Raw genomic sequence first — 60300 nt, forward strand, 5'->3', positions numbered from 1 at the left:
CCACCCCAAGATGAGCCCCATGGCCCCCCTACCCGCCCCCCAGTTTCAGTAGGGCGTGCCCTCATCCCTGAGGTCCTCCAGAAAGGAACCCAACCCCGATAGCCCGTGCTTCACACGCTCCTCCCAGCGCCGGTAGAGTAGGGGCAGGAGGGACCTGCCGCCTCTGGCGCCAATCTTTCCATTCAGTGCTTCTTTCCTCCCAAGCCCACGTTCCCGGGCAGGAGCTGACACGGGGGTGGGAGGAGCTGAGTGCTTGCTCGGCTGGGGCAAAGGCGAAAGCTTCTTAAGGTGGAACAGGAGTGTTGGACGGCTGGGCCTCTACCGCTGGGATGTGCCGGCCTCTGCCTCCCAACTTCGCCTCGCAGCTTTTCATCTCTGGTTCCCTGGCTCCAGTCTAATATTTAGGGCGTGGGGGAATCAAACAGTTTGGGTAGAGGATAGAAAATTAACGTAGAAAACCTTAAATAATAAACAGCTATGTAAAGGAAATAAAAACTATACAGACAACTTTACCTTTATTATTTAATATCTTGGGTTCTGTTCCCCCCATTACCTTTTATTTATTTGTTTTTTCAATTCCCATGGAGTCAATGGCGACCCCATTATCTTTTAAAGTAGCAGTTAGAATTTTTCTGATGTGCAAATGTAAGCTCGTATTTTGTCTGATATTCCTAAATGAATCATTTGTATGTTGGTTTAGTTTCTAATAGACCTGACTACAGCCATTAAAAGAGGTGAGAACTCTGTGTCTAGTGGCTTACAGCTACCCCTACTCTGTTGATCACAGGTCCCAAGAATTTGAAGAGTGGAGATGGTGTAATGCAGGGTCTTGGCTGTTGTTTATTTGTCTCATTTGTAAATGGGAATAACATTTCCCCACCTCCTAGGTTTAGTGTCAGTAAACGAAAACATTGTAATCTGAAAGGTGTAAACAAACATTAGGTAATATCATACATACAAAGCATGTAATAATAGTAAACACACAGTCCTAGCTATATTCCAGCATTTTAAAATATTACTTTTTATTTTATTTTTGAGACGGAGTCTCACTCTGTCGTCCAGGCTGGAGTTCAGTGGCGTGACCTCCTCTCACTGCAACCTCTGCCTCCTGGGTTCAAGCGATTCTTTTGTCTCAGCCTCCCGAGTAGCTGGAGCTACAGGCATGTACTATCATGCCCGGCTAATTTTTGTATTTTTAGTAGAGATGGGGTTTCACCATATTGGCCAGGATGGTCTTGAACTCCTGACATCATGATCCGCCTGCCTTGGCCTCCCAAAGTGCTGGGATTACAGGCATAAGCCACCGTGCCAGGCCCAGAGAAAAGCATTTAAAAAAAAAACTGTTGTAAAAAGCAACTTTTGGTCAATCTTTTATCTATCATCTGTACCCCTCTTCCCCATTACTTATTTTGAAGCAGATTTCCAGCATTTCATGTTTAAATACTTTAATATTCATAAAGATTCATAAAAAATGTTAATTCCATTAGCACCTAAAATATATAATAATTGTTTGATATCATCCTCAGTACTGGAATTTTACCAATTGTCTCAGAATATTTTTTCCAGTTGCTTTTTTCTAAGCGGGATCCCCCAAAAGATCTACATATTTTATTTAATGGGCATGTCTCTTGGTCCATATATATTGCATTTGGTTGATAGTTTCTAGGTCCCCACTCCCTCAGGCATTTATCTAAATATGTTACATGTATGAAGTCACATAATCCCTCCAGAACATTATGAAATAGGTACTATTACTCCCATTTTACTGATGAGGAAACTGAGTCACAAAGCAGTTAAATGACTTACCTAAATTCTCACAATTATGAGGACTCAAAGTTGAGATTTGAATAGTGTACATGAATTCTTTTTTTTTTTTTTTAAAGACAGGGTTTCACCATGTTGGTCAGGCTGGTCTTGAACTCCCGACCTCAGGTGATCCGCCCCCCCCTTGGCCTCCAAAGTGCTTGGATTACAGGCATGAGCCACCACGTCCAGCCATGTACATGAATCTTAACCACTATATATATTTCACGTAAGACATAGTCTCTAAGAAATGCTTCCAAAATGTACATTAGTCACCAATTTTATAAAGAAGAGTTTTTGTTGAAGGTAAACTATAATTTGCTTTAAGTTCTGTAGAGAGAGGAAAAAAAAAGGTAAACTAACACTCATGAAGAATTATATAACATGTTTTCTTTACTTTTTTTTTTTTTTTTTGAGACTGAGTCTTGCACTTGTTGCCCAGGCTGGAGTGCAGTGGTGTGATCTCTGCTCACTGCAACCTCTGCCTCCTGGGTTAAAGCAATTCTTCTGCCTCAGCCTCCCAAGTAGCTGGGATTACAAGCACCTGCCACCATGCCAAGCTAATTTTTTTGTATTTTTAGTAGAGGCAGGGTTTTCTCATGTTGGCCAGGCTGGTCTTGAATTCCTGATCTTGTCATCCACTTGCCTTGGCCTCCCAAAGTGCTAGGATTATAGGCGTGAGCCACCGCACCCAGACTATAACATGTTCTATTACAAAGAAGAGTGGATTTTTATATTTTAATATCTTGCATGTTTCAATGACTTAAAAAATCCTTCTCCATATTACCTTCCTTAATAGAAAGTAAAGTAAGAATGAATGTAAGTGCTTCCCCACAATCTTAGGGCAAAACCAGACCAAACTAGACTTGTCAGTTTAATTCTAAAAATTACATGAGCAAATCTATACAAACACTAATTACAGATACAGTAACAAATGAAGTAAATTAAAATAATCCATAAACTCACAACTTTGGTGTGTTTCCATTTTCTATGTGTGTATGATATGCACACAAATACATACATGAACATGTATATTTTAATTTTTAAATTTTATTATTCTTTTTTCTTTTCTTTTCTTTTTTTTTTGAGGTGGAGTTTCGCTGTTGTTACCCAGGCTGGAGTGCAATGGCGCGATCTCGGCTCACCGCAACCTCCGCCTCCTGGGTTCAAGCAATTCTCCTGCCTCAGCCTCCCAAGTAGCTGGGACTACAGGCGCGCGCCACCATGCCCAGCTAATTTTTGTATTAGTAGAGACGGGGTTTCACCATGTTGACCAGGATGGTCTCGATTTCTTGACCTCGTGATCCACCCGCCTCAGCCTCCCAAACTGCTGGGATTACAGGCGTGAGCCACCGCGCCCAGCTGATGGCCAGAATGGTCTTCAACTCCTGACCTCAGGTGATCCACCCACCTTGGTCTCCCAAAGTGCTAGGATTACAAGCGTGAGTCAACGAGCCCGGTGAACATGTATATTTTAAAAAGCAACTATATGATTGCATTATAAAAATTTTAAAATATTTTCTCACTCAAATAAGTCAGATATATGAAACAATGGTTCTTTAAAATATGCGTACTGCAAAATATCTGAATGATAAAGAAGAAATAAAAGTAAAACAACTTCACTAATTCTACCTTTCAGAGATAAATACAATTATTCTTTTAAATGCTAAGTGGTACTCTACTGTACAGACGTGCCATAATGTACTTAAAATTACTTTTTTTTTTTAAATTTTATTTTTTTGAGAAGGAGTTTCGCCGTTGTTAACCCAGATGGGAGTGCAATGGCACGATCTCGACTCACCGCAAACTCTGCCTTCTGGGCTCAAGCAATTCTCCTGCCTCAGCCCCCCGAGTAGCTGGGACTACAGGCGCGCGCCACCATGCCCAGCTAATTTTTGTATTTTTAGTAGAGACGGGGTTTCACCTCGTTGACCAGGATGGTCTCGATCTCTTGACCTCGTGATCCACCCGCCTCGGCCTCCGAAAGTGCTGGGATTATAGGCGTGAGCCACCGTGCCCGGCCCTTAAAATTACTTTATTTTGGATATTTAGGTCTTTGCTAATTTTCCAGTTACAAACATACTGCAGCAATTATCTTGTAAAAATCAAATAATTTCTTGAGCTTTTTATTTTTCCAAATTGTCAGGAAAGAAGATTCTAATCCTTCTCTTATGTTTCCATTTTTAGTACTTCTGCGTGTCATTCGTGCCCTCCAATTTCCATACACAGGACATGTTGAAAATGGTTGAAACATAACAAAACATCCAACACATATCAAGAAAGATGTGCTGCCACATTATCTGCGTGTGGGAGAATTATTTAATGCCTCAAAAAGGGGAAAAATACATCTTTAAACCTGAATATAGGAAGTGTGAGGAGGAAGAAAAGGCTTGGTTTGGTTTACTACCTTTAAATTTGAGGACGACTTTAAATTCTAATCGTTCCAGACAATGGTATGTATAGTAAAAGCTGGACATTGGAGTCATTTGGATTTAGGTCATGACTTTGCTACTTACTAATTAAGTGAACTCACACATAGTATCTGTAAGTCACAATTTTCTCATCTGTAAAATAAGTATAATAATAGTGTCTTAGGATCCTAGGGAATTGCTAGAATAATCAATATGATAACACACTCAAAATGCTCAGTGCAGTGCCTGGCATATTATAAATATAATTATTAATATATACATATAACTTAAGTAGGCAGTCTTTTGGGGGGTAATTCAAATATTTTGCGAGCAGTATTTTTGTATTCCTATTATCTTTTATTTTTGAGACGGAGTCTTGCTCTGTCTCCCAGGCTGGAGTGCAGTGGTGCGATCGATCTCGGCTCTCTGCAACCTCTGCTTCCTGGGTTCATGTGATTCTCCTGCCTCAGCATCCCGAGTAGCTGGGATTACAGGCGCGCGCCACCACACCCTGTTAATTTTTTATATTTGTAGTAGAGACGGGGTTTCACCATGTTGGCCAGGATGGTCTCGATTTCCTGACCTCGTGATCCGCCTGCCTAGGCCTCTCAAAGTGCTGGGATTACAGGCATGAGCCACCGCGCCCAACCTTTTGTTTTGTTTTGAGACGGTGTCTCACTCTGTCTTCCAGGCTGGAGTGCAGTGGCAGGATCTCGGCTCACTGCAAACTCTGCCTCCCGAGTTCAAGCGATTCTCCTGCCTCAGCCTCCCTAGTAGCTGGGACTACAGGCGCAGGCCACCACGCCCAGCTAATTTTTTATTTTTTAGTAGAGATGGGGTTTTACCATGTTGGCCAGGATGGTCTCGATCTCTTGACCTCGTGATCCGCCTGCCTTGGCCTCCCAAAGTGCTGGGATTACAGTGAGCCACCGCGCCTGGCCTCATATTATCTTATGTTATATAAAGTAGGGAGTAGGCCGAGGCCATGGATCCTGCCTGTAATTCCAGAACTTTGAAGGCCTAAAGCGGGAGGATAGTTTAACCCCAGGAATTCAAAACCAACCTGGGCAGCATAGTAAGACACTGTCTCTATTAAAAGAAAGAAAGAAGTATGGAAAAAAGGAAGAAAGAAAAGAAGGAAGGAAGGAAGGAGGGAACAAATTAGAGTAGTTTGAGAGAAGTTTAAAATGCCAGAGTATGGGCCGGGTGCAGTGGCTCATGCCTGTAATCCCAGGACTTTGGGAGGCCCAGGCAGGTGGATTACGCGGTCAGGAGTTCGAGACCAGCCTGGCCAACATGGTGAATCCCGACTCTACTATAAATACAAAAATAGGTTGGGCGTGGTGGCGCTCGCCAGTAATCTCAGCTACTCCTGAGGTTGAGGAGGGAGAATCTCTTGAACCCGGGAGGCGAAGATTGCAGTGAGCTAAGATCGTACCACTGTCCTCCAGCATGGGGACATAGCGAAACTTCGTCAGGGTCGGGGTGGGGGGTGCGGGAAAGCCAGAGTATGAAATATATAAGAAATAATTTGGAGCAGAATAATACGATTTCAGGATATGACAGCGGTAAAGGGTAAACAGGCAGAAAGACTTTGGAGCAGAATAATATGATTTCAGGATATGACAGCTGTAAAGGGTAAGCAGGCAGCCTTTCTTCGCTGAACAAGATTACAGAAAATAAGGGCCATGCACAAGTTTACGAAGCTGGAACAAGGAACAGGACCCAGATCTTCTGATGTTTACTTCACCGTTACACGCTCATTTTTCTTTTTCTTTTTATTTTTTTAAAGATGGGGTTTCACTATGTTAGTCAGGCTGGTCTTGAACTCCCGACCTCAGGTGATCCGCCCGCCTTGGCCTCCAAAGTGCTTCGATTACAGGCGTGAGCCACCACGCCCGGCTACACGCTCATTTTTCATGTATCCATTCATTGAAGGAGCATTTACTAAATTCCAGGATGGTATCAGGGAAACATAAACTTCACCCCAATCTTCACCTCAAGGCTCATGATCCTTTACTGGAGGGAAAGAGAAGTCCATCGGAGATAGTCCTGAGAAAGCTGGGGCTGTTTATCTGTTTACGGAGTTCAACAGAATGAAACGCCGGAGTTGGAGTGTCAGCTGGAATTGACGGTGTACGGTGTGCACGAGGGAATCTCCCGATGGGGAGCAGTGAGTTGTCATCCCCGGTAGACGGCGGGTTCCCGGAGCGACGCGGCCGCAGGTGGGCAAAGGGCGGTGAGACCCCGCGCCATCGTGAGCGCGGCCGTTGCTCTCCAGGCGGAGCGCACACCCGGGCGGCGCGGCTCGCGGCTAGGCGCTGCCCGGCTCCTCCTTAACCCGCGCGGGGAGGCGGCGGCGGCGGCGGCGGCGGGCGGGGGACGGGGAGGGGCGGGAGCGCCGCGCGGAGGCCGGGGAGGAGCCGGGGCCTGCAGCGGAGCCGAGCCGAGCCCGAGCCCGCGCCGAGCCCTGACACTGTCCGTCCGCCTTTTGGTTCCCCGGGAGCCCGGACTGGCCGGAGCCCGAGCGGTGGCAGCGCGGGGAGCCCCACGCGCCGAGGGGAGCGGAGTGGACAGGACGGCCCCAGAGGAGGCGCTGCCGCCACAGTAGCAGGGACGGGAGTCTCGAGCCGCGGCCTCCCGGACGGTGCTGCCCAGGCCAGCTCTGGGAGAGCCGGGAGTACGAAAACCCCACCCTCTGAGGCACCCCGGGAGCGGAGGCGGGAGCGGGGACGCGAGCAACCTCTCCCCCTGTTGGAGAGAAGACCCTTACCACTCGGGTGAGGGAAAGAAGAGACCCCTGGAGGGGACGCGTCTCTCCTGCCTAGAGGCGAGGAAGACCGCTGTACTGGCCGGGGAGGAGACCCCAGAAGTGGAAAGAGGGGAGCTTTCCTTAGGGAAGCAGAGTGAGACCATCCTAGCGCGCCTCCGCCCCTCCAAACACACACTCTCAACAGTTCAGGACTTTCGAGGCAAAGAGAGAGGGGGTTGTGCCTATGGAGTAGGCACCCTCGGCCCACCAGTATTCGCGGGGAACGGGAGTCCTTACGTTCAGAAGCCACTCCAGGGAAAGAAGAGGAATTGGCTTTCAGCTGGAGAGGGGAAGACCTCCCCCTCAACTTCCTCGTACCTAGACAGTGGAACGGGGTAGAGCCCCTCCGCTCAGATCTCCAGCAGACAGAAAGAGCCCTCCACCCCAGAAAGATCCAGTTTGGGGGGGAGGGGAACTCCCCCAAGGGGGAGGAGACAACTCCTGGTTGGGAGAGGCTCCTCCCCTCCTCCCCAGGGTAACAAGCAGGGTGTGGGGGGTGTGCCACCTTCCCCAAGTAGGACCTCCTTCTCCTCCCCCTCCCCCTCCTCCTCCCCTGACTCCTCATCCTCAGGGGACCCAGTTCCCCTCACCAACTTGGGAGGCTCAGCCAAGTACAGGAAGAGCCACTGAGGATGAGAGCCGTCATCTGCCTCTGAAGAGGGGAATCCCTCTACCCCCAAACTCCAGTACCAGGTGGTTCCCTCCCTTTGCTGGGGGAACCTTGGAGACAGGTTAGTGCTTTGTTTCATCTTCTCTCTGTCATAGTCTGGCACTAGTGGGTGTAGGGGGCTGAGATGGTGGATCGTGGGTTTCACTAGTGGGGATGATAGAGTGATGACTCAGAAAATCCACTGGGAAATGTGTTCCAAGAGAGCTCTAGATTTGAACCCACATCTTGCTGCAGAGGCTCTGAGAAATGGGTTTCTTAGTGTTTGGGGACTGAAGGGATGGGATTGATTTTAGGTCCCTAGGGAACTGGATGTTTTCATGCTGAGGAAAAGGGATATCAGAAAACGGCTGCATTTTGAGAACATGCATACTGTGTAGCAGTGATTTGCACAACCCAGCCAATGGTAAGACTTCCATAGCACCCTTCACCCTGGGCCTTTTCACATGGAGAGTGGGCTCTCATCAAAGTCATGGTGGCATCTGGTGTCCTGGCCTTGCCCAGGGCATGCCGAGGTCAGCTTCGCATTGGCCAGAGGTGTTCGTTCCCTCCAGCATATTCCCTTGACAAGAAAAGCAATCTGTTCTTACTCATCCTGTCTCCGACACCGAGAGGCCTCCTCTCCTGCCATTTCCATTCCTAGCTGGATGCATGCCTCTGCCCGTAAAATCCAAAGGGAAAATGGGAATCCCACATGTTCTGAGGCGAGAAGAAAGTATGCAGGGGAATGCCAACTCCTGGGTTGAAATGCTTCCTTGATGCTGCCCCAGTCTCCTTCTCCACTCCTGTTTTTTGCTCACAATTTTTCAAGGAAAATTAGATCCTGGATACAAAGGGAAGAGGGCTGCTGCTCTTCCATCTAAATAAGTTGATGACTGGGAAGATTTGGCTTTTGAGGAGTATATAAAATTTCCTTCCAGAAAAGTACCTAAGAGTCTCATCCTCTCCCTTCCTGTTTCTTGTTCAGTTCTGAGTCTCCGGAACCTTGTGTTAAAGTTTTCTTTCATAAGCTAGGGAATTATCAAAGTCCAGAATCTTCAGAAAAGGCAGGAAAAGGGTACCAGGAAATCCTCCCTGTGAAGCCTGGACTGTTTTTAGGGGAGGTCACTAGCTGGGTGTCTGCTTTCCTTCCTCGCCATTAGCAGATACCCTATCTTCTTTCTCACAGCAAGGCCAAGTTGTGAAGGAGGCTTCATCTGACTTGGGTTTTCATATTTTCTCCTCTCTCTGGGGCATGGGTGAGGTCTGCCTAAGTTCCTGAGTACAGTCACTTGTCCTGGAAGTTACCTGTTCATGTGGTATATGAGATAGGGCACAGCTTTGTGTGGCTGTGCTGTAGGACAACATGCATATACTTCTTAATTCAGGTGAGTGTGGCTCTCTCTGCTTCGAGTGGGTATGTGTGTGGAGACAGGTACTTAACGTGTTTTTCAGACTATACTTCGGTTACCTAGAATTGTATGTTTCTGGTGAGCTTTTAGAAGCAGGTGCCCTTGTGCAAGGACATGGAGAGGTGGTGGTAAGGATGCCCACCTGAGGAGAAAGGCTCGGCCTCCCCCAGCCAGTGGGAGCACTCATGACTGTCTACAGGACAGTCCTTTAAGCAGCAGGGAAGCCCAGTCTCAGATTGGGATCATTTTTTCTAGGACCAATAAGAGAGCTTCACTGCTGATACCTCTAGTCTCAAAAGGATGAAGATCCTTGACTCCTAACTCCAGAACTCCCTCCCCTACCTTTTACAAAAGAGGCCACTCTAGTTAACAGCAGCCTGTTTCTTTCAAAGTACTTCACCAGATGCTGGCGTGCACCTGCCTGATGGCTCAGGGTGAACGGGATCCCACCTCTAAGTACACCACGTCCATGCAGTTTAACTGGCGCTGCACTGAGTTCCCAACCCTCCTTGCCTCTTGAATCAGTTAGAAGCAGATGGCTACTGGGTGGGATTAACTGTGGTTTACGGAGTGTGCTTTCCCAAACCATGCCTTAAACCTAGTTCTCCTGGAAGATAAGAAATGATGGTCCCTCCTTCCTTAATTCTTGGAGTCTTCCTGATCCTAGCATTAGCCAATACTGGATGATATTATCTCCAAAGGAATCGTTTGAGAGTCTGACATCCTGAAACCCACTGCAGACTCGGAGCAGGCTTTGTAATACAAACCACTGCAGGCTTGCAGCTTCCACTCCTATCTCTATAGTCTGTCAGTTTGCTAATTTTTAATTTTTAGTGTTCTCTTTTTTTCCCCCAGTCAAAAACTATAGCTACAGTTAAATAGCCCTTAGTAAGTGCTCAAAAAAATATTAACTGAAGGTAATCCTTGCAACATAGTGGAGCTGTGATTGAAACCTGGGCAGCCTAACTCCTCATGTGCTACACCTAGCCACTGCCGTCTTCGTTCTGACATTCTGTATAGGGCAGGAAGTTATCACACTTTAATACCTGACATTGGCATTAGAACAATTAGTGGCCTTTCAGATAAAATGGGAAGAAGACTGAGTCTGTTATTGTGGATCTTACATGTTGCATCCAGGAGCGGTCTTTCACTCCCAGAATGTCTGTCTGTCTGTTTTTCTCTGCCTTTCTCCCAGTTCTGTAGTCTTCATTAGACGGCCCGTGGATGTGATGGAGCCTGCCCTTTGGCTGCCTTTCCCAGCTTCTATGGGTATTTCCTTTTAGTCTTCCAGCACACACAGAAGAATGCGGCCTGACTCAGGTTCTGCCCAAACCCCGTGGCATGAGGCCCACCTGGAGAGAGAGGTCTGGGTAACTAGGTTGGTTGGACTGAGAAATGGAAGTACCTCTGTTTGCCTTTCTAATAATAGCCCTGAACATTAGCCTTGTGCCATTATTTTGGGGAGCGTGGAATGCATGGCAGCCGCAAGCTTATTAAGCTTCATTCACTTCCCTGCAGGGACGATGCTTTGGCAGGGCTTATTAGTTCATCTCTTTTATTGAAGGGGAAAATTGAGGCATCAAGACTTCATTGGGGGCCGGACATGGTGGTTTATGCCTGTAATCCAAGCACTTTGGAAGGCCAAGACAGGCAGATCACCTGAGGTCAGGAGTTCAAGACCAGCGTGGTCAACATGGTGAAACCCCATCTCTACTAAAAATATAAAAATTAGCCGGGCATGGTGATACCTGCCTTTAATCCCAGCTACTCAGGAGGCTAAGGCAGGAGAATTGCTTGAACTTGGGAGGTGGAGGTTGCAGTGAGCCAAGATCATGCCACTGCACTCCAGCCTGGGCTACAGAGCAAGGCTTCATCTCCAAAAAAAAAAAAACAAACAAAACTTCATTGGGGAGGCAAGGGATGGTTGGGGACAGTCCAGGAGGATTTGCTTTGGAATAGAACCAAAGAACCTCATTCTCAGTGGCTCTCCATGCTGGGCTGCCCTTCACAAATGGGGAAGTGAAGAGGGGGAGGAAGTGGGATGGGTTAAAGGAGAATGGTGCTGAAAGATCCAAAGGATCAGATGCTACAAGCTGCTTGTAGCTGATGAGATTTGAATGTATTTTGAGTGCTGGGGCTGAATCTGGAGAGCTGACTGGAAGGGGGCTGGAGACAAGTTAAATTTAACCTCAGGGTCCTAACCTGGTGCTGGGGTAAGGGTAGGGAAGGGCATTGAACAACTTGCAAAGGGCTGAGAGTGCTTCCCTTTCAGGAACTTGCTGTGATTGGCATGTGCCAAATGGGTTCTGTAAGCCCTCTCAACACTTTAAATCCACTCTCATGCCCCTGCCCGATGTTGGAAAAGTTGTTTCAAATGAAATATCAACTGAAGGTCTCTGTACTCTTAAGATGAGATTTCCTAGGGATCTTTAGTAGGAGATAATAGGGAATAGGGCAGAACAAATTTAGGGACCTCCCATCTGGGGAGGACCCAGGAGGACCCTGGCCATTGGAAACCTGCTCACCGGCGTGCCACTTTTCAGCTCGATGACCCAGCTGCAGGACTGTGGTCCTGCTACAGGTACCCTGCTGTGTAGCCCAGGGTCTGGGGTGTTTTGACTTAGTAGTGTTGGAAGGTGTGAGGTTCCTGGAATGATTACGTGTTCCTATTAGTTTCCAAGTTTCCATGGTTTAGGGCAAGGTGGTAGTGGGATGAAGAGGAGGATGGTGGGAGAGAAGCTAAGGATAAAGAGGAAACCCTTCATGATGCTATTTATAAACAGGCCATCCCCCTTCCCCCGCCCCTTTCTTCTGTCAAACAATTCTTGGGTCACAGTTGGGTCTCTTGCTGCCCCGGCCCCTGAGGCACTAAGGTGTTTGCTTCAGCCTTGTGGAGTGTGTGTGTTGCTGGTTAGGAGCACAGGGCTGGGTACGTGTGCACACATGCAGATTGCCATCTGCGTGGGTGGGATCTTAGGGAGAGGGGAGTAAGTGAGAATGCTGACCCTTAGGAGAAAGGGTTAAGGGTTAAGGGCAGAAGAATCACTACCTAGGATAGAAGAGGGAGCTGAGACCTTGAAGGATGTATTGGGGTCAGGAGATGGGGTGGGGCACATGGTCCCATCTGCTGTTGAGCTTTGGACTGCAAAATGTATGGATCTGTTGTATTTGTCTGTATATGCTTGTGTATATATCTGGCTGTGGATTTAGAGATCACTTGCATCCTATGTTTCTGCTCAGGATTCTGAACTTTGAGGCAATCTAGTTCTGGCTCCTCAGGAGAAATGCCCTGGTGGGACTGAGGAGGAAAATGTTAGCTGGAACCTGGTGGCTGTGCAGGCACAAACCTGTTAGGCAGCAAGTGCTTAGGGGTTGCTGGCATCAGCACTATGGGAGTGCCAAATGGCTACCTAGTGGTTCCTGCCAGCCTCTCTAGACCCTGCAATTCAGATATCACCCATCATTCTTCACCTTCCCCCACAAGACGTCACTCTAGCTATACCTCTCTGCTGGCAAGAGCGCCAGGCAGTGTGGGTGGCAGCAGGGTGTGCAAACATCAGGCGTAGGCGGTCTGGCAGCTCCAGGAGTTTGCATGGAGGTGCAGCGAGCATGCCTGCCTGGCTGGGAAGGAAGGAGGGAGGAGGAGGGCGGAGAAGGGGAGCCAGCTCGAGCCCCAGTGTGGCTATTTTTAGCCAGGCTATCTGATTGTAACCGGTAGGCACACAGCTGGGTGTCTCCCTGACTCTGTGAAGCCCAGCAGGCTGAGAGGTGGGAGGTGCTTGTGGATGACTTCTTCCTGGTGTTGGTGTCTGTGGGCGGGAGCATGCAAGGGGTAGCTTTAAAAGTGTGAGGGCAGCTGTGAACTCAGGATATGTTACTTCTGTGTGTGACTTTGTGCTCTGGTGGTGATGTATGCTGTATATGTAGTCATGATCTCTCTGTATTTGCTTCACTGTTTATGTGTCTGTCTGCTGGCTGTCATATATAATTTATGCCTGGGATAGATCTAATATGCCTCAGGTGCACCTATGTGTGGGATAAAAAGGGAAAGCGCTCATATCTAATATGAAACATCTTTAAAAATGTTGGTGTGTGCTTCGTCCGTGTATGTTTGTATTTTGGTAGACTTTTTCTTTATTTGTACATTCATGCCATCTATCTATGGATGTTGTATGAAAATATAACAGGTGTCACATGATTGGAAAATGGGCTTTAACTAATTTTACCTGCTATCTACATGGATTAAAAAAACCCTAATTCCTACATAGTTTAAAAATATTATGTTGTAGAGCTATAAGTAAGGTGAATTGAGGAAATGGCTCAATCTGGTGTGAAGGTTGATCTCTTTAATCCTATGTGGGGAGGCTTCTTGGCCGTGCTCCCCATTAAGATGTGGGGTAACTAGCACTCATCATCTGGTAGATAGACCTGCTTGGGGGTTCTGGGAACACCCAGTGGAAGACCATGCCATGGGTCTCTCATGGGAATGAGGGTAGGAAGAAACTTACTTCCCTCAAACAAAAGGATTTGAGTATTACTTGCCCCCAGTATTTTCATCGCCTCTTTGTCTTCTCTGCAGAACCCAGAAGTACCATGGCTTCTGACCTAGAGAGTAGCCTCACCTCCATAGACTGGCTCCCCCAGCTGACCCTCCGAGCTACCATTGAGAAGCTGGGAAGTGCCTCCCAGGCTGGGCCTCCCGGGAGCAGCCGCAAGTGTTCACCAGGCTCACCCACAGATCCTAATGCCACCCTTAGCAAAGACGAGGCAGCAGTTCACCAGGACGGCAAGCCACGATACAGCTATGCCACCCTCATCACCTATGCCATCAACTCCTCTCCAGCCAAGAAGATGACCCTCAGCGAGATTTACCGCTGGATCTGTGATAACTTCCCCTATTATAAGAATGCTGGCATTGGTTGGAAGGTGGGAATGCTTCTATAATCTTGGCTTAGGTTTAACCTTCAACAGCCTTTTTCTTTACTTTTGTTTCTTCCTGTAACCTGTTCAGTTTACTCTGGCTTGTCTCAGAGATGTGAAAATTTAAAATCTCATATGTTCTGCCCCCTCCTTTTTTTCAGAGTTGAACAACTTTTATAATGTATACTAGGGAAACTCCAAGCCATTAAGTATAGTGATGGGGATGGCAGGATGCTGTCGCTCATCACACCGTCTTATCTTCTGATCCCTCAAAGAGGATATTCATTCATTTCACAAATGTTTATTGCCATTCTGCGATGTTCAAGTCACTGTACAAAGCATGGCATCACCCCTTCCTACCTAGAGGTAGGAATCTAATCTAGATCATCAGATTTCCATAGCTCCACTGCACAGTCATCATCTTTTGAAAAGCAGCATTCCAAGAAAAATAATAATACAATTAGGTTCTTTACCAACAGTTGGCTACCAAGCGAGTAAGGAGAAGTTAAGTTGTTTGGCTGGAGATGAAAAAAGAAGGAGTTCCTCTCCCAAGCAAAGAAGGAAGGCCGATATGCTCAATTTTTTGGAGCAGCAGCTAATTTGTCAAGTGTTGAGTAGGAATGGGAACTTAATATGTAGTTCTCTCACTCTGTAAATCACCAGTTGTTATACAGACCGTGTAGTGAGTTGGAGACTGTTGAAAGCATTCAGCATTTCTTTCTTTCTCTCTTTCCTTCTTTCTTTCCTTCTGTCCTTTCTTTCAACAGGGTCTTGCTCTGTCACCCAGGTTGGATTGTAGTGGTGCAATCATAGCTCACTACAGCTTGAACCTGGGCTCAAGCATTCCTCCTACTTCATCCTCCTGAATAGCTGGGAATACAGGCATGTACCACCATGCACAGGAAATTTTTTTATTTTTGTAGAAATGGGTCTCACTATGTTGCCCAGGCTGGCCTCAAGCTCCTAGACTCAAGTGATCCTGTCATCGTGGCCTCCCAAGATGCTGGAATTACAGGCATGAGCCATTGCACCTGGCCCATTGAGCTTTCTCTTTGTAAATATGTCCCTGCTAGCTTCCATAACCCCCAACCTCACCCAACACACTGTTTTTTTTTTTTTTTGATACAGAGTTTTGCTCTTGTTGCCCAGGCTGGAATGCAGTGGCACGATCTCGGCTCACTGCAACTTCCGCCTCCCAGGTTCTAGTGATTCTCTTACCTCAGCCTCCCAAGTAGCTAGGATTACAGGCATGAGCCACCACGCCCAGCTAATTTTATTTTAGTAGAGACAGGGTTTCTCCATGTTGGAAGGGTTGGAGACCTCAGGTGATCCGCCCGCCTCGGCTTCCCAAAGTGCTGGGATTACAGGTGTGAGCCACCATGCCTGGCCTCAGCACACTTACACAATATTTCTTTCCTTGAAATGTCAACATTCTGTGAGCTATTGAGAAAATGAAAGTGATCTGTTTTTCTTTCATTCATAATTTATATAAATAGTTGTAAAGCATTGTTCTTTTGGTATCAGGGTAGACTGAAGAACTGGGCAGATGTGATTGTGAGGCATTTGTATACTTGTCAGTTGGCTAGAAAGATTGAAAAACTATATAATCAGTTTTTCAGAAGTGGTAGTAATCAAATTTATAGCCATTCCCTCCCATCAATTTAATCTCTGCTTGCCTCTTCCTTCCTTCCTTCCTTCCTTCCTCCCTCCCCCTCCCCCCACCCGGCTTTTTTTCTCTCTTTCTCTCCTTTTTGGTGTTTTGCTCTTCTTGCCCAGGCTGGAGTGCAATGGTGTGATCTCTCAGCTTACCGCAGCCTCTGCCTCCTGGGTTCAAGCTATTCTCCTACCTCAGCCTCCTGAGTAACTGGGATCACAGGCTTGTGCTACCACGTCCGGCTAATGTTATATTTTTAGTAGAGACAGAGTTTTACCATAGTGGTCAGGGTGGTCTTGAACTCCCAACCTCAGGTGATCTGCCTGTCTTGGCCTCCCAGAGTGCTGGGATTACAGATGTGAGCCACTGCGCCAGGCCTGCATTTTTCTTATCTCATTGCTTTTTTGCTATTTGATGCATAATTCCCTCCATCAGTGTAGTTAAGAGGTACTAAGTTTATCCTGATACTTGAACTCCATGGCGTATTATTTTTTTGTGTGTCCCTCTGTGTTCTTTTGGGAAATTTTCTGCTCTGCACAATGCTCAGGTCTAACTTGCTTCTCTACATCCCCAGAATTCAATACGGCACAACCTGTCTCTCAACAAGTGCTTCCGGAAGGTGCCCAGACCTCGAGATGACCCCGGGAAGGTGAGAGACTACTGTAAGCATTGAGGGGAGGAGCAGGAAGGAGAGTGAAGAAGTTGATAGTCCAGAGTCCTGTGGCTGTTTTAATTATATGGAAGAGGAAATCATGCTAATTAGAGAAGCATCTTTATTTTTTCTCAGAGGAAGAACTTGGTTGTCAAGCTTGTGGGCCCCCAGTAGAATGGGTGACTAAGAAAGACTGTGAGGCCGGGCGTGGTGGCTCACATCTGTAATCCCAGCAGTTTGGGAGGCTGAGGCGGGTGGATCATCTGAGGTCATGAGTTCGAAACTAGCCTGGCCAACATGGTGAAACCTTGTCTCCACTAAAAATACAAAAAATTAGCCGGGTGTGATGGCGCATGCCTGTTATCCGAGCTACTTGGGAGGCTGAGGCAGGAGAATTGCTTGAACCTGGGAGGTGGAGGTTGCAGTGAGCTGAGATTGCTCCATTGCACTCCAGCCTGGACAACAAGAGTGAAACTCCATCTAAGAAAGAAAAGAGACTGTGAAATTTTTTCTTAAAAAATAGAGGCCGGGAGCGGTGGCTCACACCTATAATCCCAGCACTTTGGGAGGCCGAGGCTGGTGGATCACGAGGTCAAGAGATCGAGACCATCCTGGTCAACATGGTGAAACCCGTCTCTACTAAAAATACAAAAATTATGTGGGCATGGTGGCACACGCTTGTAGTCCCAGCTACTTGGTAGGCTGAGGCAGGAGAACTCTTGAACCCAGGAGGCAGAGGTTGCGGTGAGCCGAGATTGCACCATTGTACTCCAGCCTGGGTAACAAGAGCAAAACTCTGTCTCAAAAAAAAAAAAAAGAAAAAGATATACTTAGGGTAAAGTTGACTTTCCTGCTCCCTCTTTTTTGTGTGTCATTCTTTTTTCCTAGATGTAAAAGGTAGACTTAATAACCTTTGTAGAAATGCCTCTAAACAAAAGTCCCTGGTGTTTCCCCCATAAAAGAGAAGGGATGGATCATTCTCTCCATTTGACAGATGTGGATGCTAAAGTCAAGTTTTGCCTCAGGTCAGAAGGGAAGGGAGAGGCTGTGTCTGGACATTTTCAGCTCTTTGAGCTAGATGCCATTGTTCTGCTCCTCCAAAACAGTTGAGGCCTGTGTTTGGGCCACAGGAGTACCTCTGGCATACTCAGTGAGTTTCTAGGACAAATTTGCTGTTCATTAATACCCAGAACCCTGGGAGGTTCTGAATGTAATGATTTTGATCTCTGTGGGAATGGAATCTCCTTCCAGGGTTCCTACTGGACAATTGACACCTGCCCTGACATTTCCCGAAAGAGAAGACATCCTCCAGATGATGATGTAAGTTCGCAGCTCATGGGGAGATGCCACATCTAAGCCAGCTGCTCCTTCCACCTTCTCTTGTGAATGTTCAGTCCTTTCAGAGGCAAAGGTGGAAGGAATACCAGCAGAGGGGAAACCATGGGTCTTGGGAGGATGTTGTGCCTCTGCTTATAGATTTCTTTTTCTTCACAACCCTCAGCTGTCCCAAGACTCACCAGAACAGGAGGCAAGCAAGAGCCCACGGGGAGGCATTCCAGGGAGTGGAGAAGCCTCGCTGCCTCCCGAGGGGAATCCTCAGATGTCACTTCAGAGTCCCACATCTATTGCTAGCTACAGCCAAGTAGGAAGCAGATATGGCAGGGGTCATGGGATGGGTGGTGAATAGATTCATATGTCTCCCTGTTCATTCAGAATTATGTATTGAATATCTGTGATATATGAGGCGGGTAAATTGAGAAAGAAGGGGAATGCAAAAGAGGGAAATAGAGAAATAGAAAAGCATAGCAGAACTTTGAGAAAGATCAGGAAAAAAAGGCTGGGTGCAGTGACTCATGCCTGTAATCCCAACACTTTGGGAGGTCGAGGCAGGTGGATCATTGAGTCCAGGGGCTTGAGACCAGCCTAGCCAACATGGCAAAACCCCATCTCTACTAAAAATACAAAAATTAGCTGGGCATGGTGGCTTGCACCTGTAGTCCCTGCTACTTGGGAGGCTGAGGCAGGAGAATCACTTGAACCCAGGAGGTGGAGGTTGCTGTGAGCTGAAATCATACTGTCACACTCCAGCCTGGGTGACAGACTGACACCGTGCCTCAGAAACAAACAAACAAAAAGAAGAAATGGAGACTAAGGAGAGAAAGAGGGTAGATTCAAGATAAGAATCAATGAGAAAAGGAGAGAATGATGCTGGGTTGTTGAAGAGCTAGGAGAGGAAAAGAGGACAGGCAGGAGAGCCTGGTGATCACTGAAGGGTTGTATTGGTCCCTCAGCTGGGCCACCGATCAGGAATTTCTTACCTGTTTTTGCAGGGCACAGGATCTGTGGATGACGGAGCAGTGGCAGCAGGGGCTTCAGGCCGAGAAAGTGCTGAGGGTCCTCCTCCCCTCTATAACACCAACCATGACTTTAAATTCTCCTATTCAGAGATCAACTTTCAGGATCTAAGCTGGTCCTTCCGCAACCTCTATAAATCCATGCTGGAGAAGTCTTCTTCCTCCTCTCAGCACGGTGAGTCTGGAGTTGGGATGGGTGCGTGGAGACTTTTTTATCTTGTTGAACAAGTGGTGATATTTTCTTTTTTTCTCTTATTTTTTAATTTTAATTTTTTTTTTTTGGTGACAGGTTCTCACTCTGTTGACCAGACTGGAGTGCAGTAGTGCGATCATGGCTCACTGCAACCTCTGGCTCCTGGGTTCAAGTGATTCTTTCACCTCAACCTCCTGAGTAGCTGGGAGTACAGGCACGTGCCACAATGCCCGGCTAATTTTTCTAATTTTAGTAGAGACAGGGTTTCACCATGTTGGCCGGGCTGGTCTTGAACTCCTGGCCTCAAGGCCCAGGGTGCTGGGATTACAGGTGTGAGCCATCGTGCCTGGCCATATTTCTCTTTTTTCTTTTCTTTTCATTTCATTTCTTTTCTTTTCGGCAGAGTTTTGCTGTTTTTTGCCCAGGCTGGAGAGCAGTGTCGAGATCTTGGTTCACTGCAACCTCCACCTCCTGGGTTCAAGTGATTCTACTATCTCAGCCTCCAGAGTAGTTGGGATTACAGGTGCCCGCCACCATGCCCAGCTAATTTTTGTATTTTTTTGGTACAGATGGGGTTTCACCATGTTGGCTAGGCTGGTCTCGAACTCCTGACCTTAGATGATCAGCCCTCCTCGGCCTCCCAAAATGCTGGGATTACAGGTGTGAGCCACTGCGCCTGGCCCATATTTCTTTATTTTTTATTTTTTATTTTTTTTGAGATGGAGTTTCACTCTCCTTACCCAGGCTGGAGTGCGATGGCACGATCTCGGCTTACCGCAATCTCCACCTCCTGGGTTCAAGCAGTTCTCCTGCCCCTCAGCCTCCTGAGTAGCTGGGATTACAGGCACGCGCCACCACGCCCAGCTAATTTTTTGAATTTTTAGTAGAGATGGGGTTTCACCTTGTTGACCAGGATGGTCTCGATCCCTTGACCTCGTGATCCACCCATCTCAACCTCCCAAAGTGCTGGGATTACAGGCTTGAGCCACCGCGCCCGGCCCATATTTCTTATTTTTAACACAACGAGAGGTATCACTACTCAGAGGAAATATTTCATGAACTAAAACTGGAGCCGAGCGAGCTCATCTGTCCTTGTGCAAATACAGCTGTTTCAGGAGGCAGGATAGGTTATTTGCTTCAGAAAGTCAGTTGGAGGATTGCCCCTTCCAGAACTAAAGGCAGCGATTTTATGGCTGCAAGCGAGTCATCGGAGGATGACCACTAGGGGACAGTAACAGTACCAGTACCCTCTCCCCAGGAATCCCTGCGTTTCATTGTGAAAAGTTTCTTTTGACTTTTTAGTGTATTTATATTTATGTTACTGCTATTGTGAAAAATTGCAAACAGATGCAAAAGTGTGGAGAAAAATATAATGAACCCCTGTGTTCCATCACCCAGCTTTAACAGTTATTAGTATTTTACTAGGCTTGTTTTGTTTACCACAGAGCCTTCTAAAAACTGGAGTAATTTAATGGAATTCACATATACCATGTCATTCCACCCATAAATACAATTTATATATATATAAATACAATTTTGATGTATATACCTAAATGATGACTTTTCTTATGGTTGTGTACTATGACATTATCTCTCCTAACATAATTGACTGTACATTCTTAATATCAGCTAGTATCTTGTCCATGCATATTTCCCTAATTATCATGTGAGAATGAATTAAAGTTTTTATTGGGAAGCCTCTTGAGAGAACATCTGGTTCATCCCTCTGCAATTCCTGTGTGTGCATTTTTTAAATAATGTAGAGATTTCTAAGGTTGTGAGGTTGACTTCAGGTGAGGAATTGGACCTTCTCTTTCTGTGCAGTGGCTCTTTATTGGCAGCAGGGGCTGAATGAAATGATGAAAACTGGTTAGGAGTTACTTTTCGGAAAACTTATATTAATATTCATGAATTTCTTCTTGTATATCCCAGGAGATCAATTTCTAGAATTGTGTTCCAAGACTGTAGCATTTGCTTGAGAAATAAATCCAACCCAGGTGGTTGGTTGATTGGAGGTGGGAACTTGAGAAACTGTCAGAAATAAAGTAAAAAATTAGATCGAGTGAGGACAGCCTAGTGTTCACTCAAGTTTTATTGTGACTGAAAGACCCTAGGCTTAGACTTTTGTTCTTCCCGGCCTGTCTACTTGAGAAGTAACTCCATCCCATCTGTGCTCCTCACTCAAGCAGCATTTGTTTGTAGAGAATACAGGAAGGAGGCCGGGTGCGGTGGCTCAAGCCTGTAATCCCAGCACTTTGGGAGGCCGAGGCGGGTGGATCACGAGGTCAAGAGATCGAGACTGTCCTGGTCAACTTGATGAAACCCCGTCTCTACTAAAAATACAAAAAAAAATTAGCTGGGCATGGTGGCGCGTGCCTGTAATCCCAGCTACTCAGGAGGCTGAGGCAGGAGAATTGCCTGAACCCAGGAGGTGGAGGTTGCGGTGAGCCGAGATCGCGCCATTGCACTCCAGCCTGGGTAACAAGAGCGAAACTGTCTCAAAAAAAAAAAAAAAAAAAAAGAGAATACAGGAAGGAGTTGGCAGTAGCAAAGTGTAGAGAAAATATGGAAGAGGAGACAGTATGTGACCAATGGCTTTGTTTTGTTTCTTTGTTTTCTTTCCCCGTAAACACTAGCCGACCAGGGATGGTTTCCTTTTTAAAGTTCACCTGCTGGGAAACTGATTTCAGGCCTACACCCAAATCTCTGAGAAGTAGCATTAAAAGCTGCACACTGACCTTTTTAGTAAGATTTCAGTGGTTTCCACACTATCAGGGCCCTCCTCTAATCTAAGTGTCTTCTTATCTCTTATACCTGCCAGGAGGGCCACAGGGATCCTTGCTGCCCTAGAACATTCTTATCCTTTTAACTTCACAGTTTCAGTCTGAGACTTCCGAGCTCAACCAGGGAAAATCCCATTTTGTGAAAAATGCATTGCTTAAGTCACTTGCCTGCTTCCTCCCCACTTGCAGGCTTTTCGTCTCTCCTGGGGGACATCCCACCCTCGAACAACTACTACATGTATCAGCAGCAGCAGCCACCGCCACCTCAACAACAGCAGCAGCAGCCGCCACCACAGCCACCACCCCAGCAATCCCAGCCACAGCAGCAGCAGGCACCTGCCCAGGGCCCCTCAGCTGTAGGGGGTGCTCCTCCATTGCACACCCCAAGCCCAGATGGTTGTACCCCACCAGGGGGAAAGCAAGCTGGGGCAGAAGGCTATGGGCCTCCCCCTGTGATGGCCATGCATCCACCTCCACTGCAGCATGGAGGCTACCACCCTCATCAGCACCATCCCCACCCCCACCCTACCCAGCAGCCACCACCTCCACAGCCACAGGCACAAGGCCAGGCTCCCATCAACAGCACTGGCTTTGGTGAGTAAGGAGGTGCAGAGTGATGTAGAAGAGGGTTGGATGATGCCCTTGTCCTAACTTTGTCATGGAGGTGCAGTTCGTTAATGATGGGTCTTTTAAGCTTGCTCCTTCATGTGAGCTCATCTGAACGAAGTTACTATTTAGGGCTCTGTCATACAGAATTTTTGGATCAATTGAGATTGTTTTACGTATTCTCCTGACTATGAGGCTGGTTGTACCCACAGTATAGATAGCTTTTCCAGTCCTAAATCCCCAGGGAGAGAGAGTCCAAAACTTGGAAATGCAGCTGATAATCTCTATAGATGCAAGAATCTTGCATGTAGTCAGTCTGGGGTCAGCTGATGCTGTCTTACATTTCACTCTGTCTTATTATCCACTTTCCCCTCTTCTTTACAGCCTTTCCTTCTGACTGGTGCTCTAATATTGACTCTTTAAAGGAAAGCTTCAAGATGGTGAATCGGCTCAACTGGTCCAGCATTGAGCAGTCACAGTTCTCAGGTTAGTGATCAAAGGATGAAGGGAAAACCCAGTAGAAACTAGAACCGGAAGGGGGTGGTTAAATGAAGTTCAGAAATTGAGGATTTCATTGTTTTTCTTTCATATTATGCAAGATGGATAATATTTACATTATTTTCAAAGTAACTCAAATTAATTTTATCTTAACTCAAAATATGGCAGTGAATTCTGTCTTTGGGAGAGAGAAGGCTCTCAGGAATTTGGAAGCCCTGGACCACTATTTTGTAGTTTTGTCATCACTTACTGATACTGACAGTGTGACCTTGGCTGAGTCACTCAGTCACGTTGAAAGTTTATCATATTCTTCAGTAAGATGGAAATTATGATAAGAATTAGGAGGTGGGGCACATTGGCTCACGCCTGTAATCCCAGCACTTTGGGAGGCCAAGGCAGGTGGATCACTTGAGGTTAGGAGTTCGAGATCAGCCTGGCCAACATGGTGAAACCCCATCTCTACAAAAATACAAAAGAATTAGCCGGGCGAGGTGGTGCGTGCCTGTAATCCCAGCTACTCGGGAGGCTGAGACAGGAGAATCACTTGAACCTAGGATGCAGAGGTTGTAGTGAGCTGAGATTGTGCCATTGCACTCTAGCCTGGGTGACAGAATGATACTTAAAAAAAAAAAAAAAAAAAAGAATTTGGTAAGGGATCAAATAGAATGAGAGTTTAAAAATGCAGAGCTCTAAAAGATGTAAATTGTTATTGTTAGTGCCTGTTATCAGTGGTAATGATTTATGGTGTGTTTGGAATGGTGCAATAGGGCTGGGTCTTATGGGGCTTTTTGCCTCTACAAGGTTTGCATTGCTTCCTTTCCTCTTTGTAGAACTAATGGAGAGTCTACGACAGGCAGAGCAGAAGAACTGGACCCTCGACCAGCATCACATTGCCAATCTGTGTGACTCCCTCAACCACTTCCTTACTCAGACTGGTCATGTGACCCCCCAAGGGGGTACCCACCGGCCACCAGCCCCTGCCCGTATTGCTGACTCTTGTGCCCTCACCAGTGGCAAACAGGAGTCAGCCATGAGCCAAGGTACTGCACAGACAGTTGCCATGGAGGTAGAGACTGTGATGAAAAGGAAGGAGAAGAGAAAGACAAAAGAGAACAGAGAGAAAGCATTTTATGGGGCAGTGATCCAAACTGAGCAGTGGAACTAGTTTATCAATTGACTAAACATCTGTTGAGTTAGTGAAGTCCTAAACTGAAAAATGCAAAAGAAATATTGTATGATTTCTTTTTAGGCCTTGGTTTGGGAGATCAGAATTACTTAAGAAAAGGGAGGAAATTTGTTAGAGAAAGGCCCTATTTTCAATCTGTGGCTCAGTAATCCCTAACTGGATGATACCAGTTGAAATGGTGGTTCTATATGTATATGATCTTCAAACTAGTGAAATGAAAGACATGTTGTGATTAATATTCTGGTTTCTTGCTTTTTGTTTGTTTTTTTTTTTTTTGAAATGAGGTCTCGCTTTGTCACCTAGGCTCTGGAGTCCAGTGGTGTGATTACACCTCATTGCGACCTTGACCTCCTGGGCTCTGCTGATCCTCCCATTTTAGCCTCCCAAGTAGCTGGGACTATAAGTGCTTGCTACCATGCCTGGCTAATTTTTTTGTATTTTGTGTAGAGCTGGGGTTTCACCATGTTGCCCAGGCTATCTTCAAACTCTTGAGCTCAAGGGATCTGCCCACCTCGGCTTCCCAGTGTTGGGATTACAGGCATGAGCCACCATACCTGGCCCTACATTTCTATATTTTTCATCCTTATATCTTAGTGATTTCACAATTGTAGTATCCATTTGTTTCTACCCTCAGTGGTGAGGACTGGTAGCTTCTGCAGAAGCTATAGAACAGGAGCTTCAAGCCTGCAGGAGCTATAGAACAGGGCAAGGAAGAGAGAAAGAAGATGGGAGCAAGGGTATATTCTTTTCCTCCCTGCTTTGTTGAGTATAGTGACCCACCACCCCCCTCAACTCAAGTAACTCTTCTCTTCTTTGGCAGTAAACTCTTATGGGCACCCACAAGCTCCCCACCTCTACCCTGGCCCATCACCAATGTACCCAATCCCCACCCAGGACTCAGCAGGCTACAATCGCCCAGGTAAGAGCGAGGAAGCTTGTTTCAAAACTGTGGTAATCTGATGAGCTCTTTTGCTTTCCTTTAACTCTGAGCTGGGATTCTCTGTATTTTTGCCAGCATCTGAAGGAGGGAATGAGCCTTTATAATTCCCAAGGCTACCTGCTCTGGAGATATATATCAGGGGAGACTAAAGAAGACAGATTTACCTTATTTATTTATTTATTTTAGACAGAGTCTCACTCTGTTGCCCAGGCTGGAGTATAGTGGTGTGATCTTGGCTCACTGCAATCTCCACCTCCTGGGTTCAAGTGATTCTCCTGCCTCAGCCTCCCAAGTAGCTGGGATTACAGGCACACACCACCATGCCTGGCTAATTTTTGTATTTTTAGTAGAGATGGAGTTTTGCCATGTTGGGTAGCCTGGTCTTGAAGTCCTGACTGCAAGTGATCTGCCCACCTCTGCCTCCCAAAGTGTTGGGATTACAGGCGTGAGCTACTACACCCAGCTAGATGTACTTTAAAATTAGCTAGTGACTGCATAAGTAAAAGGAAGTGAAAGCATACATATAAACAAAAAATAGCTACATGCAACATTTATGTGTGGCTTTGGAATCTAGATGGAAGATGTGCTCAGGCAAATAAAATGAATTCGTTATCTACACATACTTGCTTTATGCCCATGTCTGCTTTTCTGTCACCTGATCTCCAGAATCAGGGGTCTGGGATTGAACTAGCTCTGTTAGCGGGGGTGGGGTAGGGAGACACTGAATTGCCATAGATAGAACAAAGTGAACAGATCCTTCACATTTAGACACGTATAGAAAAATCACTGTTATTCTGCCTGAAACCACAAGTGTTTTCAATTTTTGGGGGCAATATCTGACTCTTTGTATTCTTTGTCCATTTAATATAAATACAAATTTCTATACTGCTATTTCATGTGATATTATCTTCTGTTTGTTTATTTGTTTGTTTGTTTGAGTCAGAGTCTTGTTCTGTTGCCCAGGCTGGAGTACAGTGGTCAGTGGCATAATCCTGGCTCTCTGCAACCTCTGCCTCACAGGTTTAAGTGATTCTTGAGCTTCAGCCTCCTGAGTGGCTGGGATTACAGGCGCCCACCACCATGTCTGGCTAATTTTTATTTTTTAGTAGAGGTGGTTTCACCATGTTGGCCAGTCTGGTCTAGAACTCCCGACCTCAAGCGATCCACCCATCTTGGCCTCTCAAAGTGCTGGGATTACAGGTGTGAGCCACTGCTCCCAGCTGTATGATATTATCTTCTGTATGTTATTTTATCGTTATCATATGTTTTCAGAAGTATAATTTTTAATGACAGCATAATATTTAATTGCTGTGGAATGTAGTTTAGTTTATTTCCTGAGACTTCACTGAAGTGGTGACCTGCAACCAAAAATAACTCCAGCTGATACGGGTGATAGCTTCACAAGCCCTTCTTCATGGTGTTATCTGGGGCTGAGCATAGTCCTTCTAGGTTGAGGGAACAGCTTCCCATCTACTCTCCTTTCACTCTCCTTCTTTCTTTCTAACAGCACACCATATGGTCCCTCGGCCCCCAGTGCCACCTCCTGGTGCCAATGAGGAGATCCCTGATGACTTCGACTGGGACTTGATCACTTAGTGCATCACAGAGTGTGGACATCAGCCCAGGGCCGAGTGGTGAAGTCTGGCAGTGGGGAAAGAGCAACCCCAGCCCTTCCCTTCCCCTCCATCTGTATATAGACATATATCCTCTTTTTGTTCTTTCTCTGTCAGAGAAGCCACCGCAAGATGCTGCCGAAGATAACCCCCCTTTCCTGCCTCGTTCTTCTCTTTTCCTTCCTGTTTTTTCCCCAGCTCTTTTATTATTATTCTTATATTATTATTATTATTATTATTGGTTATATACTGTCCGCCGTCCCTACACCATGGATCATGTTCACCTCTTGCTAATGTAAAATCATCAGGCTGGAAGATGAAGCCACGATTGCTACAGAGAAAGGTTTCAAAGTCTAGTTTACCTTTTTCTTGGAGAAACTCAATGCTAATCCCACCTTTTGGCCCTAAATTATTTTTTGTTCCCGTCAGTTTCAGGCCAGGACTGGAGAGGCCACATGATCAAATAGAAAGGGTCTGAAACATTACTTGGCAGCCAAGAATTTGGAGATTTTAAAATGGTGCTAATTCTGTCCTTTGAGGCCTTCCTTGTCCCTTTATACTGTCAATCCTTACTTCTGCCAGTCTGCATTTCCTATCAAGGGTAAAAGTGATGACGGTGGTGCAGGAGGGTGACAATAAAATCCTAGTGGAATTGGGGACCTGGGTTAGAAGAGACGGAATATAAGTCAGTGTGAAACTGGGTGTGCTCTGTCATGGTACATCAGTGTCCATTGGCTGATTTTGAGCCCATTCTCTGAGAGGATAGGATTGGTTTTAGCCCAGACTCTGCTTCTATGGTAGGGCATGAGGACAACTATTCAGCATAGCTTTAGCTTCTTGGAGATGATTCCAACTTAACTATTTTGGCTTTGAAAAGTATTTTTCTTTGAAAATTAATTGTGGCTCTTATTTGTATTTACGAATTATCTTCCCATCCCTGTTTCTCATTCAGCAAATATTAGCTTGTCCTCCTTTGATTGTTTGCTCAAATCTTCAACCCATCTTTTTCTTTCCTCATTTTTCTGGGATTCTCAAGAAAGAAAAAGTAACCCGTTATCACGCTGAGTTTTGTTGTGTCCTAAGACATGATGAGAATCTCTTTCCCACCTCTCATAGCAGAACCAAACCTTTAGTGTTGGTGGTAGGAGGATGAGGAGAAGGAAAGGGAGATGGCAAAGAAATGGATAGGGAATATTTTAGTTCTTTAAATATATAGGCAGATGCTTCTCTTAGAATCCAGATCATCTGGCTGAAGCTTTTGCAAGTAGGCTTTTGAGGGGTGAAGGAGATTGGTGGAGGAGAGTAAATAATCTAGAGGCAAGAATTCAGTGAGGGCCAAGGGGGACCCCCAGAAAAAAGGCATAGAGCTAACTCATCTACTTTTACAAGGGGTGGCTATGATTTACTGTTGCAAAGTACTCAGTGTATTTTAATGTTAATTGCTGAATTTTAGTTATGAGAGGGAAAAACAATTTTACTTCTGTCCTTATTTCACTTGCTGAAAATCTGTGGTACAAAATGTATGGAATAGACAAGGCCACTTTCTTTGTGATTTCTGCTTTTCATTCATGTTATTTTATTTACCCATGATTTCCGAGAGATTTGGCTTTCTGCTCTCCTGCTTTTTTCTTTCATCCACCCCTTTCCTTTTTTTGGAAGGGGGTTATATATGAGAGTTTATTGAAGAAGTCCAGTGAGGCTGAAGTAAAGAGGCAAGATAGGGCAGTTAACTAAAGAGCACTTTATTTCTTTAAAGCCTTGTAAAAAAGAAATGGGGGTGCGAGTGGCTTGAATCTCCCATGATGCTGGCGGGCACTTAGTGGGGTTGAAGTATGATATAATATTTCCCTTTGGGGAAAGGAGAATTTCTCTTAGAGGATGGCAAAATGCCTTTGCCCAGTGTCCCTATTTTAGGCATCTTTTCCTTCCTTATTCCTTCCAGTTAAGGTGCGTCCTAGACACAACTTCCCATCAGCTCTCCCCTTTGCAAATGATCACTCCTCTTTTCTAAACACTTTTCCTGTTCAGACCCATACAGGATTTGCAAGGGTGAACTGATTCATACATACAAATGCCCCTTGTTTATCTGTGTCTTCTGCAAACTAATCTCATGAAGAATTCTGGTGTGGAGCCAGGGTAGCTGAAGTTTGGGTCTGGGATGGGAGATTGGCCATCAGGCCTCCTGAGATCCCAGCTCCCTTCCACCAAGCTCAGCCTTGTTTCATGGCACAGAGCACACCTGACTTCCTTTGGGCCTCAGTTCCTGCCCCCCCCACCCCCAGCCCCATGAAGTGAAAAGAATACTACTTTTCTTGTTGGTCTAGCATTGCCAGACCTGAAGTGTAGTCATAATTGTTGTATTGGGTGATGTTTGCAAAACTGCAGGAGCTCACTGCCTGTAAGAGGAAATACGAGAGAAAGTGGAGGAGAGGGACACAAGGAGTAATTATTTGGTATAGATCCACCCATCCTAGCCTTTCTCTCCTCAGTCCCTGCTCCTCATGTTTCTGATTTGGTGAGTCCTTTGTGCCACCACCCATAATGCTTTGCATTGCTGCATCCTGGGAAGGGGGTGTCCGGTCTCACAAGTTGTTGTCATTGTTTTTTTGCATGCTTTCTTAATAAAAAAAAAAAGAATGTTTACAGTTTTATCTTCCTGGTACTGGTCTCAAATTTCTTTTGGCCAGGGAAGGAAAATAGAAATGTGAAAGAATTTGGTTTCAGTTGGTCTTTATTCCTCTTCCATCTTCCACCACTGGTTGAATTAGTTGACCCTGACTTTTTTTGTGATATTGATGGGGAAGAAGAATCAAAGGCATGTCTTTAACATTCTTCTTTTCAAATGATATCAAGTATGATGGAATATTGCAAGAGAGTCAGTCACCCCTTTTAGGTTGGTGTATGGAGTAGGCCCACCTTGCTTGCATTTTAGGATAAATATTTAAGATATTATACTTTGGGGCCAGCACGGTGGCTCACACCTGTAATCCCAGGACTTTGGGAGGCCAAGGTGGGTGGATCACCTGAGGTCAGGAGTTCTATATCAGCCTGACCAACATGGTAAAAGGTTGGTCAGGCTGATCAACGCTACTAAAAACACCCTGTTTCTACCAAAAACACAAAATTAGCCAGTCATGGTGGTGCATGCCTGTAATCCCAGCTACTTGGGAGGCTGAGGCAGGAGAATCGCTTGAACCCAGAAGGTGGAGGTTGCAGTGAGCCAAGACTGTGCCATTGCACTCCAGCCTGGGTGACAAGAATGAAACTCTCTCTCTCAAAAAAAAAAAAAAAAAGATATTGGCTAGGTGTGGTGGCTGATGCCTGTAATCCCAGGACTTTGGGAGGCCAAGGTGGGTGGATCACCTGAGGTCAGGAGTTTGAGATCAGCCTGGCCAACATGATGAAAGTTCACTAATAAAAATGCAAAAATGAGCTGGGCATGGTGGCAGGTGCCTGTAATCCCAGCTACTCGGGAGGCTGAGGCAGCAGAATTGCTTGAACGCGGGAGGTGGAGGTTGTGGTAAGCCAGGATCATGCCACTGCACTCTAGCCTGGGCGACAGAGTGAGACTCCATCTCAAAAAAAAAAAAAGATATTATATTTTGGACAGTAGTTGTGTTCCCACCTGGGACTTTCTGGAGAAAATATAGTACAAAATAGTTGCAGGTACTCACCAGGTTTTCATCAGAAATGAGGGAATTCTAATTGTAGGAATTTCTTCAGGATATATTTCCAAAGTGGAAATGGAAAGGAAAAAGTCCAGAAAGGCTGTGTGCATCATTTGTGTTTGCCAAAGTAATACATGCACATACTTTATTATTATATTGGCAAAGACAAATCACTGATTACTCACCATACGTTAAATCTTTATAACTGTCAAGATTATTCACCTCGATATCCTATATACCAACCCCAGGAGTTTAGGTCTTATTCCCAGGGTCTTATGTGATGTGCTGGGGTTTCCAGAAGCCTGGCTAATTGCTATTATATCAAGTCTATAGGCACTCACTAGGAGATTTATTTGCTGCATATTTAGAGATTATCATATATTCTGAATGTGAAACAAAAGGATTTATGAATCTCTGACTCTTGCAAAGAACCATGAGAGAAAAGCATTTATTCATATCAAATATATAAGTAAATTAATATATAAGCTGGAAAGGTAGCACTGCAAATCTTAGGTCAGACATTCTTCACAACTGAAAGAATTCCTAGTGATTTGAAATTTTTCTGCATAGTACTTTATAAAAGATATTTAGTCCGGACCCTCATCTCAACCATTGAACAAATAATGAGCAAGTCTAAAACACATGCCATTTTCTGTTTTTAGACTACATCCTTGTATTCAGTTTAGATGAGGGCATGTTGTGATACAAATAAGCCTGAAATTTCAGACTTTTAACACATAAATGTTTATACACACAGAAAAATGAGAAGGTGGTAGGAAGTTAGATAATTTTGTTTTAAATGAAAGAGGGACAGACAGGAAGCTATATAAATGGTTGGAGTGAGGCTGGGTGCAGTGGCTCATGCCTATAATCCCAGCACTTTTGGAGGCCAAGGCGGGTGGATCACGAGGTCAAGAGATTGAGACCATCCTGGTCAACAAGGTGAAACCCCGTCTCTACAAAAAATACAAAAATTAGCTGGGCATGGTGGTGCGCGCCTGTAGTCCCAGCTACTCGGGAGGCTGAGGCAGGAGAATTGCTTGAACCCAGGAGGCAGAGGTTGCGGTGAGTCGAGATCGCGCCATTGCACTCCAGCCTGGGTAACAAGAGCAAAACTCCATCTCAAAAAAAGAAGGTTGGAGTGTATAGACAAAGTAAAAGAAAAATGTGTGGTCATGAATGAATTAAAATATAATGGTTATTAATGAATGTTCGGTTGCTGGATAAACAAAAATATGGAGTGCTTGGATAAACATCTTCATCTTTCAAAAGAGGAAGTCATTTTATCGTGTCTCCAGAAAAGAGCAGCATAAGCACATGATTTAGAAACATCATGGTAATTATCAAACAAAACATCTCAAATTGTGCAAGGGTTATCTCTGGGAAATGAGAAACGGAGGAGGGAACTTTTGGGCACAGTGAAGTAGCAGACCTCATATTTTGTTATATACCTTACTAAATTCTTTTAAAACTATGTGCATATATTACTTTGGCAAAGACAAAGATTAATTTAAAAAACCCAGAAGATATTTTTGGTAATTTTGGCATGCACTTTGCCTGTCATGTTTTAAAATGTGACGGCAAGCTTGGTAGAGTCCTCAGTTGCAGCAAGTAGAAGAACTGCTGCTTCATACTGCACCCTCTTTCTCCTGCTTGAAATGGGTTTCTAATAAAGTATTAATATGGAGCAAGAGGAAAGAAGTAACTAGAATCTTATGAAATTAGAGGTTGTTTGAGGCACAAAGTCTGATGCAGAAGATTTGCAGGCAGAGGAATAGTAAGGTAATTAAGTAGCTTAAGAAGAGGAATGGAAGATAGGTGGTCAACCAGTAGGCAGAGAGAATAAACAGAACTCCCCAAACCACAGCTTTCATAACATTTCATGAGTCAGTTTTTACATGTATTAGTAGTCCCTTTTCATGCAATGGATGGTTATTTAGTTGTAATAGCGGAAACTCAGAATTTCTTTTTTTTTTAGTTTTGTATTTTTAGTAGAAACATGTTTTACCATGTTGGCCAGGCTGGACTTGAACTCCTGACCTTGTGATCCACCTGTCTTGGCCTCCCAATGTGCTGGGATTACAGGTGTGAGCCACAGTGCCCAGCCTGGAAACTCAGAATTCCTATGTCCTGTACCTGTACCCAGGAGTGTTCCCAGGACAGGCATCAAGCATTGTATAATTCTGTGCTCCAGACTCAGACTCATGGCTTCTTGCCTTCACAGGCATTTTTTTTTTTGCACTTTCTTTTCATTTAAAACCATCAACACCATATGACAGCAGAGCTGTAGAATAAATGATCATCTTTCACTCAAGTAAGAGAAGAAGAAATGGTTTTAAATGGAATCTGGAAGACTTAGACAATGCTTAGGAAAAATTTAATGATGGAAACATCAATAAACAGTTAACATCAAACATTTAAAAACAGTAAATTCTCTTATTCATAGCTCAGTTTGGGATAGAAATAGAACTCATTTTTACAATGATTCTTACATTTAGCATTAATGAGAAACAAGAGGGTTTGTTAAATGCACCTGCTGGGCCCCAACCCCCAGAGATTCCAATTCAGCAAGTCTGGGGTGGGGTTTGGGAATTTGCATTACTAACAAATTTCTAGGGGATACTGATGCCAATAGTTTGTGGCCACCCTTTAAGAATCATTGGATTGGCCGGGTGCGGTGGCTCACGCCTATAATCCCAGCACTTTGGGAGGCTGAGGCGGGTGGGTCACAAAGTCAAGAGATCGAGACCATTCTGGTCAACATGGTGAAACCCGTCTCTACAAAAAAATTAGCTGGGCATGGTAGTGCGTGCCGGTAGTCCCAGCTAGTCGGGAAGCTGAGACAGGAGAATAGCTTGAACCCAGGAGGCGGAGGTTGCGGTGAGCCGAGATCGTGCCATCGCACTCCAGCCTGGGTAACAAGAGTAAAACTCTGTCTCAAAAAAAAAAAAAGAACCACTGGGTTGATTCTTTGACAGTTTCTGAAGTCCCTTCTTCATCCTATCACTTCATCCTTTTAGAAATATTCATACCTAAGAGCCCCTGCTTGCTGACTGCTCCATATTTTCACACAGTTGTGCTAATACTATTTCTTTCTGAAGCGACATTGTTTAAGGAACAGTGGGTAGAATGTGTGAGCTCCTCACTGAAGGCTGCCTCCAGAATGCCCTGAATGGACTGCCTTGCTTTCTTCCTAAAATCTTTCCCCAGGAGGGCATAAAGGAAGGGATTAAAGCAACTGTTGGCAGATGCTAGAGCAATGGACACATGGTCCCAAGACATCAGAGCTCCCCCCAAGGGAGTTTCTGGTTGAATGAACAATAACAGGACTCCTATAATGTGGTATGGAGCCCAGCAGACAAGAAAGACAGTGACCACCACCACAGCCACTCGAAAGGTTTTGCCCTGAGACTTGGCGAAGCGGCCCCTTTGCATTCGGAAAACAATTAAGCTGTAACAGGTTACCATGATAACAGAAGGCAGCAGGAAACCCACCACTAGCCTAGTGATGACTATTGCCACCATGAGTGTTGGCCCTTGATTGTCATATGTGAATTGGCCTAAATAGTAATAATCCTGGAAATCTTGTGGTAGTTCAGACTCATATAAGGAATTGCTAGAAGCCCTAGGGAACAGCTCTAAATGAGTAGAGAGAAAACCATCAGAGTTATTCGGTGGGCTAGTTTTGTGATCTTCAATGGGAAACCCACTGCGGATTTTAGGTGAGACCACATCAGCAGGTTTAAATACATGAGAATATGGATTTTGAGTAGTTAATCTAGCAGAATCCCTAGGGAGTGAATCTGCAGAAGGTCTTTGAAATGTTTGAGGTTGGAGGAGAGTGGTGACTGTCCAAGGATGATCATTTGTTTGCAAAGAGGAAGGATCTAACCTATCATCCATTTCTTCAGGCAGTTGGACCATGTTTTCAAAAGACCTGTTTTTTAGTAGATCTCCATAAAAGTCTGAATAATCGAATGAGTTAAAGGGATCAAATTTGTAGCCACATATATTATGGTTGTCTATAGTGAATATTTCCCGGTACATGAACACGGGTATGCACATCACAAAAGCCACCATCCAGATACATCCACAGATAGTGAAGGCTGTCCCTACACTGCGATGATTCTGACACCAGATTGGCTTGAATACCACAAGACAGCGGTCCAAGCTAATGGCAGTAAGCAGGAAGACACTGGCAAACATGTTGAGGACAATGATGGAGGGGATGAGCTTGCATAGGAAGCTGCCGTATGGCCACTTTCCCTGGAGAGCCAAGTGAACCAGTGAGAAGGGCAAGGAGAGGCAGCAGAGAAGGTCCGCCAGGGTCAGGTGGAGGAACCAAACTGTGTTCACTGTTCGTTTCATCTTCAGGCCAGCCACCCACAGCACCAGCCCATTGCCTGGCAATCCCAATAAAAAAGTGAGGCTGAGAATGACCATGGAGAGAATTTCTGGGGGCTTATTCCATGGCTGTAAGAGTAGGTCAGTTGAATTGATCTCAGCAGAGAAAGACTCCATTGGTAAACTTCTGCAAATAGAAGAAAAAAATGTTAAAATGAATGGTATCTTTTTGAAAATGCATATATATTCTTAGGATTCTAATCTTCCCACATAAAGATGTGGAACCATGAAAAACCATGAAGGCCCTCACGCTTTTTTAGTTTGCCTTCCTTTACCTCACACTGGACCACACAAAAGCATCCTCTGATAGACAATTTTATTTATTTATTATTTATTATTTTTCAGATAGAGATGGAGTTTTGCCATGTTGGCCAGGCTGGTCTTGAACTCTTGCCCTTGAGTGATCTGCCCACCTCTGCCTCCCAAAGTGCTGGGATTATAGGTGTGAGCCACCACACCAGTCCGATGATAGACAATTTAAAATCTACCGTATTGATTTATGTGTGTGTCAAAATCACAGTCTCATCTGGAAGTCTGTATCTGTGTAAATTTCTCCACTTTCTTGAACTTTCAATCTTGGTTTTTCCACTGGCTCCTTTCCTCACTTAGTGTGTTTGAAAATAAACAAATAATCTAAATAAGTAAACCAAAACTTTTAGATTGGAAGTATCCAACCTGAGGTCATGAAAGGGTTTTAGGAAGCTCCATCACCATCTAAAATGATATGCAAAACTTCAACTTTACATATTCTCATTCTCTGAGGCCAGAAGCTTCATCCACTCCCCCCACCAGATTTTCAGAGGACTCACTGCTGCAGAAAGAGGTACTCTAGACTCAGTGATGTCTTTTAGATACAACTCCATCTTATGTTGTTATCACATTTTCCAAGAATTGTTGACCCTCTGCATTGACTTCCACATCACCCGTCAATTCTTTCTTATTTATTTGTGTTTTATAACTACACCTTGGGAAAAAGAGTCTTATTATTACAAAAGCAGAAAATATGCATGAAGAAAATTGGAAAATATATACAAACGAAAAGGAAAATAAAAATATACTCACTAGTCAGTGATTATTATTTTAGCATCTGAATTTATATTATCTGGACCTTTTTTTTATGTTTGTGTGTGTGTGTGTGTGTGTGTGTGTGTGTGTGTATTTATGTACACATATCTTTAGTCGAGGGGACTATGATGAATAGAAGCCTTGTAATATGTAGGACAGTGCTTTATTTATTTATTATAATTTTTGAGATGGAGTTTCACTCTTGTCACCAAGGCTGGAGTGCAATGGTGCCATCTCGGCTCACTGTAACCTCCGCCTCCTGGGTTCAAGCCTCCCAGTAGCTGGGATTACAGGCACCTGCCACCATGCCCCGCTAATTTTTGTATTTTCAGTAAAGACGGGGTTTCACCAAGTTGGCCAGGCTGGTCTCGAACTCCTGACCTCAGGGAATCCACCCACCTTAGCTTCCCAAAGTGCTGGGATTGCAGGAATGAGCCACTGTCCCCAGCCTATGATTATTATATTTGAGACAGGCTCTCTCTGTCATTTAGGCTGAAGCGCAGTGGTACGATTTCGGCTCACGGTAGCCTCTGCCTCCCAGGTTCAAGCAATTATTGTGCCTCAGCCTCCTGAGTAGCTGGGACTGCAGGCACAGGGCAACACACCAGCTAATTTTTGTATATTTAGTAGAGACGGAGTTTCGCTGTGTTGGCCAGGCTGGTCTCAAACTGCTAGGCTCAAGTGATCCTCCCACCTCTGCCTCCCAAAGTGCTAGGATTATAGGTGCAAACTACTGTGCCTGGCCCTAACAAAAAAATTTTAATTGACAAATACATGTATCATAATATTTACCATCTTAACTATTTTTAGTTACACAGTTCAGTAGCGTTTACCATATTCACATTGTTGTACAACTAATTTTCAGAACTTTTTCATCTTACAAAAACCAAAACTGTACTCATGAAAGAATTCCCCATTTTCTCTTTTCCTCAGCCCCTGGCAACCACCATTCTATCTTCATTTTCTAAGAATTTGACTGCTTTAGATATCTGATAAGTGGAATCATCTAGTATTTGTCTTTTTATGCCTGGAGTATATTTCACTTAGCAAAATGTCTTCAAGCTTCCTCCATGTTGTGACATGGGTCAGAATTTTCTTCCTTTTTTTTTTTTTGAGACGGAGTTTCACTCTTGTTACCCAAGCTGGAGTGCAATGGCGCGATCTCGGCTCACCGCAACCTCCGCCTCCTGGGTTCAGGCAGTTCTTCTGCCTCAGCCTCCCGAGTAGCTGGGACTACAGGCACGTGCCACCATGCCCAGCTAATTTATTGTATTTTTAGTAGAGACAGGGTTTCACCTTGTTGACCAGGATGGTCTCCATCTCTTGACCTCGTGATCCACCCGCCTCGGCCTCCCAAAGTGCTGGGATTACAGGCGTGAGCCACCGTGCCCGGCCCCATTTTCTTCCTTTTTAAGGCTGAGCAATATTCCATTGTATGTATATACTTCATTTTGTTTATCCAGTCATTTGATGGAGGACATTTGGATTGCTTTCACCTTTTGGCTATTGTGAATTATGCAGCTATGAACATGGGTGTAAATGCATATTTTTTATAAAACATAGAATTTTTTATTTTTTCAATTAGCAGTCTCCACATTACACAATATGTACCTTAAGGAATATCTAGCCTTTTTCTGTTTTGCTTTTGTTTGTAGAGATGTGGTCTTGCTATGTTGCTCAGGCTGGTCTCCAACTCCTGGGATCCAGTGATTCTTCCTCCTTGGCTTCCTGAAGTGCTGAGATTATAGGCATGAACCACCATGCCCCGCCTTTTATCTGATTAGTTTTCAACTGTCCCTAAGACATCTTTTGTAGTTGGCTTGTCAGCTGGGTGTGGTGGCTCATGCCTGTAATCCCAGCACTTTGGGAGGCCAAGGCAGGCAGATCACCTGAGGTCAGAAGTTGGAGACCAGCCTGACCAACATGATGAAACCCCGTCTCTACTGAAAACACAAAAAATTTTCAGTGGTGGCGCACACCTGTAATCCCAGCTACTTGGGAGGTTGAGGCAGTAGAATTGCTTGAGCCAGGGAGGTGGAGGTTGCAGTGAGCCGAGATTGTGCCACCGCACTCCAGCCTGGGTGACAGAGGGAGACTCCATCTCAAAGAAAAAAAAGCTACAGCTGGCTTGTCCACAACAATATCCATTTCAGATGGCACTTTCTTCTTTAGTCTCTTAATTTAGCATAGCTTCTCTTTTTCAAGGGTACTGGTTTGTTTGGGGGCCTACTGTTCTGACCAATAACTTCTTAACCCTTTTAATGTATATTCTGCCCCCATTATTCTGCTAAAATTACTTCTAAAACCAAATCCAAACATTTGTTTCTCTGCCACCTTCCATAATATAATGTGTCATTAGATACACTGACTTCTTAACACTTTCTTCTCTTGGCCTCTGTGACATTACCTTCACCTAATTCTGAACATGCTCGTAAATGCACCCGACTTGATATTCACCATTCCAACGTAATGCCGTCTTCTGCTCCATGGCTAATGCTGTTTACTTCTATCTGGAATTATGCCCTTCCCAAAGTCTTCAGCTTCTTAACTTGTGTGTGAATGTGTGTGTTTCAACTTTTTTCATATTCTGTATGCAATGATGCATTTTACCTTATGTAATAATTATAATGGCTGTCTAATCTATTATTCTAGATTTAAACTTCATGATGGTAAAAAAGAGTCTTATTTATAAATGATTGTTTCACACAGTTTAACACAATGCCTTATGAGACCTTGAGGTTAAAGATTACGTGGACAGGCGGGGCACAGTGGCTCATGCCTGTAATCCCCATTCTGGGGGGCCAAGAGGAGCAGATCGCTTGGGGCCAGGAGTTTGAGACCAGCCTAGTCAACATGGCAGAATTCTGTCTCTACCAAAAATACAAAAATTAGCTGGGTGTGGTGGTGCACACTTGTAATCCCAGCTACTTGGGAAACTGAGGCAGAAGAATGCTTGAACTGGAGAGGCAGAGTTTGCAGTGAGCTGAGATTGCACCATTGCACTCCAGCCTGCATGACAGAGTGAGACTCTGTCTCAAAAAAAATTACTTGAATAGATGGATGCCCATTTTAGGGGTTGACTTTTTTTCTTTTGCAATTAAATCTAAAATTTTAATTTATATGCATTTAATCCTTACTTGGGCCTCTTCCGGAATTCCCATGCTGTCCCTTTTTACTTTCTTTTTGTTAAATTCCTAAGTTTTACTGGATATAATAACAATTTACATTTATTTTTACGAGGCTCAAAATATTTTCGTGGCTTGAAAGTAGCTCTGCTGAGTCAACCAAATATTTTCATAGGGCCTTATGTGATTAGCAGAAGTTAAAATAGCAAGTCAACAAAATAAAAAAGAAGAAATGATTCCTATTCCCCTTTTTATGGCCTTGTCTACTCAGATATTTAAATCCTATCAAGGTAACTTCCTAAAATATTGAGAGAAGGATAGAGTCCTAGGATGCTGGGACTGAAAGAAAACTTTGAAATCATCTCTCCTCTCTACATTTTTTTCTGGTCATTGTTTGTTCGTTTGTAGAGACAGAGGCTTGCTATGTTGTCCAAGCTGCTCTCAAACTCCTGGTCTCCAGCAATCCTCCCTCCTTGGCCTCAGAGTGTGCTGGGATTACCGATATGAGCCACCGCACCCAATCTACATCGTCTCAGCTTTTGTTTCTCAAGTTTGACAGTGAAACTTAGTAAATTAGATTCCTTTCATATAATCATTATTAGGGAGGATCTTGGATTTCAGGTCCAGTGACTGTTAGGCCAATGCTCTTTTTACTACCAAAATATATATATATATATAAAGATATATGGTAGGCTGAGTGCAGTGGCTCACGCCTGTTATACTAGCACTTTGGGAGGCCGAGGCCGGCGGATCACGAGGTCAGGAGATCAAGACCATCCTGGCTAACACGGTGATAGCCTGTCTCTACTAAAAATACAAAAAATTAGTGGAGCATGGCTCATACCTGTAGTCCCAGCTACCTGGGAGGCTGAGGCAGGAGAATCACTTGAACCTGGGAGGCAGAGTTTGCAGTGAGCCAAGATTGCACCGCTACACTCCAGCCTGGGCTATAGGGTGAGGCTCCATCTCAAAAAAAAAAAAAGGAAGATTATGGCATTGCTAATAAAGGGGAAGCAGCCAAGAACTGCACGAATTGAAGTAGCAGGAACTACAAACGGTGAAATTTCAATAAAAATAAATGGAGTTATCTGGCATGAGCTATATATTAAATATCGCATATTATTTATTTTGAAATGGAAGTATGTATGAATCAGTAATTAAAAGTTCTTCAGAACAAGGCTGGGTGCAGTGGCTCATGCCTGTAATCCCAGCACTTTGGGAGGCCAAGGTGGGCAGATCACCTGAGGTCAGGAGTTCAAGACCAGCCTGGCCAACGTGGTGGAACGCTATTTCTACTAAAAATACAAAAAAAAATTTAACTGGGTGTGGTAGCACATACCTGTAATCACAGCTACTCAGGAGGCTGAGGCAGGAGAATCACTTCAACCTGGGAGTTGGAGGTTGCAGTGAGCCAAGGCTGTGCCACTGTACTCCAGCCTGGGCAACAGAGTGAGACTCTGTCACAAAAAAGAGAAAAAAAGTCTTTCAGAACAAGATTACTTTTTACATTTCTTTAAGTTAATTTGGCTAAAAAGTACCATACCTTTATGTTTAAGATTAGTAGAGGATTAAAAAAATTATTACGAAATTGACCAGCAGTAATTTAATGATAATATCCTGAAACTAAAATTCCACTATGATAGGGAAAGAAACGTGGACCACGGAATCAAATTGTAATAATAGAATAACAGAGTCAGTAGCAGTAAGGAATGGGCAAAAGAATAAAAAAAAAAGAAAGAGGAAAATAGAAAGGGAAAAAAAGGGCAATAGGGCAATCAATGATTTGAAAAACAAACTAATGGGGACAGCTAGAATCAAAGTTCAGGGGAAATACACAGCTAATTCAAAGACAGGAAAGAAATGGCATAAAGTTCACTATTAATTGCACTATGAAATATTAAAAGCAAAGACAAAAGCAATGTGGAATATTTAGAAACAGAAAGTTAGACATAGAGATAAGACAAAAGAATTGAAAATTGGAGAAGGAATGGGGAAATAGAAGATAATGACCCTTAAACTCATTACTTATAATGAGCGAAACAGGTTAAGTGCAAGTCATCAGGTGGATTTAGATTTTCTTACCAAAAAGCTGAGACAGTAGCTGAAGGCTTCAGCACCTGGATGTTCCCATGAGTCCTGTCTGGTCCCCAAACTTAGCCACAATGAAGTCATGAAGTATGACAAAATTTGCTGAGCATTCTCTCCTTCTTTCCTTCTCTGTTTCTGGCAACAAATTAAGCCTTATGCTCTAGACCACTATCTGACTTCACAGGAAGAGTTTCAAAGTGAGTCATTTCTAAATGACTTAGAAAGGAAAAGCAGAAAAACAGAAGTAGGAGGTTATAATTCTGGGACATTTTCCGCAGCACACAGAGAATGGTTAGAGAGAGGATAATTCTATACACAGGCTTCTAACTTTGTAGGTTTTGTTTAGAAATGTAAAAAAAAAAAAAAAATGACTCTATGAGATGTGACGGTTGGGGTGGGGAGTGGGTGGAGAGAAATGACCCGAACAAAACCCATTTAATTAATCTCAAGTAACAGCTCCTAAATGCTTGATATATGTGAAAAATGGTGCCATGCCAAAATCAGGATGAACTAAGCTGTATTCTAATCTCCAAAGATTCACAGTCGAGTGGGAATATGCACCCAAATACATACACACAAAACTGTAATACAACCCAGACTATAATAATAGAAGTAACAATAGAAGTAAAATAGTATAACACTCTGGGCAGGGGTATTTATAACCCAGGGCAATCTAGGAAAGTCTTAAGATAGAAATAAGATGTGGGCAAGTCCTTAAGTACCCGCAAGACTTCTAGAGACAGAAAAAGGTGGCTGAGTGTGGTGGTTCACGCCTGTAATCCTAGCATTTTGGGAGGCCGAGGTAGATCACTTGAGGCCGGTAGTTCAAGAACAGCCTGGTCAACCTGGTGAAGGCCTGTCTCTACTAAAAATACCAAAAATTTGCTGGGCATGATGGTGGATGCTTGTAGTCCCAGCTACTTAGGAGGCTGAGATGGGAGAATCACTTCAACCCAGGAGACAGTGTTGTAGTGAGCTGAGATGGCACCACTGCACTTCAGCCTGGGTGGCCGAGTGAGACTCCATCTCAGAAAAAAAAAAAAAAAAAAAAGGAAAAAAAAGAAAACGGTGAAAACTTGCTTAGCCTGTAAGAGGAGCCTACTCAAAGGCAGGTAGATGGGAGAGGGCAGATGGGTGTTCTTAGTGGACACTGAAGAACAGGCTGGAGTCCAGGTGGTGTTTCATCAGAAAGGAGTACAAAGGACTGAAGATGATTCTTGCTTAATGAATATGCTGTAAATCATTTTTTAAAAATTGTACTTTGGGCTCTGGGGTACATGTGCATGTCTTGCATCCTGCAGGATTGTTGCACAGGTCCATACACGCCATGGTAGTTTGCTGTCTCCATCCCCCACCCCGTCACCTACATCAGGTATTCCTCCCAGTGTTCTCCCTCCTCATCCTCCCCGCCCCCCCAACTGTCCCTCCCCTCCCCTTCACCTCTCCACCTACTCCAGTGAGTGTTGTTCCCTTCCCTGTGACCAAGCGTTCTCACTCTTTGTCACCTGACTATGAGTGAAAATATGCAGTGTTTGGTTTTCTATTCTTGTGTCAGTTTGCTGAGAATGATGGTTTCTAGATTCATCCATGTCTCTACAAAGGACATGAACTCGTCATTTTTTACGGCTGCATAGTATTCCATAATGTATGTGTGCCACATTTTCTTTGTCTAGTCTATCATTGATGGACATTTGGGTAGGTTCCAGGTCTTTGCTATTCTTAGAATGACATTGATTTGCCCAGTGTTTTCCGTTTTTACATCAAGGACATACACCAGGATGCTTATGCTTCCGCATATTTGCAGTCCTCATTTTAAGATTTTATTCCTTTTTTTTTTTTGCAACAAATTCTTGCTCTGTCACCCAGGCTGGAGTTGCAATGGTGTGCTCTTGGCTCACTGAAATCTCTGCCTCCCGGGTTCAAGCGATTCTCCTGCCTCAGCCTCCCAAGTAGCTGGGATTACAGGTGTGCACCACCACTCCCAGCTAATTTTTATATTTTTAAGTAGAGACAGAGTTTCACCATGTTGATCAGGCTGGTCTTGAACCGCTGACCTTGTGATCTGCCTGTCTCCGCCTCCCAAAGTGGTGGTGTTACGCGTGTTAGCCACAGTGCTTGGCTCTGCATTCCTTTTTTGAATGTCCAAATTGCCACAATTAAAATAAGATCCTGAAAAATGAGACATATTTTTTCCCACTTTTAGTCCTTTGATGGCCTGGGCCAGAAGGGTGGCCTTGTGCAGGTATCCTCCAATACCATGACAAGCCTTTATGTACTCTGCAAGGTTTGCCTTTCCTCTAAGGGGCCTAAGAGCCACGCTACAGTCAGCATTTGTGTTATCATGTGCAAGAAGTTGCGTGATGTCTTGGGCGTACCTGTCTGAGACAGCCTTCTTTATTGCCTCCTGAAGTCAGGTGATAAAATCAGGATAAGGCTCTTTTGGTCCTTGGCAGACAGAAGTGAAAAAAGGATATTTTACCCCCGTAACATTTATGCTATCCCAAGCCCGTAAACAGACTAGGTGCAGTTGATTAACAGCCTCATCTCCCACGGCAATTTGATTACCGAGTCTACCCCAGCCAGGGCCAGTTCCCATCAATTGATCAACAGTGACAGAGGGATGGGTGGCTGCGCCTGTGCATTCCATCTTGCTTGGGTCCTAGCCTTAAAATTTAAGAACTGAGCAGGAGTAAGAACAGATTTTGCTAGCGTGTTCCAATCATACAGAACTAACCTACGATCAAAAGCCACATTTTTAGTATCTTTTGTACAAGTGGTGAATGTGGGCCATATTGGCTGATGGCTTGTTTAAACTCTTTTAACAACTTAAACGAAAAAGTTATGTTTTGACTCTGTTGTTGAGTTATGGTTACTGGAATCTGCCATGCCTCAATAAGTCCTTCAACCCTCGCCTTCTGAATAGCGGCCTCTAGAGGACTCTTAGTAGCACCCGGAGGCATAGTAGCAACTACCTGGGCTGCACATTTTGCAATAGTTTCATTTTTCCTGTCCATTAAATGTGCAGTAGGAGGTGGCCATTTGCTAACCTCAGCAGGCAGAGCAGGATGAGTAGAAGATACTTGTTTCTGTTTTTCTGTGTCCTCTCTTGCTTCCTCTTTCTCTAAGTCCTCTGGTTCTGATTCTAAGAATAAACTTTTACATTTCTCATCCTCCTCTGACTCAGCTTCATCGTCAGTTTGAAATGGCTCAAGAGCAGTTTTAAGAAGTGCCCAAATAGACCAAACCGACATTCGGATCTTACCTCCCTCATTGAAAGCCTTTTTTTAGACCCCTGCCAATTCTTTCCCATTCTTCCATTGTTCCTTGTTCTGGACACTACGGCAAAACTGCTCAATTGTATTAAACAGCAACAGCAAATTCTGACTTCTTACCTCCACTCCGCACTTTTTAAACAGTTGTCTTAACAAACTCAAATAAGCCTTATGCTTACTTTCACCTTGACCTATAGTTACCCTGCGCTTCCGAAGTGCTCAGTTTACACTCGGGTGTCCTTCGTCAGTGCGTTCTCAGTTTTCACACGCTGGAGCGTTTCTTCACCTTGATCACCGCACGTTGGGCACACAAAACATTGGGGTCCAGCCCTAACACAGGCCATGGGGGCTCAATAATTCTTATATTATTCTTTTAGATAGATGCATATAAAATAAAGTTTATTTGGGCCAAATGTATTTGAACACTGTTGACTGTGATAAAGGCTTCAGTCCATATTATCAGCTTGTCCAGACTATAACATCTGCTCCTCCTCTTGTTTGCAGCCAAGTCACCATGGAATATTTTTGAGGCAGAAATGCCAAAAGAAAATTGCCAAGAGTTAAGTAGTATTTATTAGTTTATTTTCATTGTCACCATCTAATTACAAAAATAGAACATACTTTGCTCTAGAAAAGATAAATTGAAATGATACAGAAGTATAATGGGTAAAAAAGCAAGTTTTTTTTTTCTCAATTCCATTGCCAGAAGTAACTATTTTTAATAGGTTAGTGTTCATTCTTTCTGAATATAGTACACATTTTATTTGTTTGTTTGAGACAGGGCCTCACTCTGTCACCCAGGCTGGAGTGCAGTGGCATGATCTTGGCTCACTGCAACCTTTGCCTCCTAGGTTCAAGCAATTCTCCCACCTCAGCTCCTTAGTAGCTGGGACTATGAGCATGTGCCACTACACCTGGCTAAATTTTGTATTTTTTTGATAGAGACAGGGTTTTGCCATGTTGGGTAGGCTAGTCTTAAACTCCTGACCTCAAGTAATATCTCTACTTTTGCTTCCCAAAGTGCTGGGATTGTAGGTGTGAGCCACTGCACCCAGCCTAACACACATTTTTTTTTTTTAAAAAGGTAGTTTTGAACAAAAATGAGATTGTAATTTATGTGTGGTTTTATAACTTGCCTTTTTACTTAACAATATATCAAAACATATTTCCATGTTAGTGCATGTAATTTTATTATTTTGGGTTTTCTTTCCTCCCATATTTGGAAATATTGAAAAAATATAGATATTCAGAAAGCATACAAAAGACTGGGCGTGGTGGCCCACACCTGTAATCCCAGCACTTTTGGAGGCTGAGGTGGGCAGATCACAAGGTCAAGAGATCAAGACTATCCTGGCCAACATGGTGAAATCCCCGTCTCTAATGAAAATACAAAAAATTAGCTGGGCATAGTGGCACACGCCTGTAGTCACAGCTACAGTGAGCCAAGATCATGCCACTGTACTCCAGCCTGGCGACAGAGCAAAATTCTGTCTCAAAAAAAAAAAAAAAAAAGGAAAGCATATAAGGGATAAGATTATCAAATATGTACATATATTGCTAATTAAAATATAGTTTATAAAAGCAATTAATTCCCCATGGCAAAAAAGATGAGAAGATTAAAGTAAAAACTAAAATTTCTTGAGCACCTAGCTATCCTTTTTTCACTTTCCAGATGTAATCTCTCCCATAAATTTGCATATTCCACTATGGGTATTGCTTTGTTCTGCTTTTTCCACTTACCTTTTTATGTCAGGACATCTGGGCCCCAATCACACTCTTTTTTTTTTGAGATGGAGTTTTGCTCTTGTTGATTTGGCTGGAGTGCAATGGTGTGATCTCGGTTCACTGCAGCCTCCACCTCCTGGGTTCAATTGATTCTCTTGCTCCCAAGTAGCTGGCCAGGCTGGTCTTGAACTCCTGACCTCAGGTGATCTACCTGACTCGGTCTCCCAAAGTGCTGGGATTACAGGCATGAGCCACCGTGCTCTGTCCCAAATTATGCTTTTTAAGTGGATCCACATTATTCCACTTAATCAATTACTTTTCTGTTGAATATTATTTTTATCCAATTTTAAATGATTATAAACAAAACTGAATGAGCACTATTGTATTTACATGTATTCTGTAGAATAGAGTTTTAGAATTGGAATTGCTAAATCTAAGAGCATGTACATTTACAATTTTTGAAAGATACAGAATTTTCCACTAAGGAGACTGTCACACTAAGTTCAGTACCAAGGCATTTTGAGGGAAAAGCGTGAACACATTTTAAGGGGGAGGTGAGCCCAATGCAAATAAATAGCACAGGCAAATTGCTTTGGTGGAAGTAAAAAGAGTATTGTAAGGACTAAGGGAGGGTAGGTAGAAAGCCTGGGTTTGAGTCTCAACTCTGCTACTTACTAGTTGTATCACTGAAAAGAAGTTTCTCAAACCCTATGTTCTCATTTTCTTACCTGCAAAACAGGGATTGTGTCCGATATCATCTACTGATACTCAAGCCGTCCCCACCCTTCCTTATTATCTATTAGAAACCTATAGACTATGTCTCCTGGACCTTCTCTCCACTGAGTTCTGAATAGGATCTTCCAGGACATGTTCATGTGCCAATGGAAAGTAAGGAGAAAGGGAAACCATTGCCTTTGATTTCATAACTTGGTTGTGCACAGAGATTGCAAATCGATTTTAAAAAGTAAAAGAAGGTGGTTTCTCATGCCTGTAATCCCAGCACTTTGGGAGGCCGAGGCAGGCAGGGGGCCTGAGCCCAAGAGTTCAAGACAAGCCTGGGTATTTTGGCAAATCTCCTTTCTACTTAAAATAAAAAAATCAGCTGAGCATGGTGGTGCTCACCTGTAGGCCCAGCTACTTGGAGGCTGAAGCGGGAGTATGGCTTCGAGCCTGGGAGGTCGAGACTACGATAGTGCCACTGCACTCCAGCTCCAGCAGCAGAGAACCTGCCTCAAAAATAAATAAATAAATAAATAAATAAATAAATAAATAAATAAATAAAAGAACAAACACTGTAAAATAGAATAAACATTAAAATTGTTAAAACAAAGGCAATATGAGAGAAAGGAATATCATTTAACACCTGGTTTCTGCAATAGAGAGGGTAGGTGTGGCAGCAGCTGCTGCTAGCACCTGGAAGCTCCAGCAGAATTACTGGTTCCAGCAGCAGCAGCAGGCCTGTGAGTTTAGATTCTTGCTAAGTGGCAGCAAGAACTCCCATCCTTAAAAGCAAGTGCGTGCTTGTCTATTCTAGGTAAGATCCTTTTCCATTTTTTCTCTTCCAATTCTAGGAAATCAACCTCTTGTAGTAATTGATATACAACTAATATCAGCTTCTCACTTTTTATTCCTCTATTCCTTTTGACACTTCTGTAGTCAATTCTTGCTTTTCTCTGTTTCTTTCTTTCTTTTTTTTTTGAGACAGGGTCTTGCTCTGTTGCCCAGGCTGGAGTGCAGTGGCTTGACTGTAGCTCACTGCAGCCTTGAACTGCTGGGCTCAAGTGATCCTCCTGCCTGCCTCAGCCTCTCAAGTAGCTGGAACTATAGGCATGCACCACCCCACCCAGCTATTTTTAAAAGTTGTTTTGCAGAGATGAGGTCTTACTATGTTGCCTAGACTGGTCTTGAACTCCTGGCCTCAAGTCCCCAAATGCTATGATTACAGGCGTGAACCATCATGCTTGGCCCAAGTCCTTGTCTCAAATATCCCTTTTGAAGTACCTACAGTGGTTTTAGATTTCCTGGCTGGACAATGACTAATTCAGGGAATATTCTCTACCTGCTCTATAGGATTGTTAGGAGTGGATTAATAGACACACAAAGCTCTTAAAACATACGGGAACTTAATAAATATTAGGCATTATTATGTCAAAAAACTAATGTGAATTCCAGTTTCCTATTAGATCAAAATTATTTTCCATCTTGGACAAGTGGCAAATAATTTACAAAATGTTCCCTTCCCAGTGTTAAATCATAACCTTTTGTCAAGCCAAATCTTAATCTATGGCCCTCAAACATGTAGGTTGGATGTACTCTTTCCCCTCTAGCATATAACTGCCTAATTATCCACACAGTTATAGTAAAGCCAAGTAGGAACACAAAACTTAAGAACAAAGTTGCCCAGAAATTAAAATAAATCAGTTAAAAAGTAAATGATACCTGAGAATTAGAAGCTTTATCAGTAAAAAAATAAAAATTTAAAAAGTAAATAAAACAAAATAAAAAACTGTTAATCCTCCTGTAATAAATGGCTGGATCTTGAAATAAATCAAATTTGGCATGATAAATCAGACAAATCTGAGTGATTTAAAGAAAATCTGACAAAATTTGCTTATTCTATCGATTTATTGGTTTTTGACTTCCTAGTGTATCTAGAACGACCAGGTAGGAGAGGCTAAAGGGGAAAGAAACTGAACGTAGGTGCATGTTTCATTAACACCCTTTCTGACTTTAGTTCCATAAAGCCAAAAGTGAACAAGGAGACAAGTGTTTCATGTGTGTCCAGCTAATCTAATGAGAAGTAATAGAAACTTTTTTTTTGGAGGGGAGACAGAATAGAGGACTACTGAGTGGTAGACGGCTCTCGTAAATCTAGGTCAAGATACATTTTTGATACAAAAGGTAGCCGGGCATAGTGGCACAAGCCTGTAGTTCCAGCTATAGTGAGGTTGAGGCAGGAGGATCGTTTGAACTCAGGAGGCAGAGGTTGCAGTGAGCTGAGATCGAGCCACTGCACTCCAGCCTGGGTGACAGAGTGAGACCCTGTCTCAAAAGACAAAAAAAGATACATTTTCCAATAAATTTTGATGAATTTTTAGGTCGGCTATTCTATTTGTGCCTTATTTAGAAAATGTCTTCTGGCCGAGTGTGTTGGCTTACGCCTGTAATCCCAGCACTTTGGGAGGTTGAGTCTGGTGGATCACCTGAGGTCAGGAGTTCAAGACCAGCCTGCGCAACATGGGAAACCCCACCTCTACTAAATATACAAAAATTAGCTGGGCATGGTGGTGCAAGCTTGTAGTTCTAGGGAGGAACTACATTTGCTCTTTCTTCTCCATTTCTTTCTTCCTTTTTTTTTTGACAGGGTTTCACCATGTTGGTCAGGCTGGTCTTAAACTCCCGACCTCAGGTGATCCGCCTGCATTGGCCTCCAAAGTGCTTGAATTACAGGCATGAGCCACCACACCCGGCCTCTTCTCCATTTCATTTTCACTAAAATGAAGGCAAAAGAAGGTGATGATACATAAACATTTCCATTTCAGATAAAATGCTCATTCTAAATCTCTTCAAATCATACAACACTGGGCAGATTTGGTAAGCCATTAGGATAAAAGGTTTTGAAAGTGCAATTATATTTTAGTTGTTATATTCTCTGTTGCATATTTTCTGAAATACCAAAATATCAATTGTATCATTATTTATATTTCCTTAAACAAACATGATAATACTCATTTCAAATGCTAGTTAGTAATAATAGTAATAACGTACCAGGCTCTGTGCTAAGCACTTCATTGGTTGTATGCTATTCAACTCACACAACAACCCAGCGATGAGATAGGTACCTAATTGTCAAAGAGGATGCTGACATGCAAAGTGGCTATTTACCCAAGTACCCAAGTTCACACCACTATGTAAATGGCAGAACTAGAACCAAAGAGTTGGCCTCCAGAGCTTCTGCTGTTAGCTGGAAAGTTTCCTAATGCTAATACTCTTGTTTTTCTAGGTAGTTATGTTTTATAAAGTCATGGGGAACATATCAAATGACCAACACATAATTTTTTTTTTTTTGAGACAGAGTCTTGCTCTGTCTCCCAGGCTGGAGTGCAGTGGCACAATCTCAGCTTACTGCAACCTCCACCTCCCGGGTTCAAATGATTCTCCTGCCTCAGCCTCACAAGTAGCTGGAATTACAGGAGCCCACCACCACACCCAGCTAATTTTTATATTTTTAGTAGAGATGAGATTTCACCACTGTTTGCCAGGCTGGTCCCAAACTCCTGACCTCAGGTGATCCACCCACCTCGGCCTCTCCAAGTGTTGGGGTTACAGGTGTGAGCCACCGTGCCTGGCCAAAGATGGTTTATTTAATATACGTTGCTGATTTATGAGCATTGACCTTTCTAACAATAACTCTATAAGTCATCCCTGAATGAAGTGTATCTAACACGCATGTTTCCTCTGTAAGGCATATCAAAGCCTTCTTATGTTCAGGAATACTAGACAGTATTTCTGCACTATGCTCGGTGGCCATTTAAAATTATGAAATCATTTAAAAACAATAAAAAGCCAAAAATTCAAAAAACATGGCACTAAATGGACTGTGAAAAGGAGACTTGTTTATAGTACGAAAGCTAAAACAAGAAGGCAGTGTCACCTGGTGCGACAGCTGGGCTCCTATATGTCCATTGACTCACCTTTTGCTACTCCTGGTGTGTCCAAGAATGACTACAAGTGCCTGTAAATATTGGTTTTGGGATTATGGATAAGTTCTAGTAAGTACCTGATTTGCAAATATGGGATCCATGAATAACAAGTATCTACCGTAATTGCTATAATGCCTGTATATTCTGTTCATTTTATAGATGAGGAGGTTGAGGAGAGAAGGAACACATCCTTGACACAGAGTTGCATATTGGTTAACGACCTGGGTTTGTAGATAATTAGATACATGTCTGCCACTTATGACTGTGGACAAATTATTTAATCACAATGTATCAGTTTCTTCACAGGTAGAGTGGATGTGATCATAATAGTACCTATGTCACGTGAGGATTAGTGATATAATACACACAATACTCAGTACTTGATAAATGTTAGTTATGACTATAATTCAACCATACGCATAGCAATGCAGATAATACATACAAACATTTAAATATAAGTTATAGTCAGCTGTTGCGTTGGTACCAGAATTTAGGGTTCTGTTTCTCACACTTAGATGAGCAAGTCGCTGACCTTTCTGTAACTCAGCATATTTTTTATGAAAATGGGAATAACATTACCTATTATACAAGATTGTTGTGAGAAATAAATGAGATAGTATGTGTGAAAGCATTTCATAATCTTAAAGATACTATATGATCGTCATTATTATTATACAGAATGTTTATTGCTAAAATCAGTATCTGAGAACTTAGTTGTTCACCATATTTTATTGTGTGTTATGTCATATATTTGGAAGAGTGCATATAATTAACAGATACATTCTGAATAATAATAAAATTACCATCCATGAACTTACCATTCAGCAGAAATAGAATGCTACCATTTTCTCTAAAGCACCCTCTGTAACTACCCTGATCTCCCTCCTGCACCTCATTACCAAGTAATCACAACTGGAAATTTTGTATTTATCCTTTTCTTTTATTTTCTTTCTTCTCTTTTCTTTTCGATAGAGTTTCGCTCTTGTTGCCCAGGCAACAAGAGTGTAATGGAGTGTAATGGCACGATCTTGGCTCATGGCAACCACTGCCTCCTGAGTTCAAGCAATTCTCCTGCCTCAGCTTCTGGAGTAGCTGGGAGTATAGGAGCCTACCACCACACATGGGCTGTATTTATTATTTTCTTACATTTAAAAAAATGTTTACACAATTTTAGATTTGTTTCTTTTTTTGGCAGATTGTATAAATGGGACAATTTTATTTTTTAACTTGTTTTCCCCTGCTTAATAGTATACTTTTGTCATCTCTCCATGTTGATGCATACAGCAAGTAGTTCATTTATGTTCACTATTCATACTATCCCATTGTTTGTTCTAATGATGGACATTTGAGTTATTTCCAACATCTTGCTATTATAAGTAGTAAGCAGCACTGCAGAGAAATTCTTGCACATTTTTCCTACTGTATATTTGCAGGAGTTGCTCTACCTAAGTAGAGAATTCAGGGGCAATAAGGTATGAGCATATTCCATTTTACCAGATACTGCCAAAGTTCCTGTTGCCCCACATCCTTACCGGCACTGCGTATTGACAGATATTTAAGTTTTTGACAATCTGGGGTGGCAGAAATGTCCTCTGAGACTTTTCAGTAAATAAGCTCATGACTCTAGAAATCAACTATTTCCTTAGTAAGCCATCTGCACTCTACTAACTATAGCAGGTAGTAGAAATTCTTTCTGCTGGATTTCTATTTGATGGTGTAGTGGGGGATGATGGAGTTGCGGGGGAAAGCAGGTATCTTTAGTTTTAGGGCCTGGTCCTTCTACACCCAGCACGTGCCACAGGCCTCACATCCTCATTATGGAGTGAAGATTCACAAAAGGTGAGTCATTGCTGTAAAGCCAAAAGTTGGCTTCTCCCTGAAGCCGTTTTATCCATGTTCTGTAGCTATTATATAGCTTGGACATGTAGGAGGAAAGGATATTTTCCTTAAGTCATCAGGAAACAGAATCCTAACTTAAGAGAATGTTTCTGAGAGAGACATACCCTTTGCTTTTCAGTCTGCAGGACCTGATGGGTTTTCTTCATGAATAGTATTAATGCTAAAGTAGCTTTGATCCTAAGTTCTGTAGTTAAGGGACTCTCAATCTTTTTTATTTCTCTCTCTCTCTAGGCTTCTAGGTTATTGTCATTTAAACTACAAATACTGATTGAACACTTACCATGTGCCAGGCACTGTTCTAGGTGCTGGGGATATAGCAGTAAATAAATCAAAGTTATAATTCATTACCCCTCAGATTTGAAGATTTGCTTGATTTACAAGCAAAGCCAGTTTAACCTGACAGAGCAGCTACAGCACAACACTGCAGAGCAGAGAGTAGGTATGTCTAGGTTTAGATCAATGGCCAACTTTAACTGTTATTTGATTAAGATATGAAATCATGGTAAGGCCAGTATAGTGTTTTCAATGTTAAAAAATATTCATTTTTTTTAAAAGCCAGAGAGAAAGGTCAGGTTACCCACAAAGGGAAGCCTGTCAGACTTGCAGCAGATCTCTCAGCAGAAACCCTACAAGCCAGAAGAGAGTGGGGGCCAATATTCAACATCCTTAAAGAAAAGAACTTTCAGCCCAGAATTTCATATCCAGACAAACTAAGCTTCAAAACTGAAGGAAAAATAATTTTTTTTATGAACAAGCAAGTACTCAGAGATTTTATTACCACCAGGCCTGCTTTACAAGAGCTTCTGAAAGAAGCATTACACATAGAAAGGAACAACCAGTATTAGCCTTTCCAAAAATATACCAAAAAGTAAAGAGCATCAACATAATGAAGAATTTACATCAACGAATGGACAAAACAGCCGGCTAACATCAAATGGCAGTAATCCTAAATGTAAATCGACTAAATCCCTTAATCAAAAGATACAGTCAAAACCCAGCGGTATGCTGCATCCAGACACATTTCACATGCAAGGATACACAAAGACTCAAATCAAAGGAATGGAGAAAGATTTACCAACCAAATGGAGAGCCAAAATAAATAAATAAATAAATAAAAAGCAGGAGTTGCAATTCTTGCATCTGATAAAATAGATTTTAAAGCAACAAAGATATAGTGGTAAAAGGATCAATGCAACAAGAAGAGCTAAATACATACGCACCCAATACAGGAACATCTAGATACATAAGACCTATGAAGACACTTAGACTCCCTAGACTCCCACACAATAATAGTGGGAGATTTCAACATCAATATTAGATAGATCAATGAGACAGAAAATTAATAAGGATATCCAAGACTTGAATTCAGATCCAGAACAAGTAAACTTAATAAACATTTATAGAACTCTCCACTTTAAATACACAAAATATACATTCTTATCAGTACCACATCACACCTACTCATAGGTTTAAATAAAATATTGATCGGCCATTATTAAGCACAATTATTGGCATAAAAGAGGTTTTCAATACCCATTTTTAGAATAAAACAACATTCTTGTTCTCTCTCCCTCTTTTTCTTCCTCTCCTTCATTCCTTTTTTTTCTCCTTAAAAAAAAAAAAAGTTTATTTTTTGAATTGTTGAAATTGATGGAGGCCTTACCCATCTCACGGTGGAAAGAGTGTTAGCTTGTAAATCATGAGACAGGAAGTTCTAATCCTGACTGCATCACCAAAGAGACTGCATCTCTTTGGATGAGATCTGAACTAAGAGGTTACTAAGGTCCACTCTAGCTAAAAAAAATTCTGTAAACTATGATTCAAATCTCATTACAATTTTTATTACCATTGCATATGTAGCAACTTCAGGATTTAGAAAAATTATACTTTAACAAATACCATTAATTGCAGTATCCCGAGCAAAGATAAGTCAAAATTTAATCTGTGATTAAATACCTTTTTGTGTGTGCGTAAAGAAGAGCTGGGAAGCCAGGCGCCGTGGCTTACACTGGTAATCCCAGCACTTTGGGAGGCCAAGGCAGTCAGATCACAAGATCAGGAGTTCGAGACCAGCCTGACCAACTTCTAAAAATACAAAAATTAGCTGGGCGTGGTGGTGTGTACCTGTAATCCCAGCTACTCAGGAGGCTGAGGCAGGAGAATCACTTGAACCCGGGAGGCAGAGGTTGCAGTGAGCCGAGATCATGCCACTGCACTCTTGCCTGGGTGACAGAGTGAGACTCCGTCTCAAAAAAAAAAAAAAAGAAGAGCTGGGGAAATATGTTACTGGTGGGGATAAGTCAAGAAAACCATAACTTATTTTCATGTTTAAATTACATCTGGAAGCAATCAAGATTTGAGATGGGGAAGGCCTCTATGAATTTCAACAAAAGTGCTTTTGTTAAACTTGGTTAAATCACATACACTTACAAAGTCACATACCAGAACACTAGCTTGACTTTTAACACGCTCTACTTACGGTCAGTCCAGAACCTGTGAGTTGTATAGCTACTACCCCCTAGTGGTGGGGAAAGATAAGTTTCAGTCAGGACATTTTTAATTTTAATTTTTTTTTTTTTTGAGATGGAGTCTCATTCAGTAGCCCAGACTGGAGTGCAGTGGCGTGATCTTGGCTCACTGCAACCTCCGCCTTCTGAGTTCAAGTGAGTCTCCTGCCTCAGCCTCCCCAGTAGCTGGGATTACAGGCACACACCACCATGCCCAACTAATTTTTGTATTTTTAGTACAGACAGGGTTTCACCATGTTGGCCAGGCTGGTCTTGAACTCCTGACTTCAAGTGATCTGCCCACCTCGGCCTCCAAGGTGCTGGTGTTACATGCATGAGCCACTGCACTGTCCCAAGACATTTTAAATTACTTTGATTGGCAAAGAACATCATCCCTGTTAAGGCAGGCTGAAATAATCATTCATTTAGCAAATAAACATACAAAGTTCTTTCTATAGTCTGAAAACTGTGCTAATGCTGGGAAAATACAAACCCATTTCTTTCCTTTGGAAAACACATGTGCCAACAAGCAGTTGAATGCAATGTGATAAGAACTAAAACAGATGTAAAAATGTTGTGGGAGCATAGAGGAGGCAGTTACTAGTTCTATTTAGAGAAGTTGAGGAAAACTTCTCAGAGAAATTGATATTTAGATCTAAAGGCATCTTTACCAAGGAATGAATGGAAAAGGCACAGACTGAAGTCTGTGCAAATATGTTCAGCAGGAATAAAAGTGGTATGTATGGAAAATTGTGGCAATGTGATTAGTTAAGCTAGAAAGGACATTGTGGGTAGGAGTGAGGAAGATTGAATTTTTTTCTGTTTCTGTTGAGATGTTTGGGCTTTTTCTTTACTCACTTAATATTGTGTATTACATTTATTGATTTTATTAAACTAACCTTGGCTAGGCACAGTGGCTCATGCCTGTAATACCAGCACTTTGGGAGGCTAAGGGGAGAGAATAGCCTGAGCCCAGGAGTTCAACACTAGTCTGGGCAAATAGTGAGACTCTGCCTCAAATATAAATAAATACACTAACCTTAAATTCTTGGGGTAAACCCCAATTGGTCATGATGTATTATATCCTTTTCACACATTGTTCGGTTTGATTTGTTGGTTTTTTATTAAAATGTTTTGCTCTTGAGGGATATTGGCATATAGTTTAATTTTCTTATAACATCTTTGGTTTTGATATTAAGGTAATGATTGTCTCATACTCCTTGATTTTTTTTTTTTTTTTTTTTTTTTTGTTAAAGGACAGGGTTTCACTGGGTTGGTCAGGCTGGTCTCAAACTCCTGACGTTGTGATCCTCCCTCCTTGGCCTCTCAAAGTGCTGGGATTACAGGCATGAGCCACCGAGCCTGGCAGAATTTTTTTTTTTTTAAATAAAGTACATGTAGGTTCCTAAAGTTGGAGAATTTTGGAAAATGGCCAGATTAATAAGTTAAATGATTTGACTGAAATTGAAATTTTCTAATATTCAACAGATGCCTACTATGTGAAGGGTGTCGTGCTGAGCGTTGGGAACATAAAGACGAAAAGCTAGGTTCTTGCCTTTGTGGTACATATGCTTTAGCAGGCGATAACTGAAGCATAGCAACACATAAGGTACAACACAAAGACTGACATAACGGAAAGATATGGAAGCATTAGAGAAAGATTATCTTAAGGACCTGGCAAAGTCCCAGAGAAGGTATTATTTGGGCTGATATGTGAAAGTATCAGTTCACCAAATTGACAGGCTAGAGAGAACATTTCAGGCAGGTTTAATGTATGTAAAGTTATGAAGAATATGAAGAACATGAACAATTTGGGGAACCAGTAGTAGCTGAGGATTACTGAGATTTTAAGTGAAAGGTTGGAAGTCATAGAGAGAAAGCTGGACAAGGCCAGGGTTTATCTGTAGAATAAGCCAGGGCTAGATAACGAAGGGAGTTATTACCTTGTAACCGTTTGCATTTTATCTTACTAGTAATGGAAAGCTATGGAATAATTTTGAGCAGAGAAACGATTTGATGCAGATTTTTATGTATAATAGATTGGCTGGAGAGTAGAGGTAGGATGAATGGAAAGGAGTACAAGTACGGGAGTGAGGTGATAAGGGCCTGAATTAGGGTGGTGAGAACAAAGAAGGGGAAAAAAACCAATATATATTTGGTGGATTAAATAACTGGTAAATAAAATGGCCACACTAGATTTGCTAACTTGAAGCTCACTGGTGATCTTAGGAACAACAGTTTTTACTATCATAGGGTGGTGAGAGCAAAAGTTGACTGGGTGCTGTGGTTCATGCCTGTAATCCCAGTGCTTTGGGAGGCTGAGGAGGGTGGATCACCTGCAGTTAGGAGTTTGAGATCAGCCTGGCCAACATGGTGAAATCCCGTCTCCACCAAAAATATAAAAAAATTAACTGGGTGTGGGATTACTCTTGTAATCCCAGCTACTTGGTAGACTGAGATAGGAGAATTGCCTGAATTTGGGAGGCAGAGGTTGCAGTGAGCAGAAATTGCACCACTGCACTCCAGCCTGGGCTACAGAGTGAGATTCCATCTCAAAAAAAAAAAAAAGCAAAAGTTAGGAGGGTAATGAGTTAAGAATTAAAATGATAAGCAAGTTGAATCAATACTTTTAATATGTATTTGGGTGTGAAAGGTAGAGAATTTTAAAACTGTATTAAGAGATGGATAATCAAGAGAAGGGAAATTTAAATTTATACAAAGAAAAAGCATGGTTAAGAAAGGGATTTTTTTTTTAAAGGTGAAAGGACTTGAATATACTTACATGCTGAGGGAAAGGGGTGAATGAAAATGAGGTGTTTTTTTTTGAGATAGAGTCTCGCACCAGACTGGATTGCGGTGGCGCGATCTCAGCTCACTGTAACCTCCGCCTCCCGGGTTCAAGCAATTCTCCTGTCTCAGCCTCCCGAGTAGCTGGGATTATAGGCGCACCCCACCACCAGCTAATTTTTGTATTTTTAGTAGAGACGGGGTTTCACCATGTTGGCCAAGATGGTCTGGATCTCTTGACCTCGTGACCCACCCGCCTCAGCCTCCCAAAGTGCTGGGATTACAGGCCTGAGCCACTGCGCCCAACTGGAAATGCATTTTAAGATACAGGAAAGAAAGAATATAACTCATTAAACCAGGTCCCTGAGGAGATTGAGGAGTAGAGAATCCAGGGCACACACAAGTGGATAGGAGAAAGAATAGGTGAAGATGCAGATAGACTAGAAACAGGGTGTCATTAAGTTGAGAGAGTTCACACAAACTTTAGTTTCTTAGGGAAGTAGTAAGATGTTTTATCTGTCAGGAAAGGAGAAGGCTTAGAGTTGAAGGCCTGAAAGGGCAGCAAAATTTGAAACAACCATGAAAGGGAATGAAAATAAAAACTAGCAACGGAAATCTGGGTGTTAAGGGCAAAGCTGAGCCTGAAACCCCTAAACTTTTAGGGACTACAATCTTTATACTTGTATGATTTGCTTTTGGAGAATAATGGAGGGAGATGTTTGAAATATACATGATTGGAATCTTTTGGGTTATCTGTAATGGAAAGACAAAGAGGAAAGGAAGCTTAGGGATGCTGGCAAGAGAACTGCTGAAACCAGAGACAGGAGGAATAAAGAGGAGAAGGCTAACAATGTGTGCAGAACATGAAGGATAATAGTTGAGGTAGAAAAGAGGAAACGATGGTTAGATTTATATCAGGAGATTGTATGGCTAGGAAGAGTTAACTATATAGACTTTGAAATCTCTGAAGCATTTGGGAGGAGTGGAAGAGTGAAAACCAGTAAGAATGTGAACCAGAAGCCAGAATCCTCCAAAAATGATTGCCAGTGATGTTACCACAGAACAGAGGAAAAAAAGAGGTACCATGTGGGGTAGTCATATGACCTAGGCTTCAGATGAGATCACAGGGTCAGAAACACGGAACAAGTAATAAATCAATTTTCTGTCTTTAATTTTCTTTTAACACGTCAGTGAAGATAATAGCCATACAAATCTTAAACAACAGAGAAATAGATGGAGGAGAAAATAAGTTTCTTTCCCCACACTTAGCCCTGTGTCCTTTGACAGCCTTTTCAATGCATTTACATGCACACATATACAATTTTTGGGTGTTTTGACAAAAATTGATAATGCTGTGTTTTTTGCAGCTGGCTTTTAAAAAAATCTTGAATTTCTTTCAATGGCTAACTCTTTAGTTCAAAACACCTCGTGGTAATAGATACGCCATTAACTGTTTCCCTTTGATAGATGTTCATGTTGTTTCCATTTCTTTTTCACTATTCAAACAATGCTGTAGTAAGCATTATTGTACCTACTTTTTTGTGCATGTAAGGATTTCTCTACAATACTTATTAGTGAAATTGCTAAACTGAAGATTACATACAATTAATATTTTGATAACTGTTAAATTTCCCTTCAAAAATGCTGTGCCAATTTACATTCCTGCCAACAGTTTATGAGATTATAGTATTCCTCACGTCCTCGCCAGGGATAAATATTGTAATTCTTTTTGAAATTTAAGATACCAGTTTCCAAGGTAGAGTGGAAAAATTAGAGGCAGGTTTTCAACAGTCAACAAAATGACTTAGACTGCTGCTGTTGTAATGAGGCAGACTTGAGTTCTTTATCTCAGTTTTGCCACTGAACTATAAGTTACGGTGTTGTGGTAGGTCTACATTTGGGGCGCAAAAATATCGTATTTATGGAGAGAATTCGGTAGGATTTATCATTGTAACAGAACCGCGATCTAATATCAGCCATTAGATATTTCATTATGCTGCCGATTTTATCAGGATTTGGGTTGATCCCATTTAGAGTTTATTTAACAGGATTAAATTTTCCAAAAAGATAATTGGAATATATGCTGAAAGTGAGGCAAAATATTTCAACAGGTGTCGTCTTGAAAAATTGGAGATAAAGAGTGTGAGGCACGAAATCATGCTGGGTATTTTCAGCGTTTAGACTCTGGAGAGTTGAAATCCACCGTGTCTATGATCAGATCATGAATTCTCTGTAGGCCCCTCGTCTGGGATTACCGGCTGGCAGATACCTCTTTTCTGCCAGGTAACTACAGTTAGGAAGTGACTCTTGGAAGAAAATCCATCAAGATTCAATATGGTCCTCATCCTTCTAGTGCACTGCGGGCACCTGCCTAGAGTAAGATGGCGCTTTTCTTTTCTTTTTGATTTTTATGAAGACGGGGTTTCACCATGTTGGTCAGGCTGGTCTTGAACTCCCGACCTCAGGTGATCCGCCAGCCTTGGCCTCCAAAGTGCTTGGATTACAGGCGTGAGCCACCGCGCCTCTTTTTTTTTTTTTTTTTTTAAGAGAGAGTCTCACTCAGTCACCAGGGGC

The 60300-nt window shown here is 43.0% G+C and overlaps 2 protein-coding genes across 10 annotated transcripts; one reads left to right on the top strand and one right to left on the bottom strand.

Moving 5' to 3' along the window:
- The first annotated feature begins 6277 nt into the window (after positions 1-6277).
- FOXJ2 (forkhead box J2) lies at positions 6278-29134 on the top strand. 7 transcript variants are annotated; one of them, XM_035255641.3, is made up of 11 exons: positions 6278-6439; positions 13664-14010; positions 16233-16307; positions 17562-17630; positions 17812-17952; positions 18641-18839; positions 21830-22234; positions 22631-22732; positions 23575-23784; positions 24751-24849; positions 26378-29134. In XM_035255641.3, the coding sequence occupies exons 2-11, from the start codon at positions 13678-13680 to the stop codon at positions 26464-26466; spliced, it is 1722 nt and encodes a 573-aa protein (XP_035111532.2). In that variant the 5' UTR covers positions 6278-6439; positions 13664-13677; the 3' UTR covers positions 26467-29134. The 7 variants fall into 7 exon arrangements, with proteins under 7 accessions (XP_035111532.2, XP_002752354.2, XP_009001793.2 ...); XM_002752308.6 differs by lacking the exon at positions 6278-6439 and adding an exon at positions 6629-7757; XM_054238109.2 differs by lacking the exon at positions 6278-6439 and adding an exon at positions 8001-8099.
- Positions 29135-32511: 3377 nt separating this feature from the next.
- C3AR1 (complement C3a receptor 1) lies at positions 32512-40981 on the bottom strand. 3 transcript variants are annotated; one of them, XM_054238111.2, is made up of 4 exons: positions 40828-40981; positions 40085-40202; positions 39590-39711; positions 32512-34682 (listed from the first exon to the last, which is right to left on the bottom strand). In XM_054238111.2, exon 4 carries the CDS (start codon positions 34670-34672, stop codon positions 33218-33220), a length of 1455 nt encoding a protein of 484 aa, XP_054094086.1. In that variant the 5' UTR covers positions 34673-34682; positions 39590-39711; positions 40085-40202; positions 40828-40981; the 3' UTR covers positions 32512-33217. The 3 variants fall into 3 exon arrangements, with proteins under 3 accessions (XP_054094086.1, XP_009001795.1, XP_009001794.1); XM_009003547.5 differs by lacking the exon at positions 39590-39711; XM_009003546.5 differs by lacking the exons at positions 39590-39711; positions 40085-40202.
- Positions 40982-60300: the final 19319 nt, after the last annotated feature.

This window comes from Callithrix jacchus, chromosome 9 (genome assembly GCF_049354715.1).
Source record: "Callithrix jacchus isolate 240 chromosome 9, calJac240_pri, whole genome shotgun sequence".
NCBI lineage: Eukaryota > Metazoa > Chordata > Mammalia > Primates > Cebidae > Callithrix > Callithrix jacchus.

Excerpts from the sequence above, each read along its gene's own strand:
- C3AR1 (XM_009003546.5), bottom strand. The coding sequence starts at position 34,672 with ATGGAGTCTTTCTCTGCTGAGATCAATTCAACTGACCTACTCTTACAG.
- FOXJ2 (XM_035255641.3), top strand. The coding sequence starts at position 13,678 with ATGGCTTCTGACCTAGAGAGTAGCCTCACCTCCATAGACTGGCTCCCC. Across the intron at positions 17,631-17,811 it reads GACATCCTCCAGATGATGAT|CTGTCCCAAGACTCACCAGA; the intron begins GTAAGTTCGCAG and ends CACAACCCTCAG. Across the intron at positions 24,850-26,377 it reads AGCAGGCTACAATCGCCCAG|CACACCATATGGTCCCTCGG; the intron begins GTAAGAGCGAGG and ends TCTTTCTAACAG.